The 72,089-nt window shown below is 41.0% G+C and overlaps 3 protein-coding genes across 4 annotated transcripts; all 3 read right to left on the reverse strand.

The window, feature by feature from the left end:
* Positions 1-16,723: 16,723 nt before the first annotated feature.
* LOC311499697 (choline/ethanolamine transporter flvcr2b-like) lies at positions 16,724-36,961 on the reverse strand. 2 transcript variants are annotated; one of them, XR_014699459.1, is made up of 11 exons: positions 35,823-36,961; positions 31,982-32,123; positions 27,497-27,637; positions 26,154-26,221; positions 25,508-25,611; positions 24,280-24,390; positions 22,638-22,743; positions 21,864-21,975; positions 19,981-20,036; positions 18,696-18,870; positions 16,724-17,575 (listed from the first exon to the last, which is right to left on the reverse strand). XR_014699459.1 is itself a non-coding variant. In XM_084560790.1 (10 exons), the coding sequence occupies exons 1-10, from the start codon at positions 36,405-36,407 to the stop codon at positions 17,510-17,512; spliced, it is 1,491 nt and encodes a 496-aa protein (XP_084416916.1). In that variant the 5' UTR covers positions 36,408-36,961; the 3' UTR covers positions 16,724-17,509. The 2 variants fall into 2 exon arrangements, 1 of the variants encoding a protein (XP_084416916.1); XM_084560790.1 differs by lacking the exon at positions 18,696-18,870.
* Positions 32,393-33,553, reverse strand: LOC311499698 (choline/ethanolamine transporter flvcr2b-like). Its single transcript, XM_084560791.1, has one exon. The coding sequence runs from the start codon at positions 33,405-33,407 to the stop codon at positions 32,727-32,729; it is 681 nt and encodes a 226-aa protein (XP_084416917.1). The 5' UTR covers positions 33,408-33,553; the 3' UTR covers positions 32,393-32,726.
* A 615-nt stretch (positions 36,962-37,576) lies between the features above and the next one.
* On the reverse strand, positions 37,577-42,992 carry batf (basic leucine zipper transcription factor, ATF-like). Its single transcript, XM_084560915.1, has 3 exons — positions 42,170-42,992; positions 41,169-41,273; positions 37,577-38,251 (listed from the first exon to the last, which is right to left on the reverse strand). Exons 1-3 carry the CDS (start codon positions 42,230-42,232, stop codon positions 38,048-38,050), a joined length of 372 nt encoding a protein of 123 aa, XP_084417041.1. The 5' UTR covers positions 42,233-42,992; the 3' UTR covers positions 37,577-38,047.
* Between the last annotated feature and the right edge of the window lie 29,097 nt (positions 42,993-72,089).

Consider the following 72,089-nt stretch of genomic DNA (forward strand, 5'->3'; position numbering starts at 1 on the left):
TGAATTATTTGGAGCTGTTTTCGAGCTGTCAACACAACACTGACATGTTAAGAAATTTTAGTTAGTGAATATGTTACACATCCAGCAGGGGGATAACAGCATTATCATGTATTCGCAAGTGTGTTTCAGGCTATCTTAGAAAATTCCAGTCCAGCATTTACTCTGCTTTTAGCTCCTTATTTGTCTCTACCACAGGAGATGGACACAACCGCAGTGATGTCACAGACTGGTTTATAGACTGATGTTTGGAAATCAACAGTTTGGCATTTGGCCGCTGTCTTGTTTTTATTTAATTTATTAATTTATTTATTTGAGACAGAAGTGACCATAATTGGATGCAAGGGAGGAGCTGGGGCAGAGTGAGGGGTCAATTAAACCAGACATTACTCCAAACATACATCTCTTTGAGGTCTAATATCTGTGTCATAAAAACACTAATGACCACCACCACACTGATCATAAGATACATTTAGGTAATGATATCAAAATGAGGGGATTTAAAGATCTTTGAATGGGTGTCTTTTGGTGGCAGCACCTAATAACCAATAGTGGCATTTCATTTTAAACCACTTCCTTACTGACTTTACTTTTAATACTTAGTGGCTGGGGGTTTCAGGCCGGGTTTTTGTAAAGCGTCTTGAGACGATTTGTATTGTTATTGACGCTATATAAATAAAATTGAATTGAATTGAATAACCATCTTTCATTTGCAGTCTGTGATCTCCACCATGGACAATATACAGTATAACGGTAGACAAACTCTCTGTGATATGACTCAAAGGATTCCCAAAGAGCAGATCTGATGCTCACTGTAGTGCCTGAGTCAGCCTATACCTCCTAGCTAATTAAAAAAAATTGGCAATCCCTAGCTGGCGATCTAGAGAATGGCTATTTGTGCATGATGAAAGCTCAGATATTATAAGATAATGATTACAAGCTGCAAAACTGAAACAGTGAACTGATGCTAGAAATTCCCTAGACCTGAAGGGGACCTGCAGAGTCAGTGGATACATTGATTGGTTTATTACCGGGCCTTAATATTACAGAAGACAAGTTTAGAGAATAAGGACTGTTTGTGGTTTTGCAGTTTGTACTTACTGCCTGGATGCTGCCTGGATGCTATTGCCCTTCAGCAGCTGTGTTTGTTTAGAGAATCACAAATAGGGTGTGTTGTGGAAATAACTCTGTCTGAATTTCCTAACATCTCCATCCAGATGATGATTGTCAGTTGAAGAATTCAGTTTTCTTATGATCTCAGAACCTGTTTGGTGGATCAAAGTAGACGCAGAGGTGATAAGGAAAGATTTTACCCTTTTATGGCAGGTGATTGGTCTTGGGAGTATTTGCCTAGGAAGAGATTCTCTTTGAACACATGCTGATGGGTGTTGGAGGCCAGCAGTGCTTTGGAACGGTAAAGCATGACGTAGTTATACTGAGTATAAAAAGAAAATGAGAACTGGTTGATATGATATGTGTTTTCTGAGGCCATTATGGAGGAATGTACAAACATTTTTGTAAAGAGCAAATTCATGCACAGGTTAGGCATGAATTTTCCCAAAAGGTTTATAGTATAGTATAGTTTTATAGGTTTAAATAGTCATTTTATTCAGAAACACAAAAAAATGTAAAAGTATAAATCCTGCTCTTTGCATGCATCCAATATCTGCATTAAATTTTTAGGTAACACAGTTGAGGCAATACTACCGATGGCAGCAACTGGTGTAGTTGATTGACATGTGATACAAACAAATGTCTTTGTATCCAACCACCAAATTTATCATTCTGAGAGCATGCTTGCAGCATCAGGTGGACCCAGAAGGAGCGGTGACGTCATTGACTGTATTTCCTCTACTTCAAAGAGAGAGCAATGACATCAAGAAGAGCTTGTTGCTCTGCTTGTTTCACTTGGAAACAGGAGGGTTACTTAGGAAACCAGAATCAGGATGTTGCAATAATAGCTTGTGTTCATTGTCACAAACTGGCTCAAAGACTCTGGGAATTTATTAATATGCATTCTTGTCTATACTTCTTGTTCTTCAGAAATGTCATCACTGCTGCCCAGGTACTGTTCCAATTCAAAGTCCGCATCTGACAAAGTACAGTCTAAATCAGGGGTGTCAAACTAATTTTAGTTCAGGCTCCACATACAGCCCAATTTGATCTCAAGTGGGCCGGACGAGTGGCATTATAGTATAATAACCCACAAATAATGACAACTCCAAATGTTTCCCATTGTTTAAGTACAATAAAGTACAAGTACATTATGAAAATGTCTATGTTTAATAAGCTATCCTTTTACAAAACATTTTGTAAACAACCTGGAATTTCTTTAAAAACATAAAGTGCAGTTTTATTGCTGTCTGCTGTTTAGTTCTGAATGTTGTGTTCTGTTCGCTATTCTTACTGTAACAGTGGACAAATAAGGAATAGCAGTTATTTTTGTAGCAGTTATTTTACACAGGGTAACCCACCTCAAAACTATTCTGAGTAATCACTCTTTGCATGGGAGGTGAACGGATAAATGGTCTACTAATGTATTAAATCAGTTGTGTTGTGCAGAAGTCAGGTTGGTACACAGCTGTCAACCCTGTTTGACAACTGTTAGAATTCATATTATGGCAAGAACCAATCTAAGTAAAGAGAAACGACAGTCCATCATTACTTTAAGAACTGAAGGTCAGTCAGTCCAGAAAATTGCAAAAATTTTGAATGTGTCCCCAAGTGCAGTTGCAAAAACCATCAAGCACCATGACGAAACTGGCTCACATGAGGACCGCCCCAGGAAAAGAAGACCAAGAGTCACCTCTGCTGCTGAGGATAAGTTCACCTGAGTCACCAGCGTCAGAAATCACAAGTTAACAGCACCTCAGATTAGAGCCCAGATCAATGGCACACAGAGTCCTAGTAGCAGACACATCTCTACATCAGCTGTTCAGAGGAGACTGCACCAATCAGGCCTTTATGGTCAAATAGCTGCTAGAAAACCACTACTAAGGAAAAGCAACAAGCAGAAGAGATTTGTTTGGGACAATAGACCAGTGGAAATCTGTGCTTTGGTCTGATGAGTCCAAATTTGAGCAGTGTTGGGAACGTTACTTTAAAAAAGTAATTAGTTATAGTTACTCACTACTTGTTCCAAAAAGTAACTGAGTTAGTAACTGAATTACTCTATAATAAAAGTAACTCATTACCAGGGAAAGTAACTATTTGCGTTACTGTTAAAAAAAAAAGTTGCTATATGTCAAAGAATTTGGATTTTTTTGAGCAGTTTTCACAAGTCAGTTGAAATGAGTAGAACAGACAGGTGTTTGTACATAACTTTTGATATTTATATATATATTTTATAATTATATTTATATTAAATTTATTTTTATAATATTTATATTTCGATAGGGTTTAGACGGTGAGCTGTCGTCTGTGGTGGAGGTATCGGTGTTTTTGGCCACTAGCTTTGTAGATGCGTGTCGTTGTGAGATGCTTCATTAAATTAGAGTTGCTTACAACGGATGTCGAGAAAGTCTTTGCTCCTGGACATAATGTACACATTACATGCACGTTCCTCCCTTTGACCACAATGAATTTTTTTATTTATTGAAGTAGTGCTTATATCTCCACCTTGAAAATGCCAACTTTTCATCGGATTGCTCCTGACTCGCCATCTCTGCTGCTTCATCGAATCTCTGTTGAGCTGTTGTGTGTGTGTGTGGCGCGTGTGCTGTCATGTGTGTAAAACCACTGGCTCTGATTGGCTACCATGAAACATGACTCTGCCTTAGCCAATCATAATCGCTTACCTCGTTATTAACCCACCTCCTCACTAGCGGTGAGCCAGGGGTGCGTTCGGATTACACAGTTTATTCAATCGATGTATAGTAACGCACCGCATTTAACGTCCAGTAACGTTAACGGCGTTGTAACGACGGGAAAAGTAATTAGTTAGATTACCCCGTTACTGAAAAAATGACGGCGTTACCTAACGCCGTTACTTTAAACGGCGTTATTCCAAACACTGAATTTGAGATCTTTGCTTCCAACTGCCGTGTCTTTGTGCGACACAGAAAAGGTGAACGGAGGGTCTCTACATGCAGTTTGCATTTAGTTGGACCATCATTTATTTTTCAACAGGACAATGACCCCAAACACACCTCCAGGCTGTGTAAGGGCTATTTGACCAAGAAGGAGAGGGATGGATTGCTGCGCCAGAAGACCTGGTCTCCACAGTCACCTGACCTAAACCCAATCAAGATGGTTTGGGATGAGATGGACTGCAGAGTGAAGGAAAAATGGCCAACAAGTGCCCAATATCTCTGGGAACTCCTTCAAGAGCACTTTGCAAATTCATGCCACGGGCCAGATTAGATTCTCTGGCAGGCCAATTTTGGCCCGCAGGCCATATTTTTGACATCTGTGGTCTAAATGTTTATTTAGGATGCATCAGGAGTTCACTTGTGTGGACTTGGAAAAGTCAACTGTCTCAAAATGTCTTTTAATGACGTCATAACGTGTGTCACTTCACGTCCTCCCATCCTCCCATCCTCCAGAGTATGTACCTCAGAGTTGAACTTGTCAAGTCCAAACTACCAAGTATACAAGTCCAAAGTTCACCTACTTGGTATTGATGAACACCCTGTCACAAGGAAATTGTTTTTGCAAGTGTTGTGCAAGTTCGCAATATCAGCAACTGGATCAGAGTTGATGATCGTCGGGTGTGATGTACAGTATTTGAAGATGCAAACACAAATAAAGCTTGTTGGATGGAAATGACCTTCACATGTCTGCCTGTTACCCTCGACGGTAGACCAAGTCCACCTCCAAGACCATGGGAATGCTGCCAGGTCTTCTTTCTAGACCTACATGCTCACCTCCTCATTTCAACAGAACACAACGATTTTAACAGTAATCAGGCATTTTTTCTCTGTAACAGATCCCAGCCCCTTTTAAATGTTTTCCCTCTCTGTACTGTAGTTGACACACTCTATCTCCAAGAGTTTCCTGCCCTGGTGACTGCATAGCTTCTCAAACTACAGGCTTACTTTTGGGATCGTTCCCGGGTGTCATGAATCCACTATACTAAACCAATGTGCTAATGTAAGCCTGAATGCTTATGTAACAATGAATCACTTGTCACTGAGCCCTATGTGATTTTTTCTGCAAACATCTTGGGTACATGCAAAGGTCTCAGGTTCCAGGTGCAGTTCAGATATATTTAGATTTTCACGCAGGAAAAGGGTGTGTGGCACATTTGTTGAAGGGGAAAACCAGGCACCTGCTGGTCCTCATTAGAACTGAGGTCTCTGCCTCTGGCTTGTAGTCAGAGATGCAGGGAACCTTGTCCCTTCTGGGTCAAAGACTCAAGGTTGGTGATGTAAAGCAGAAAAGACTTTGCTTGTGGGTGGGGTGTGAGATAAGATGCTAGAAAACAAAATAAAAAGCTTGTATCTAGGGATTTCTTCTGTCAGGCCTTACATACAACAACTAATTTATACGTTTGTGGTAGGACTATTATTGAATCAAAATATTTAATTGCGATGAAATTAATCACACTTTTTAATATATCTGTTTTAAATGTATCTGGAAGGGGATTGTCTGCTTTTTATTACTCTTATCAACATCTCAGCTCCCTGCCCAGTTCACATCGACAGTAAATGCAGATTACATCTGGCAGAGAACCATCAAGCGGGACTTTGAAGCGGAACCTACTGTTCAAAACACTTGTGTCTTTATCCATTTCTGCTTGTTGATTTTTTCTGTGTGCTTTCTTCTTAGGCTTCTTTGGGATTTGAAGGATTTGGGGGATTCTTACAGTTTGGACGCTGTCCTTCATAAACTAAAATGACTTACTATGCCATCACTTCAGATTTTGCTGCCCACAGTGTTACTACTGCTTTCTGATTTTCCAAACTGTAGGTTGCGCCATGGTGACAGTAACATAACATGCATGCGCCATTAATTGCGCCAAGAAAACTAACAGGGCTAAAAGGAATTTGCATTAACTTTAACAGCCTTAGTTTGTGACCCAAGGTACAAGGAGTCACATTTACAGAAGGGTAAGAAGGATCAAGCTCCATGTTGTGACTATGTCTTCAAGGACCTTGCAACCAAGGGAGCAGATGACTGCACAGAGGTTGATGTTGTCAACTTTTTCAGACAGAATTTTTCAACTAGAAAGAAAGCAACCAACTGAAATGCTTCAAAAGGTATTAACTGAAATCCTGCAAAATCACTCAAAGAGCTGAATTCCCACAGAGCACAAACCTATCAGTCAGTGCTGCCCTGGTGTTTTTCTACCAGACGCTGCTAAAACCTAATTGATGCATGAAAGTTTGGAAGAGCAGTCGTTGAGGTCAGATAGTAGAGTAGTCGTCGCGGTCAGACATTCGCGGCATTTTCCACACATTCTTTATCTTCTTCTTCAGAGGCAAATACAGTTTAGACAAGTGGTATAAATTCTAATAGTACTTGTCAGATATTAAACTTGAGGCTTAACTTTCTGGTAATTCCTTTAATTTACATGTGGATGCTGTTTCCATTTCCATTCCCAGGCAAACCCTCGACTCCCAAAGCCACAACAGATAGGGCTTAATGCCTTTTATGCATTTATTGACCATTTTATTACTGTGTATCACCAGTTATATTGAACTTTATGGTATGAGCTGTCCAGGATCTCTGTGCACTGAAGAGCACTTTGGCACTGAATAAGCACTCTGCTATTGGATTTGTCCTCATGCAAATGGGAGCAGTGACAGTTTCACTGTGATGGAGAGCCTTTGGCCATTTCCAGCGACTTCCTTCTGGTTCACTGGCTCTGGGTTCCACTTTAGAACAAGGTGAAGATTCTTTTGTGATTTCCCGTTTCCTTAATTTGATATAAAAAATAGAAATGTTGGGCTTAATTCAGTTGCGATACAACACAAACTTTACAGTGCTCTCTTACAGTTCGGGGAATTTTGAAAAATTAGGAATACAGGGTAAATATTATTATGTGGTATTATGAAACTGAGCATGAATGTAAATATTATCGATGGGCGCAGAGTTGAAGAGGAAAGAGCGAGTAATAGATTTACAGTTTCTCTTAACAGACATCAGTCATTTCAGACTTCGTGTCCAGAATAAAAAATGAGACTTACTCACATAATCGAGAATGTGTCTTTTTAATACGATTGCTGGTAGAAGGACTGAGGGTCACATTGATGTAGACTGATTGTAGCTGTCTTTCTTCAGGCTGAGGACAAATGCTGCAGAGGGTGATTAAATCCAGGCCCTACGCTTGGTCGCTTCTGGGGCGGATTTTCCGAGAGCAAGGGACTTGGCGCCGGGGATCCTGTGTATTTTCCACCCTGATCTCTGCTTGGCAGAGGCCTAAATAATAAAGCTCTTTTTACTGAGCTGCTCGGGGTTCCCTGTGTACAAACACAAGCCCCCTCCCACCCCCTTGTCTCTGCTGTTTTAACATGACCCGTCGCCATGGGGGTTTACCTCACACCCCGCTAAGCTCCTGCCCTGCAGTTGTCTGAAAATGAGCCCCCACTCTGTCCCAGACTCACACACACACACATGCAGACACTCTGGGGTCAAGCCAATTTGGTCTTGAGGTAATTTTACTGGGACTAAAGTGCACAATGCATGTCTTGATCAGCGAACAGGGGAGTCAGCTCACAACCATCTAAACCAAATCTTAAGTAAAAAGTTGTGGAACAAGTCCAGAGGTTAAAAAGTAATGTAATTTAGATAGTTTACAGTGTAGCGCACACTACAGTCATACCTCTCTGCTAGTCAGTATTCCACATGTGTTTTTGTGTTTGGACTGTTATTTTTAATTGCATCATGGAGTGCAGTAGTGTGTGAGTCCATTGCGATCACGGAAACGTAGCAAGTGGTGATGAAACGTCCATTCATGCGGCCATGTGTAGATGTGTGTTTATTTAACTACTGTGCAGGTTAATCTGGGTCCTCAAAGCCTGGTGCTGTGTATTAGTGCCAAGGCTCACAAACCTTGTGCACTCTGATCAGCCTGCCAGCTTTGAAACCTGAGGCGGCCAGAGAAACCTCCTCCAAAAGCCACAGCCCAGGCCTCTTCTGCTCTCAGGAGAAAATTTAAAGCTAAATCAAAGAAGATTTTTTTTTTCTCAACTAGCTGCTGCATGAATACCTCACTTGTCATAAAACGTGTGTTTTACAGAAGAAAATGTTCCCTATGTCCAACAGCAGTGTTGGTCATTAGAGTGTGTCGCTGACAGGATTTGGTAGCACCTTTACCTGCACATGCCCACAAACATAAAGCATTTAATGGAGATCCAGGCTCTGCATAGGCGGAGGAGCATGCTCTAAAAGCCAGAACAGTAGCACGGTGGTGGAGGGAAAATTAAGTGATTTTTCCATTTTTATACCGGCTGAGCTATTTTCCCCATGAACAATAAAATGAAAACAACACACAAGCCTCGGGGAACACTGGAAGAAATTAGTCCTCAACTGCAGTAGCTAATCAACACAGCCACAACACATGCTGCAACACCCTTTTTGCATGACAGAAGCTTTAAGGCAAATACCCTTGTTGCACAGCCCTGCAATAGACTGGCGACCCATCCAGGGTGTACCCTGCCTCTTGCCCAATGACACCTGGGATAGGCTCCAGCCCCTCCTGCAACCCTTCACAGGACAAGCAGTTTCAGAAAATGAATGAATGAATGAATGAATGAATGACCCTTGCTGCACCCGTGTTGGAGTTTTTGAACTATAACCGAACTATATAAAGTTTAATCATGGTCTTACTAGAGAAAAAAAAAAGATTTAATGAATGTCAGATTATCTTTGATGAGGGCAGTTTGCAATAAAACTAATTTATAATTATCTTTATCAAAGGGCAATATAATTATAAATTAACAATTGTTGATTTATTATTAATAATAATTATTAATTGAATTACAACAACAGCAGATCCTCTTCACATTAACTTCTCTCTTTCTTCTGTCTGTACCCGGCTGGCCTTAGGCAGATGGGTCCCTCCATATGAGCTGGGTTCTGCTCAAGGTTTCTTCCTGTTAAAAGGGAGTTTTTCCTTGCCACCGTCGCCTTCAGGCTTGCTCTGGGGGTTTCAGGCCGGGTTTTGTAAAGCGTCTTGAGATGATTTGTATTGTTACTGACGCTATATAAATAAAATTGAATTGAATTGAATTGAATTGAACTACTGTAAGATTTGGTGTGATGGCAAACAGATAAAAATCTGTGTTTCATGTGTGTTTTTGGACACTCAGAATATAAAACCAAACATTCGTTTTAGTGTATTTATTGTTTCAAGCCCTCATCATCAAAACAATTGGACAAGGCCACACACACTCGAACAAACTGGGGGGAAAAATGAAGCTTTAGTAAGAAAAATGGGATCATTCTTTATCTTTTCCATGGAGTGAGGATGAAGAAAACGCTGGTACCAAGCACAGCTCCTCTGGCTACGAGCCAGTGTTAAATATCAAGAATCAGTTTACAATTTGACTTGTCAGCAGCACCTCCCTACCCTGCAGTCCATCTGCGAGCGAGTTGAATGTCTCCAGAATGTGTGAAGATGAGGTGCTCGCTCGGCAGCCTCCCCAAAATACACTGAGCGGCCATCTGTGTGTGACAAAGTCTTTACCACACTTACTTGTATTTCACTTTCAGTCCTAGCTGCACTTTCATCTCCTCAGTTTTCAAGATTTCAAGGATCTTTTCTCTGCAGCTGTTTTGATATCCCTTTAATATCGACTAGACATTCTCAAATTTTAGCGTTTCTGTTTTTCCCATCTCTATAAAATTAATTACTTTATCTCACTTTTTTTCCCTCCCCTGTGCCTGTGCTCGGGTTGCACACAGCTCCCTCTTTACTACTGTGTGTCGTACGTGGCCAACACCATCAATCTCAGTTGCTGTTTGAACAGGCAACACAAACAGGAGGCCCTGCGTCATGCTGCGTTCGCTCCCGGGCTCCTCCTTCAGCATTTCTCCGTCCACTTCATGCCTCGTGAGTCTGATGGCTACCTGTGCACTAACTGGCAGTGTTATTGGCAAATTGATGGTTTATTTGAAGCTTCTGCAGCAAAAAAACAAAGGCCTGCAATCTACTTGCTAAACCTCATGTGCAATAAACAGCTTTGAATTGCTTACAGAATGCTGTTTTCCTCCTATCTCTGATGACAAGCTAAATATAGTGTTTATCGTTTTAGCTGTGTATTTTTGGTTTTGGGTTTGTGGGCGCAGGACAGATCATGGTGCGGATAGTTGATAATATCTGTGAAGCGCCAGCAAGCAGATAGGATCGGCCACACTCGGGGCAATGACGCACTTCACCATTATGCACTGCAGAATAAATCATCATGCCATGGAGTGAGGTACACCATCACCCATCCTGTGGTAATGCTGGTAATACTGGCTATCTGTATCATCGTCTAGGATGTGGCTGTGTGATGACATATGTATGTTGAGGTGCCATTTATGTTGACACTTTAAAGGAATAGTTCCACATTTCTGGGAATATGCTTGATTTCCTTGTTGATGAGGGGATTCAACACAGAACTAGAGGCAGGAAATGAATAGCTTAGCTTAAAAACCTAACAAAACTAACAGTATCTACCTACCAGCACCTCTAAAGATGATAAGACATCTCTATATGATGTTTAACAAGATGATTGTCTGATTGGTACACAAACAAAAACACAAAAAGCAATAGCTGAGTTTAGCTTTAGTCATGTTTTTGTCATTACTATAAATTTGTAGAACTGGGAGTGTACCTAAACTGATACTCATCAAGAAATCACAACACACAACTCCCTCTTAAGCCACAAGGGCTAAACAAACTTGACATGACATGTTAATGTGAGGGATTGGGGTACTGGCAGGCAGATTTTTAAAACTTAGCTTAACTACCTTTGGCTCTAGTAAGCTCAAACATACTTAAACACTTCTCTGTGTTTTTATGACCAGCACGCAGGCCGCAACAAAGGAAGGAGAATCACGCTATGCTCTGCAGTACCAAACAGCGTGTTGTCAGTACGAAACAAAAAAGGAGACGCAAAAGAAGAGCTCAATGAGAAGCGAAGACACCAGCCTGCGTGCAGTCAAGCCGGCTTAAATAACCTGGCAACGCCTACCAGGTGTTCCCAGTTAAATCAGTGTCACTGAAAGCTCCACCCAGCACAGGACCTGCAGGACACACAAAGCACACACACAGGTGCTTTGTGTGTCCTGCAGGTCCTGTAGTCAGTCAGTGTGTTCTCCAAAATGAAAAAAATATGACCTAAACTGCCTTATCTTATTTAAATAGTCCAGAGTCAATATAAAACAAGTGTATAGTTTGTTTTGTTGTTTTGAGCAGTATCACCGTATTCTCAAGTGTTTGCTATTTCTCTTTTTGAAATGGTAATTATTTGTGATTAACATTTTTTTTTTTTTTTTTTTTTTTTTTTTTTTTAATTTTCATTATTTCAACAGTAAAAATTTAACAAAAATTGGCCCAGAATTGTTGGACTTTGTCACAGGACCATAAAACATGAACTAAATTACCTTCCTCAGATTTGCATCGCCAACAATTTGATGTGGGTAATAAACCTAATCTACATAATCTGGAAGGTCCAGTAAAACCGATGTATAATTTTGAATTGAATGAGATGACCTCTTGCATCCCTTGATACTACTTTGACATTGTTCCAATCCTCATCACTGAATGTCAGGTTCAGATCCCTTTCCCACGTCTTCTGCAGAGCTGACATGGGCCCATTACCATGAGAACGAATCAACATAGAGTAATAGTCCTCATGTCCTTTTCCATAAATCTTCATAATTTTATCAAAGAGTTCTGCTTTTTGGGGAACCGATGCACTGGATCCAAAATCCCCCACCATCATATGTTGGAGTTGCAGGTACCTAAAAAGGTGAGATGTAGGAATACTGAATTGTTGCACCAAATCCCCAAAAGATTTTAAGGAACCGTCACAATACAGATCCCCAATTTGACCACACCATTCTCTTGCAATACCTTCCAATAAATAGGGAATTTACCAAATTGTAGTTTAGGATTTAACCAGATACTTGAAGAGACATTTAGAAAGGGACCAAATTTAAATACTCGAGAAACCCTGGTCCAAATACATTTAAGATGAAAGATTACTGGATGTGTTCTTGCTTTCTTACTTAATTTAGTAGACAAGACTTGCATGGGTGACAGAGAGGACAGTACAGCTTGTCCCATGCAGTACCACAGGGGGGCTGGAATGGTAATTATTTTACACTTTATTATTTTAGACTAAACCTAGATAATACACCAATCAGTCTCCCTTGTGTCTCCAAAACAGTTGTGACTCATCAGAGAATGGACATGGGCCTTCTGAGGGTGTCCTGTGGTGTCTGGCAACAGAATTTTGTTAGTGGGGGGCCTTTGGGTCCTGTGAGTTGAGGGGAGGTGCATCTGGATCAGGCTTGTTCCAGTGCATCCCATAGATACTTGATCGGTTTGGGATCTGGGGAATTTGGAGGCCAAACTGAACAGCAGTGGAGAAGAAATGAATTAGGAAACCCAACTGGACAGAGGAACAGTGTTAGCTTCTGGCTCAACTGGTCAACTGGTTTTTCCCGTTGCTAAATACCTCAGTGTTGTGATGACTTTCATTTCCCGTGATATTGCGATTGAACTCCTAAGCCTCTTAAAAGTCCTCCACCCGGCTCTTAACAGATCTCACCTTAGGAGCACTCTTAAGAGCTAAGACTCTTTAGGAATACCATTTACCAGGGTCTACTCCTAACTTTTAGGGGAAATTCTTAGAAAACATCATGATTCTAAGAATTTTCTTAGAATTCGGCCACTAGGAGCAACTCTTTGCGCTAAGAATCTTTTGGAATACAGCCCCAGGTCAACAACATGTGCTGTTCTTCATGTTTTTTTTAGTTGTTTCTAAACCGTATTTGTGTGTGTGCCTGTGTCAGGCTGCATCCTGCTGGGGATGGCTGTTGCCATCGGGGAGTGTCATTGCTATGGGGTGGGGTGCCTAGTCTGGTCTAAGTGGGTGGTACATGTCTAAGTAACATCCACACAAATGCCAGGTCAATTCAATGTTAACTGTTTCTGGCACACCATTGAATTGTCATAAGATGGTCAGTGTTGCTTACTTCTACTGTCAGTGGTTTTAATGTTGTGGCTGATTGGTGTATATTTACAGCACACTTTATACTTATATTCCAATAGAGCAGACATGTCACATGAAGAAACAGTGTTGGGGTTTTCTGTCTGACTGCAATGTTAAGGCAGTGAGCTTTTCCCAATACAAGAACTTGTGGCTTCTTTGTAAGCATGACAGCAAATCTCCTGACACTCATACAATCTCTATAATGAAATAATGTTTCCTCCTTTTCATATCTAGATCTACTCTAAACACACATGCCTGAGTGTCAGAGCAGAAAAATACAGGAACCAAAGAAGTGACAACACTTGGAGAAAGAACCGAGTGACCCAACCTTTTGCACGTAAATTCTTCCAAGAGGCTCTGAAATGTCATACGCATACAAGGGGCCTTATTCAAACAACCATTTCTAGATGTGGGTGGGCAAGCGTTTTCCTAACGAGCCTGAGGTCACACCCTGCAGCGCCCTCATCCTTTTTGTGACCTTCATGTCTGCTGTTCCACATAAATTACACTCACAGAAAGACAGGATAGTTTTGACACACAATGCCTTTTACCTTCAAAGAAAATCTCTGCATCCTTCTCATTCTGCTACTTCATTTGGCAGATCATTTGTTAGAAGATTCATGGGACACTGAAAAACAGTTGATATTTCCACAGGTCTGTGTGCTAATGAACTTACAGTACCAGGGGAAAAAAATAACAAAATTTCATAAAACCAATCCATGCCAAGGATCAGTCACAGGCTAACTAGAGAACAATGAGATCATCAGAGAGTCAGTCGAATGGGAACCGTTCCACTCCTCTCAGTACTGGCCTTTAGTCAGGATGATCTCATAACAGAAATGCTCAGAGGCAAGTTTATCTCTTTATGACAACGGGTTCACTATTGACAACTCTAACTTTAGTCTGGCATTTTAAAAGTTGAGTTCAACACACACGCACCCACACACACACACACACACCCATACACACACACACACACACACACACACACACACACACACACAAAACAAAACAAAACAAAACAAAACAATTAATTTTATATAACGAACTGAACTAAGATCAGAGCTTCTGGGCATTCACCTCATTGGTTGGGATGATGCTGTTTGTATGTAAAAAGGCTGCCATCATGTGGCTACATGTGGTGAATACAGTCCTCTATGTACTTATATTTCATACAGTATATTTAAAAGGTGCTATCAAGAAGAGTTAGAATCATATTTATATGATTAACTGGAAATCAGATTATTTTTCTCTTTGTTCTAACACATCGCTGTGGGACGATGCATAAATTGCTTTTTCATCTTGAATAAATTACTTTATCACTGCAGGCTTTATCTGTCAAAACGAAGTCATGTTTGACCACAACACTGTCTTCATCTGTGTTTCATTTATTCATTACAGCACAAGACAAGTTACATCAGCTTCTCCAAAGCCTGCATGCAAACTTCAATCTTCTCACTGACGTCTTAGGCATGACTTCTCGCTGCGGTTACTGCACAGATAAAGCTCCTTGCCCGTATTCCTAAAGATTCTGAGAATCCTCTCAGAGAGCTCCTAACTTAGCCTAAAAATTCCTAGCTAGGAGTCTTAGCTTAGGAGTGATTCCAGAACATTCTCAGAGAACTCTGAGCAAGGAATGGACAGAAACTCTTATCTTAGTGAGGAGGTGTGGTTGACCCCGTTGCTAGGTATGAGTCATCATTTCAAGAGGTGTGATTGGTTGATCCTAAAAGCTAGATAAAAATACACTTTTGGTGATAATGGGCCTAGAATGGACCGTCATATCAATAGACTTAGTCATAGAATCTAATCTCTGTGAAGATTGTTAAATTATAAATAATATTTTACGTAAAAAGAAACTCTCTGTTAAATAAATAGCAAGCTATACTTATTACTTACTTACTTACTTATTATCCTACAAAATGTGTGAAAACTCAGGCCCACCTGCACAGTATTCACATGCTGATAGTTCTTTTTATTTGCTTACATTCATTTACCATTCTGGTCATTTTTGCCCTTCATCCATTTGGTATTAATGAGGGTAAAATGGCTCAGCTTTCATCATTTTCTGTGATTGCTAACCGGCCGATAAGACGCAGTGTTGGTTGGTGTTCAAATCTTCCACAAACAGCAGTGGAGAAGAAAAGAAGTAGGAAACCCAACTGGACAGAGGAACAGTGTTTGCTTCTGGCTCAATTGGTCAATGAGATTAGAACTGTTTTGAGAGGTAGAGTTGGCCCAATGTCACACTACAAGCTAAGAAGCAGGCATGGGAAAATATAGCATAACAAATAAATGCCTCCTTTCCTCTGGTTGTGTGCACAAGTGAGGAGTGCGAGAAGAGGTGGTATGTGTTGCAGTCGAAAGCAATAGAGGAACTTGAACAAACGTGAATCTTCACGCACAGGTAAGTGATATACCACTTACAACTGCCTGTAAAGCTAATTTTAAATACATAATTAATGTGAACGTATTGGTTACTGGATTGTTTTTAGGGGGTGGACCACCAGTACATGATCATTCTGCGAAAACCAAATGATAATTAATTAATTAATTCCCCTGTAGCATGGGGCCATCAGAGGAACCGGGGCCTTCGACATTGCAGGTGTACGACTGTCAGCCTGAAACATCACAGTTCAGCCTGCCCGCTGCTGCTGCTGCCGCTGGTCCAGCTGCTGCTCAAATAATATTCCTGCAGGAAGATTCATTGGAGATGACAATGGATGTCCTCAGACAGCAGAAAAGAGTTCTATGCCTGCAGGAGGTGTACTACCTATCTCCTAAAAAAAATTAATCCCAAGACAAATATATTGTGTATTCATGTGTCTTTGTGTGTAATATGTGTCATGTATTTAACTAATGTAGGCCTATATGTAAATATGAATTGGTATATTAGTTCACTGCAGAAGCTCAGAAAGATCTACTGGGGAGAAAGATTCCAGATATTGAGGGGTTGAGGGTTATGAGTAAATACTGTTAAACCTTCAGTTTCTATGTCGTATGTTAGTACAAGATCTAAGGTGTGATTAAAACAGTGAGTTGATCCGTTTACATTCTGAGAAAACATTTAATTTTCCTATTCTTCTGTTCTGCCAATGAATTTGCATTGATTTGTATAAGGTTCCTTTGAATAGGTTCCTATGTGTGCATATTAAATCAAAAATAGTAAAAATAAATATAAGGATAAAATATAAAAATGCATAATATAAATCTGCATAACCTAAAACACAACAGTACAATCTCTAAACTCATTCACTGAAAAAAGTCCTCATTCATGCCTCCTGGGAATAAACTTTTAAAAGAGAAAATCCAAAATGCTTTTTCTCCTTTTCCTGATAAAACTGAATTTACCGCCTCATTGGCTGTGCTTAATTTCTATGCCAGTAAAAAATAAAAATGAGATATGACAATGTTTTCATTGAAATGTCTTGCAACAGGTCATGATACATCATGTCTCTTGATGGCACTCCTCCTTTCAGCGATGTATTCTTTTTTGGGATTCCGCTTCACTTTATTAGCATGTGGCTAATAATGTTGCAGTGTTCCATCTTCATTTAGGAGTATTGTCTGATTTTTAGCGTTTACTTTTATTGTGAGACAAAATCTTACAAGCCCTGTAGCAGCACAGTGGTGTAGTGGTTAGAGAAAATGAAAGAAAAAACCCTGTAGCTGCTCAGATATATTTTCATTACACTCTAGGGTTCAGGAGGATTTAGCCCTCCTCCTCCCCACACCTTCTAGGTGTTTAGGAACTCTGAACCAAAGTCTCAGGGGGTCCTTTCCGTATCTCCTACCCTCCTTTGGGACTCATTGGAGTCTAAGTGCTGAAATACTTAGCCTCACTCTTTACGTCCAGATGCTTATTTAATGTATTGCACATTCATCTGGGTATGAGTTATGTTTGCTTGCTAGCTTCAGTATGAGTGTTCTAGCGAAGCATGATACAAAACGAAGAACGGGAACTTTATAAATAAAAGGTTTTATTTTATTTTAAATAAGTAAACACTGATGTTGTTACAAATGCATCTACACAGCTAGTATTTTGCCAGTTCTTCCCTTACTGAGAACTGCCATAGATTAGAAAGCCTTTTACAGTCTTTCATCAAAATAAATCACAACACCACGGACGCTTTACACAGAGCACTATTTATACAACGACAAAATCTGAGTCAATTCATCGGGTCATCTGTATATACAGTACGAGACATAATTGACTGCGCATTCTGACAACAGATAAAATTGTCGAGGCACAGATTTAGTGCGAGCATTTAACTTACACTTAAATATTAAAAAAATGATATGTCTGATCAGTGAATTTTATGTGTCTCTACAATTATACAACATTGTACATCTAAAAACTTCTAAAACTTGGCTTCTTTGATGATAGGAGGAGCATCCAGGTCTCCACTCTGGCAGTCAGAAGTTCCCTGTATATCAAGAGAAGCAGATTAATTGAACAGATTTACACAGACAAAACCTGTGGCACCTCTGAATATAGCAGTAAGATTAACTTTTTCTTTACTCTTTACTTGCCAAACTTTAAAATAGAAAAATAACAGTAAATGTGGCATGTGCAAACTTGCTGGTTATCAGCTCTTATTGGACTTTGAGACAGGTCAAGAATTTTTCCAGAGCTCAGTAAAGCTTCAGACTCTTCAAGCCCTGTGGTAAGATTCAAGCAGCTAAATGACAAATATAGTAAGATATAATATTATAAGAAATCAGAAATCTTCCATCTTGCACTTGCTTTCCAATGTCTGAAATGTTTTTAAGATATTGCTGTTATGGGGAACTGTGGAAGATGAAGAAAACGTTAAGTTTGGTGCAGAAATGGTGCAGAAAGGCAAAGAAAACTCCACGCATGGCTGCAAAGAAACTGCAGGACGGTTTGAATGACAAGCAATGGTGCTGCTCCGTTCCCCTGTATATCATGACAAACATGCACATCCGGGGTAAGAGTGCCTTTTAGGTTTTTTGGAGAAAAAACAGGTTTAGCATTTAGCGATATAAGATCAGCCTTCTAGCTGCTACGCATACGCTTGTGTGAATGCCAGTGAAACAAAAAATAATAATAATAATAATTACATAGATGGATTCCATTAAATATCAGAATGCAAATCATGCAACTGCCAAGCGGTTTGTCAAAAAAGTGGAAGTGAGAAGAGGATTCAAGCATCAGCATGAAGCTTGTGAACTGGCCCTCACAGACCTCTGACTCTAACATCACTGAAAGCGTGTTCCCTATATGAGGCAGCCAAAAAAAAAACACCTCTAAACTTATATTTTATAGGATATCTAGAGTTATCCACACCTTGAAAACATTCACTGTAATCCACAGCAATCCAGGAGTCTCTTTTCATTATTATATGGTTATTGTCAAAGATATATATATAGAGAGAGGGGCAGGACACATCAGAATCTAAACAGCCTATAAAAATCATTATTCACGGATATGCAGAAACAAAGAGAGACGTGGGTTTAACAGTGAAGGGTGAAAGCATGTGCACGATCACAGACAGTGTGTGGTGATTGTTCTTGTGCTCCTACCTTTGTGCATCTGTATGGTGAGCTAAGATTTGAGGAGAGTGGTTTTTTTTGTTTTTTTTTTCTTATATTTTTGTGAAGAAGAAAGGTTTATTGATCAGGCTTGAGAAGAAGGAGTCTGCTGCTGGGAGATTAGTGCTGTGGCTCCATAGTCTTGTCCCGACATCTGCCTCTCCGCCTAAAACAACAGCTACTGATCACTTCTCATTCATCCATTTTACAGTGAAGTGAAGTGGCGTGGGGATCCAGTCTGGGGTGAAGTTTTAAACGGAGTTTCCACTTTTGGATAATCAAGTCACTTAAGTTATTCCCTAAAAGTCATTTGGATGTTCAACATTTTTATTTGATTTAATTCCAGAAGTCAAACCAGCAGATATGACAGCGGTTTTTAATTGTCTCATCTAACTGTCTAACTTTACCTTAAGTGACTAGGACAATAAATTGAGGAATTTATAAATATACTAGTATTAAATGTGAGGAATATGACTGTCAATCATTCATAACTTCACCGCAGAGATTGGAGACCCACCCAGAAATAGAGAGAACAGTATTACGACAGAATGGGAACAGAGAAAAATCAAACAAACAAATCTAATCTAATCTAATTTTATCTCATCAGTGAATTTTTGAGATTTGCAGTACATATGTTAGTAAATACATTTTATTAATATACACGCATCCTAAATGATCTAAATCCTTCAGCGGCTAGCTTATGGAATCACTTCATGCGAAACCACGTTAATATTTCTTGAAGCGCATCATCCACTCTGTGTTAAACATGCATGAGTTCACACATATTCAGCAGTGTCTTAATGCACAGACATGCAGGCTGCCTGAAACAGCAGAATTAGGCACAATGAGGAGCACACATGAAGTTGTTAGTGGAGCACCACGGGATGCTCATGGGACTTTGTCCGCATGCCTTCTATGCAAATTTATGACAAGCAAACTAGTAATGCATGCGTCTTTTTCACTGCAGACGTTTTGATTTGTCACAGTAGAAAAAACTATAGGTACTGCTGACAACTTCACGGCAACAGCTCTGTTCTGTTCAGAGTAAAGGGTTCAGCACGATGCTGCACTTGATCTAATATACTGACAGTATACGAGTATCACTAGTTGTTAATTTTATGATGCTAATATCTAAAAATGGATTTATTATTTAGAGTATTTGCATCTGTGTTTTTCTTGCTGTGACACGTCAGAATGTCTTCCAAGGAAAACTGTTTATTTCACTTTATTCTACCACCACCACTGCAAACATCACACCCTGGACTTCAAAACTTACAGCTTCTTTGGCCAACAGGTTTGCACTTTGTCTCCGTAGATCAGACTTGATTAAACCTGCAGGAAAATACAGACGCAGAACATATAAAGATGAGATAATGATACATATATAACAATTAAAGAGAAGACTAGAAATACTGCTGTGAAAATAAAAAATAAAAAATAAAAAAATCTACATGCAGGCTACAAATTTAGAAAAGGATTGAAAAAATATGGTGTAATAATAGCGGCTATCCACTAGGCGTCTCCTTTGCACAGACACAACCAACTCTTAACCAACTACTAGACGCATTATTAAATACACTATATTGCCAAAAGTATTCATTCACCCTTCCAAATAATTGAATTCAGGTGTTCCAATCACTTCCATGTCCACAGGTGTATAAAATCAAGCACCTAGGCATGCAGACTGCTTCTACAAACATTTATGACAGAATGTCAGAATTGTGCCAAGTGTGAAGTTTGGTGGAGGGGGGATTAAGGTGTGGGGCTGTTTTTCAGGAGCTGGGCTTGGCCCGTTAGTTCCAGTGAAAGGAACTTTTTGGACAATTACATGCTCCCAACTTTGTGGGAACAGTTTGGGGATGGCCCTTACATGTTCCAACATGACTGCACAGCAGTGGACAAAGCAAGGTCCATAAAGACATGGATGAGCGAGTTTGGTGAGGAAGAACTTGACTGGCCTGCACAGAAGACTGTGGGCTAGGCCTTCTTGTCCAACACCTCACAAATGCGCTTCTGGAAGAATGGTCAAAAATTCCCATAAACACACTCCTAAACCTTGTGGAAAGCCTTCCCAGAAGAGTTGAAGCTCTTATAGCTACAAAGGGTGGGCTGACGCCATATTAAACCCCATGAATTAAGAATGGGATGTCACTTAAGTTCATATGTGTGTAAAGGCAGATGAGCGAATACTTCTGGCAATAGTGTATTTCCAAACAGTTTCACTAATGTGCACAATTATATAAACAGCTTGATTTCAACCTAATAATTAACTTCCCCAGAAGGAGAATGTTTCACAACAAATTATAACCTTTGTAACTAAATACACGCAGCTGATACTGTGCATGCACTCTGACACCTTTAAGCAGCTTTAAAAGATAATATTGTCCAAATCATGTAAGAGTGGGAGGTTTATCACAAACGTCCACTCATATGTCGAACTTCTGAGTAAGTTACAAAAGACAGTGAGTCAGTTTGCTGACCTTTGTGGGCACAAAAGTCTCAATGTGGAGCGTTTTTCTAGTGTGCACAAAGTTTACCGCTTGAGTGGCTAATTCATTTTTAAAAAGTTACACATTGCTCATGAACCCCTCAATGGGCCGTGCAAAATGACCTGAGTGGCTTTGTACTGACTGAGGCATGAAGCCTCAACTTGAAAACACATAAGTGTGTTGGAGCTGTGCAGCAGCTGTATTAACCGTATGTACCTTCTGGATGCTGCAAGTGTTTCCATTACTCAGTTAACGGTCATCAAAATGTTTATGGGTCCTCTTTCTAAACAGTTTTTCTACAGACATCTGCCTTGTGTTTTTCCTCATGAAAAACCTTACCTGCCGTTTCCCTTTTAAGGAAAACTTGTACAAACTCTAAGCCCTGAGCTGCTCCAAGCCTCCCTGTCAGGAAATGCTTTCTTACGTATAAAATACAAACTAATTTGTCACAGTGAAATATTTAGTTTCATAACATTCAACCCTGAATTAGTCCTTCAAATTACACAGTAACTTCTGCGTTCTTGGAATTTAACATTTCTCCCACAGGAACATTAGTAAACTCACAACAGAAACAGAGGCGGTTCTCACACATCTCAGCATGTGTGAGTTAAAATCAATAGCTTGTTATGACTCTATTATATGTTTTTCTTTGCACATAGAAAGATCTTACCTGTCATTATTGTGCCTATTAGAAGAAAGACGCACAAGAATATGTTTCCTGCCAGTGTGCCGTAGTGGTCGATGATCTTCCCTTGGCAGATGGTGAATATAATGCCAAACACCTGCATGTGCAGAGTTCAGGAATAAAGCAGCTGTTTGCACACACACAGATATGCACGCAAAATCTAAATATCCAAAACGGTTAACGCATATTTGATAACTTCCAGACACATTTTAAATTGCGTCCCTCTCAGTGAGGTTGAGAAGCGTGTGGTTTTCACCCACTCAGTGAATACCAAGGCAACATTCTCAGCTCAAATGCAGTCTGCAAGGTCCACCTGTGCATGAGTGCTGAGCATAACTGCTTCATTAGGTAACACAAAGAAGTGGCCTAATGTATCTAGTGTGATTATGTGTATGTTGACCAGTGCCCGAATCAGCAGCACTTATGTTCTAATGGTTTAAAATACATGTTTACATTTGTTTACCACTTAAGAGCAAGGAACCATATATGATAAATTCATTGACCTTGATTTTCTACATATCCAAGTACCCTATAAAGGGTTAAGGTATGCAAGGAATAACTGAGGTGCATCTGTACGTATATTTATCTCCAGGCCTCCCTGGAAACCTGCAGTGATGGTGAGTCAGCAATTCTGGAGAAAGACAGTGAATGACTCACTTTTTCTGTACAAGGAGGGCAGTTTTCACGCTACCCAGTCTGTTGTTCTGGGTTATTTTTGCAGAGCTCTGTTGACTCAGGACCGATTGCACTGAGTTGTACCTGTGCTGAACAGTTGAGGAGTCCCGAGGAGGTTCCCTCTGACTCTGGGTACGTCAACTCGACAGCAAATTCAAAGCCAAGTGGCAGGTAGCCCGTCATGAAGAACCTGTGTGGCCAGATTACACAAGTGTTATACAGTTTAATTTTATGACATTTATTTCTCTTGGCTCTATTACAGCCTGGAATTTGACACAATTATTAGCGTGTCCGTCATCATAATAAAACTTTGCACCTTACTAAGTGCAACTAGCATTCTGGTAATTCAAGACTCACTGCCTTGTGTGCAGTTTTATGACAGTAAGCTGTCAGGAAACTATGCAGGAACAGCAGGGTTTCAAAGCAATGCAATAGCATCAGAGATCTTTCTCATACAATAGAAGGATGCCATCCTTCCCCTGATGTGACAACAAGTGAAACTCAATCAAAAGGTCCTGTCATGGTAGCAGTAGCAAAACGCATCAGCCTGAGTCAGCACATACTGTAAATGTCTCTTTTCCAGACACATTTATTTTCTTCTGTCTATAATGCTGCTTTGATAACGAGAACACAGAGAAGCAGATGTGACACTGTCCATCCTGAGGTTATTTAAGAAAGCAAAATACTTTACAGTGGTCCTATACCACACACTGGAAAAAAGACTAGCAATTAGCAATAAAAGCAATAAAAACACTGTCACATGAATGTGACAGTGTTGACATATTATTATATAGAATGTGTATGACATATTATATAGGTGTGCCTTCACAGAGAAAAAGCAGCCCGGTCTTGAAGATCTGTGCAACTATGATTTCAAAACAGACATGCTAGACATTTAAACTGGATGTAGAAGTATTGCTAGCCGTAAAATCTAGTTTGAATTCCAGACAATCAGAGAAGTCGCCACAAAAAAAACTTTAAAAAACTATTTTAACATTTCACAGGCTTGTTTTAGTTTTTTGTTATTTTTTTATGTGGTGTGCACAAATCATTTTCATTGTTCTGTTTTTGTTTGCATTGAACGTTCAGCATGTAACAGACTCCCTTGGCAGATGCTGTGGATTTTCCAAATGGAATCAATTAAGTTAAGTCAAATGACATTAACTAACACGAGTCTGCACATTTGTGTCCTCTATCCATAGAGCTGACTTTCAGGAGTTGGCAATACCTTTGCTCTAAATGTCTGGAATAGTTCTGAATTCTGGGTCAGTGTGTGCAAAGGCAAATCTTTACCTTGTTGGCGGATTTATGTGCAAATGCTTAACGGTATGGACAGACACAAGGTTGTAAATTATTGTTTCAAATGTCATCAGAGATGTTACACTTGGAATAATTAACATAACAGAATTTGACAAATGAGGGCAGTATGACCCAAACAAAGAGTTCTCTGGGTTTCCACATTTGAATAAAAATGCCTCAGTTCAAGGAATGTGGAAATAGTTAAGGCTTAAAATCTGACATTACTTAGCCCACTCCTGCCTGTTTGCTAAGGGCAGAATTCATCTTGAAAGAGGGTAATGCACTTTTAAAAACATGTGGTTTCAAGATTTAAAGATTTAAATGTGCTTTGAATACGGTATCATATGAACATCACATGAGTGAACAATTTGATTTCACCAAGTCAGATGGGTTCACTATAAAAAAGAAGGCATGCATAAAAGCCTACCCAAGCACTCCAGCTGTGATGAAGACCACCCAGAGGTGGCCCAGGCTTAGTGTTGCAGCGTAGACAATCATCCCCACCAGAGACATTAAGTAGACTGCGAGGGTCGTCTGCCTGGAACAAACACACAGGAAATCACTGATCATAATCATAAACTGCTACATTTTCAGTTGTTGTGGATTAACTCTCTCTTAACTCTGGAGGTAATGTTGCAGACCACAGTTAAAATTAAAGGTGTCTTTTGCAGTTTTTGGCCTCTAGGGGTCCAATAGAGTCCACATTTTGAAAAGGTGAATGTAAACTAAAATGTTGACTTCCACAAGGACCCTTAAGAATGCACTTATTTACCCAACTTCATACATCTTCAAATAAGAATAAAGCTATGAAAATAGGGTGTCTTATTGGGTCAACTATTCGCCTGTTGATACAAGCAAGAGACTACTATTGAGGCGGCAAGCCTCTGCTCTCTAATGATCTGATGAATGGAGGCAGCCATTTCTGTTAGAAATATAAAAAGAAAGACTGTGGATGTAAATAAGGTGGGAATATAATGGAAAATGATACAGTAAACATGCACTGATAAAAAAACAAAAAAGAATTCTGGCAGTTTCTGTCCTCCATAGAAAAAAAATCTACTTTCAGATTTAACATCCACCTATAATAAGCACCATTCATAAGAAGTGAAATCCAACAGGGCCGGCAATAATATCTAAATTAAAAGATAGACTGGAAAGAAACAGAGAAATCTGCAGTCAGGCTGTAATTGTAATCTGAAAGAGTGTAGTTTAAATATTGGGATTAATGACAAGGTCAGATGATACTGAACATCGCGTGTCAGTGTGTATGCCCTCAACATTCCTCCATTTGCAGAACAAAGCTCAAGTAAGTGCAACAAGGAGGGGTTGATTGGGTGGACACTGCTGTCATTACAAAGCCCAAGAGCACATGAGGCAGGAGGTCAAAGAGGTCACTGTTGTAGGAGAGCATGCTGCAGCTGGCACAACAGATGCAGAGACCTGAGAGCCACAACACAAACACAAAACAAGACCTGCAGCACAGTCACAAGGGAAAGGACAACAAACAGGAAAGAACAGAGCTTATGTAGCTGCTTGGATATGAAAAGAAAAAAATAGTCATCAACTATAACCTTATCTCCCTCTCTATGCGTCCTTTTGATTCCCTTGCTCTTCTGGAAGACAAACTGCTGCTCTTCCCCTGACATTTGCCTTACTTGTAGGTTTTGGTTCGGTCCAACCAAACTCCACAGATCAGGGAGCCAACCATCCCTGCAATGACAATGGTAAGGCCAATCCTCCCAGCATTCACCTCTTCTCCCTGAGAAGTCAAGAAAGACAGGACAGGACAGGGCAGGAGTTGGTGACGTGGTGTACTTGCATACCAGGGAAAGGCAGAGCAATTCCAGAGAGAGCAAACTTCATTTAAAGCGAAAGACTTGAACTAAGGCGACACACACACTATTAATGCAAAGTGTATTGTTAAATTAAAAGCTTAAGCAGACATTCTTCCTGTAATTACAGTAGTAATACCTCTGTAGAGAAAACCATTCCCTGTTGTTTTATTGCTTGACCTTTAATGGTGAAAAAAACTTCTAATAAAGTGAAGGAAAGCTGGATTTAGTTGTGTTGAATCTATTACCACAGTCCAGTTTGTTGACCTTATGTTTCATTATTTCTGGATTGTAACAGGTACAGCTGAAGCTGCTAATATGACAAAGTGGAAAGAGTAGTTACCAATTCAAACGCTAACCAACGGTTCATGTCTTGAAATGTTAAACTGTATGACATTCCTTGAGGAGCTTAAAACAGTAAAAATGTACAGTGTGTTGTCCATGTAGAAGCAGAGTATTCAGGACTTACAGGGTAGTGCAAAATGATCATGCGGTTCAGCAGCGTTCCAACAGCATAGAAACAGCCCACGTTCAAACCTGGGTGTTGGAAAATCTTTTCAAACAAAGCGTGCCAACAAAAAACCACATGACAAATAAAATCTTCCAGGAAACTTTTAAAGAAGCATAGATCTAAGATCATTAACTGCATTATGACATGTGAGCAGGAACATAACAAGGAAGATAAATCTTCACCTACATAAAAACACATGCATTGTTTTGTTTAAAGTTCATTAATTAAATTTAAAAAATGCTACAAGACTAAATGACTAATAAGCCTTTTTTGTGTTTTATATTACTGCCTAAATGAACATGTTTCTGGACTTTAACTGGACACCAAGGAACAGCAGCTGCAGCTCAGTTAAACTGACACAGACAGGTGCAGCGACTGTTACGATTAGGTAGAGGGAACAGAGTTGTCGTAAGATCACCCGAGGTTACTCCAAAGTTCACTTGTGGAAGGACACGGAGACACTGGCTCTAATAAACCACTAATACTGGTCACATGACTGCGTCACATGAGGTGACAGACATGAGGAAGGTCAAAGCTGAAACATTTCCTCAAGCTGCTGAACAGAATTCCCTAATTTAGCAAAAAAAAAAAAAAAAAAAGACTACAGCTTATGTTTTCGTTATCAGTCAGTCTGACGATTTTTTTTCTTGACATTGTATCAAATGTTAGGAAGTAGTGGAAAATGTCTCAGATTCATGTCTTTATTTTTGCTTGAAAAATTATTTTTCTATTGATCAAGTAATGGATCAGCCAGTGTAAAATAAAACTAATTCAAATCCCAGACTTCTCTTCATTAAATGTTAGATGTCATTAATCAAACACGTGTTAAACATTATCAGACTATAGGCAAACTTTGACCCTCTCTGGGACACGCTCACTATCTCTGTCTCTATGAATATTTGAATGTCTAATGACTTCTGTGCACTGTTATGAGATTCAGATGGTTACACTTTCAAGGGAACGTGTTGAGGCATTCTTGGAAATCATTTTGAGGTTTTCACGATAAAAATAACATTTATCCAGGAGAATCACTGACTGATGTGCTGCATGGAGATGTCTTTCACTGGTTGATTTAAGAGAAACAGTGAGAACTCATGCTGATAGAGTAAACATCAACCAAAGCCATTTCCCCACCCACTTGTTTCTTCATGAAAAAATCCCTACAGACGGTGCAGTAATTAAAATATAACCTAAAATACAGCTTAACATCTATCCAACCATTTCAAAAAGTTTTAACCCTAACCGTTTTGTGTCTTAATAACAACATTATACCATAAAGAATAGTGACAATAGTGACTAACCGTAGGTGATGATGAGGAGGATAAAGGGCCTGTTGCGGAGCAGCCTTCTGATGGAGGATGTGTAGGAGTAGTGCTCTGGTGGGATGCAGCGAGCTGCGGCCTGGGCCTGAGTCGGAGGTAGTTTAGGACGCTCCTGGAAAACTGGGAGATGGAAAGGTCGATATGAAAAACATTCAACAGTGGCAAACTCTACTATGAAAAATACAACTTAAAACACCGGGTTTGCAAAGTCATGAATGCAACACACATTTTTTCACATCTGGCATTGTGACTAGCTACAGCGGGGGAAGCACACATGTTCAGGATGCCAGTAGTGAGGGGTCGGTCCTATTAAAGTCTCTCCTGTTCTTTTCCCTCTGATCAAAATGTCTACTGTGAAAAATGTATTTAAATGTACAATGGTGTGTGCAGTTGAAACTTCTATTTTTACAAGCTCATCTTGTACTAATAAGAGTATTTAAGAAGTAGAAACACTGCCTCTCAGTTGAATACCACACCCGCCAGTGAAGTTGCGGTTAATTTTTGCCTCCAGGAAGGGATGTGTTTACCGTGTTCAAGAGAAAAGTCCACAAGGCTGGCACCCTCTTGTTGTGTTCATGACCTCATAAAGAATTTACAAGTTGCAATGCGTTTGTGATGTTTTCAGAAATGGTGGAGGTGGAGAGTAAGTTAATATAGAGTCATTTAGTTGTTTTAGAGTTTTCCTAATAATTTTATGATATGAAGATCCTGATGTTCCCAATGGCCTCATCCTTTCAATTTCTTTTCCTACATTGAGTTAGTGGTTATTAGTTTGCTAAACTGACTCTAGCCTTGTGGTTTCTAGATGCCAAGAGCTTACACTAGACTTACTGCTTGGAACAACAAGCATTTTGTGTGCCATGCTGTAACCAGGAGTTCATGAGTTCCATTTGAAGGTAGTATATCTAGTATATAATGTTAAGCCTGATGCCTATGTTTCCCCTCTTTACGCAATCAGACGGGGCTGCACACTGCATTCATAGAAGTATGTTGAGTAGCAAATGAGCTGTCTGTTTACTATGTAAGAACACATTCAGCCACCGCTGCACAGGTCCAAGCACATACACCGCGCTCATAACGCCACTGTGTAATGATTGATACTCTTGAACGTACTGTTGAGTGTCAGCAGTGGTGTAGTGGTCAATGGAGAAGTGGGTATACTCTCAGTTTTGCCTTTTGTCATGACAGCTCGTAAGCCATGGCAACAAAAGGAGAGACACAGATTAAGCGTAAAGTTTAACCACTTTATTTCATTCTTGTACTTTAACTTACTTTAAAATCAACTACCAGCCTAGCTATTATAAACTTAAACTAGATCATGTAGCTCAGTCAGTCAGGTGAACTAACTTGGCTAACGTTACACTTTTAGACCTTTACAATAACAAACGAGCCTATTCGTCGAGTCTAGTATGAAATTCTTATGAACTGGGTTGATTATACACTTACTGAAAACCAACAATGAAAATTTAGAAGTGGATATACACAATGCTGAGTGAAAAATAAGTAGGTATACTCCGTATACCTGCGTATACCCTGGACTACACCAGTGAGTGTCAGCCCATATCTGGTCTTGAGGCCTGTGATGTGACCTGGGAAGCACAACAGACTGATCCAGCTCCACTCCCACACTGAACGCTACAGGACTACTTTCATACCATTCTCTGTCCAGCTCTACAACAACTCACCTTTCTGTAACGGATAACTCCATGTTATTAATGTTAGTGGACACTATTGCACCTTACACCTTATCCTGTATATATATATATTCTTCCGTACCTATTTCTTGTACATGTGCTAATATGCTAATTTGTACATTTGTGCTTATACTATTTTTATTTTATTTTACTAGATTTTATTTTACTTATTTCTATTTTATTTAATCTTCTTTTATCTGAGGTTCTTAAGAGTGTTTTTTATGTACAACTAAGCTACTGTGACCAAGCAATTTCCCTTGTGGATGAATAAAGTTTGTCTAAGTCTGTGTTATCTGAGTCAAAGCAGGACGAGTGAATCTGACCTGAGGGTCCCCGTACAGTAACCAGTTCTCACTAATCCTACAAAATTTATTCACTCTTTAACACAGCTATTCAGCCAGTGGAGGTGTAAATAATGTCACACTTTACTGCATCTGTGGTCATTGTCATACAAGAGGAAATGCAAACTTTTATTTAAATATCTTTTTTTCGTGCATGCTAATTTTCTTTAAGAGCTCGGTGATTCCCCATATTCAGTCAGCCAGATCCTGCAGACTCTAAGGTGAACTTGATTCTTTTAAAGAAAGGCAGCAGCCACACTTCTCTTCTCTCACCTCTCTCTCTCTCTCTCTGTGCACACTGTTTATGCAAATCTCTCAATCCTGGGACTTAGTCTGCCCTGCTGACTCACATGCCTGTTGCAGGGCTACAGATGGCTCTGCCAGCAGGACAACCCTCACACATGGCATGTTGTATATGTGTGAGAGTGAGCTGTTTGTGTGTATGCATGTGTCATATCATGAAACACTGCAGCCAACTGGCGTGACTTATCTCGCAGGAGTAAGCAGGAGCAGCATAAGCTAGAGGCCTTGCTCTGTACCATCAGTCACACTACTGAAGGTCTATCTGCGCCGTATAGTATCGGTACTCTTTGTGAAGTAGTTTTGCACAGTTTTATATCTTCAGGGGTGAAAGTACCTGTGTGTTCAAGTAAAGACTTGACTATTAGCTTTCATTGCCACTCCCATGTCTGTATGGTAAATGCAGCTGGGAGAAAATTAGTTTAACCATTATCTTGACCATTAAAAAAACAAAACAATCAACAACAACAACAACAAAAAAACACCTCATAACACCTATAAAATTAACTTGTTTCCAGTCTCTAGGCCAAGTAAGAAAACAGATTATACAGCGTGTTAATTAGTGAGCAAAGTAAAGGCTGGGAGGCCTAAGCTAACGTTGCACGATGTTCTACTAAGTACTAGGGATGTCTTATTGGCCAAATTTTAAACATCAGTATTAATGTGGACGGGTGAATCCCTGATAATTACTTTAGCAAAGCAAATATATGTGCAAAAATGGTTCAGAAATGTTTAACTATTCAGCAAGAAGAAAAGGTCTGAAACCACTAAAATCAATGATAAAGGTAAACACAATAAAAACAGCTCAGAGCCCAGAGACACCGTGCAGCTGACCACATGAGCAGATAATTAGCTAAAGTGATCATTCAGGGTGCTTTATTAACAACAGGAGACTATAGAGAACACGTCAACTTACACCAACAGTATTAAATGTTGTGCATGGTACTACTAGGGAATGCCCTCACAGGCATCCTTTTGTGTTTAGGAATGCAGAATGCTTGCGAGCGCCCCCACGCCCTCCCTCCGCTGCCCCAACAGGACAACAGTGTTTTCATCAGTCCTGTCTGTCTTTGCCTGCAAGGGTCCCCTATAGAAAAGGAAGCCAACACCCACAACATGGTTTACCATTTTCTGTATTATCTGAGGTAATTCTTAGGAGGATTGTAGGAAAAACACAGAGTCAAAATGCATGATGCATGCAGATATAAAGAAGACTACAAGTAAGCATTTTTCCTAACAGCTCACATCCTGTCATGTTGGGCCACTTCCTTCTACCGTTGTCCTTTTGTGGCCATAGGTTCTCTATTTCTGAGGTATCTATCACTAACATTAACTTTACTGATCTCTGCATAGAAATGCTCATGTGCATGTGTGCCATGACATTTGTCCTGACTTGTACTACAACAGTCATATCTAAGTCTCTCCTTCAGGGAAGGTTTTGTGCAAACATGTAGGTCAGCATTTTTTTTTGTTTGCTGAATGGTGCTTTATTGTCAGAGAGTAGGGCTGGTGTAATGAAAACTATTCAGGTACACTGAATATGAAACTCCCATTGGTCTCTGAGCAACGGTGATGTTACCACTGAAAAATACTCGCATATTTAACCATTCACAAAAAATCCTTGGTTGAGCGGTACAGTAAAATCAGTTGATTCCATCAGTTTTTTTGCTCAGCGACCAATGGGAGTTTCATATTCAGTGTACCTGAATAGTTTTCATTTACACCAGCCCTACTCTCTGACAATAAAGCACCATTCAGCAAATGTACAGTGCATGTAAATTCCGAAACTGTAGAAACTGCAGAAATATTAGCCTTCATGGTGTCTAGCCATGCAGTAAGTTTCGGTTTTATTTGTGGAGGTTTTGAGGCTTTGCTCCAAAATGAGGGAGGTGAATGGCATTTCCTGTGTGTTTCACGAAGCAGTGAGAAATTAGATTAGAAATCTGAATCATTGGCAGACTTTAAATTAGGACGGTTCTCCAAATGAAAAGCAGCACAAACCAAATTCATTGTGCGTCAGGAGATGTTTTTAGAAATGCCACATAAAACCAAAATCCAATTGGTTAGACACCACGGGTACAAGAATTTGTGTGGACCGAATGACCCTTTGTGTGCTTCATTCATCTTACCAAAGACTACAAGGATGAAGAGTAGAGTAGCCACTCCTGCTGTTATGTAGAACATGACGCTGATGTGGTGAGCCAGCTCATCCATGTCGTCCACATTAGGCACCAGGATAGGAGGCACAAGGAACCCGATGGCGATACCCAGCTGGAAGACAATGAATACCATTAACACAAATTCAAGAAAAAAACTGTTTTTCAATTAATCTATTGAAAAAAATAATTGTTTGTTGCAGCCCTAATTTTGACATGTGCATTTTAGTAATTCATTATTTTAATTGCAAGTAGTACAACTTTAAAACTCATGTGACCTCTAAAAGACAATGGGGGCATATGAAGACAGCCACTTCCCATCTTGGTTGTAAAATATTAACTATAAAATAAATGATCTATTATTATTGTTAACAATGAACTGTTGGATATGTATAAAAACAACGTTTTTGCTCAAAAGAAAACGATTTCTTTCTTCTTTTTTTAAAAAAAATATTGCTGCCAAATTAACATCTTTGTCAACTTATTGCACCCAAAACTTTAGGAATGGGAAAGAACGACTTTACATTAGATCCTCTAAACAGACCAAGTGTAAGGAGGAGGTTTCAACAAACAGTTAACACAGCTTTCTCCGGTCTCTCACACCGAGACACCAGAAGTCCTATATGTCTCTGGAATTCAGTTGAGCCCTGTGCAATCTACAGGCAGCTGCCAGCAGCTCATGTCTCACTGTACAGAGCCTGCTGTGGCAGAAAAACAATTAAATGCCATTCATCAGATATTTGAGACAAACCTGGTTTCCTAGAACTCCTATGGAACAAGCAGTGGAAACCTCTTTCTCGCCAAACCACACTGAGGCAAGGTAAGAAGGAATGCCAAGGACAAAAACAGTGGCTACTGAGCACACAAACTGGCCAAAAAAGGTGACTGAGAACAGAGTGGGAGCAGCACTGCCAATTTTTATCCAAGCGCCAATGCAGTTGAAAGCTGACCCGACGAGGACAACATCCCGGATGCCCCTGTTGTCCAGGAGCCAGAGGACGGGGAGGATAAGTGGAATGTAAGTGAGCAAGTAGATCATGGACAACCAGTCAATAGCCAGAGAGTCAATGTTGTAGAAGTGCATAAATATGTTGCTAATAATGCCGTACTGGAGCCACATGAAGGCGTTGCTGGCTGAGACGGCACTGAAGAGAAACAGCATGAACCAGCGACGATGGTAAAGCTTTGTCTCAGCCACTGGCAACAGCTCTGCCTGGTTAACAGAAGCATTGATGTCTAATCTGGACCCAGAAGAGATGGATCTGCCTAGAGGCCCTGGACTCCACTGCAGCGAAGCAAAGCCCGGCGCGGGATTCTTTGCAGCCTTGGACCTCAGCCATTCTTCACCACCGAGTTCAGAATTTGCACAGCTGCCTTTCAGAGTATTGTGTTGTGGCATTTCAATGGTCCTAATGAGGGCCTCGAAATCGTGTCAGGTGAGAGCTCTGAAGATTTCAGAGTCCTAACAGCCCGCAGTCCTGTGTCCAAACTGTTTGTCCTAGAAGGATGTCAGAGAGCGAGTGCAGCTGGAGTTACCCTGACAGTGTCCCCTGTCCCTTGCACGTGGTGCCCTTGAGCCCGTCTACTGCATGTCCACTTATTTGTTACCTTCAGGGCTATCATGTGATGTTAATGTAGAAAATCTTCCAATTCTACCTAAACCACTCCTACCAACTCTGACTTGCACTGCCTCTTTAGGTAGCTGTGCAAATAACAGTCACCACAGAAAACAAAAAGAGACACATTTCACGATTGAACTTTAACTCATTCTCTTGCAAAATATAACTCATTTGAATGTGCTGCGAAAAGTTAATATTTCGATGTCTTTGTTAATGTGTTAATGCCCAAAAGAGCCCTGCACTGAAAACACTGGATTCCTCTTATCTTTCCGTCTGGAGTTGTTTATTAAATTAAAATGTTTCTGTTTTTCCTGTGCAAGTATCTATCTCAGACTTGGAAGACAGAGTGAATGCAAAGATATCACATTGCAATAAATCCATGTGCAGTATGAGATATGAAGTTGTAATATGATAAACATGAGCTTATAAACCGGCACTTTGGAAGTAATAAAATGAGCAGCAACATAGCCAAACTCAGGCCTAATCAGCTTGTTTGAGGTTTGTCACATGGTTCTGACGCAAGTGACAGAAAAGGGCTTCTGATTTGAAGAAAATGAACAAATTGGCCCAAGTATGAATGAAGTTTTAAACTCACAAAGATTGCCATTTGAAATCTGCGCCGGGAGTCTAAAAAAAAGTCTATCTTGTTCTTATTTCTTGAAACTGCTAAACGATGACTTTTCGGTGACATTTACTTGGAGTCGATGTTAAGGTGACTCAAGTGTTGCTTGTCCAGAAACTTCAAGTGTTAACTGTGATACTTGTTTGCTTATACAACCAGTGGTATGCTGCTGAGCTTTGCAGTTTCGTCTGCTTATCTGGCCGCTGATTTAGCCTGACCGGCAGGAGTACAACAGCAGCACACTGACAGCTTTGTTGCGTATTAGTAGATTTTCATAAAATTTGAATGGTAGTGTGCAGAATTTCTATTTCAGTGAGGTGTTTAGAAGGAAAAAACAGAAAACACATAGTGATTCCAGTGAGATGTTTAACTATACTGTTTAATAATGTGATAACTGGTCATAAAACGGTGTCATTCGGAATTATGACTTTGAATTATGTACGCCAATATACGCTTTTATGTCACCACAGTTCTTGATTTAAACTTCTTTTATTGAACAGACTTCACTTATTTACCTTTGGGTTTTTTCCCCCCCTGAATGCATTAGGTCTGAGACACTTATATTTCATATGACTTCTCCTGTAAATTAATTACTAAATACTAAAATTATTTAGTATTGCATTGTTTGTTTTTTTTAGGTTCTAGTACCAAAATCTGTGGAATAGCAGTTTCAACACCTGTTCACATCTGCAAGACATCCATGTTCAGAGTAACACTCACGCAATGGCATAAATAAGAAAAACTTACATTTTTCCTAGTCCTTTTGTAAAATTTCTTGATGAGGGATTAATCCACTCTTCCACAAATGTGCACCCTTTATTAATTTGCCTCTTTCCAACAACTTTTTTGTAAAGTTACTGCATTACTTTTTTTGTTTGTTTTACCTGTCTTATCTGTTTTATTATCACCAGGCATAAAAGCAATGGCCACCTGATAAGATATATAAGAGAGAGAAGGCTTTCCTCAAACACAGAGAAGAGTCTGGGTGCTACGGGTATGAACAATAACATTTTTATTTCATCTCTCATCATAACCTAAGTTAAGCCACATAGTGGTTGTTATTTTAATTAAATGTACGTTCCTTATAGTGCGACACAGTGGAGAGGAGGTTAGCACCGATGCCTCACAGAGAGAAGGTCTCGGGTTCGAATCCATGGGCCGACTGGGGAGTCTGCATGTTCTCCCTGTGTCTTCTCTCCGGGTTCTCCGGCTTCCTCCCACCGTCCAAATACATGCTTGATTCTAAATTGGCCATAGGTGTGAATGTTAGTGTGAATGGTTGTCAGTCTATCTGTGTGTCTGTGTTGGCCCTGCGGTAGACTGGCGACCTGTCCAGGGTGTACCCCGCCTCTCGCCCGATGACAGCTGAATAGGCTCCAGCAGACCCCGCGACCCTTCACAGGAACAAGTGGTTACAGACGATGAATGAATGTTCCTCCTTGCATGTCTGTTCACTGTTTAGCCACCACTGGCTTGGACGCACAGATCACCAAACTTTATTAATTAGCCAAATTAGAGACCAGGTAGATTAAGAGTTAATTTGACCCACCCAAGTGACTAGAAGACAGCCTACCTGGTTTCCGAACACCCCGATGGAGCAGACGGTGGACACCTCCTCTGAACCGAACCACACTGACGCGATTTTAGACGGCATTCCCAGGATGAACACCTGGGCGCACGAGCAGCAGAACTGTCCCAGCAAGGTGACGGAGAAGAGGTTGGGTCTGACGCTGGCCACTTTGACCCACGTCCCGGCGCAGTTGAGCGCGGTGGCCACGAGAGCGATGACACGGAGCCCCTTCTTGTCCAGCAGCCAGGTCACAGGGAAGATGAAAGGAATGTATGTGAGCATGTAGATCATAGACATCCAGTCTATGGTAAAGGCGCTCACGTTGTAAAACTTCATGAAAACATTGCCGATGATGCCGTACTGTATCCATTGGAAGGAGTTGCACAGGGAGTACGAGCTGAAAAGGAGCACGATCATCCAGCGCCGTTTGTACAGACGGGTCGGTCGCAGCAATTCGGGACCGTCCTGCTCGCCCTGGTCGTCGGGGCGCTTCGGCGAGTCGCCCTCCTCCTCCAGCTTGACATGGTTCTCCGAGTTTATGTGATCCTCTTCTAGTTTAGTGTCTTCCAGCGCTGGTTTCTCGCCCATATTCACAAAGTCTTTTCAAACTACTCATGGAGCATAAACCTGACTCTTAACTATAGAGTTCGGTGGAATCACTGTGAGCTAAAGTGAAAGTCGCTGTAATTCACTCTGGAGGAACATTCAGCGCTTCCCAAAAATGTCACGTAAACGACGGACAATCTTACAGCTTCATGTTTTCGGCAGGAAAAGAAGACCCAAAGTTATGACTCCGGTTTATCTAAAGTGGTTAGGCAATAAATACACTCAAAGAAACTACAACTTCCAGTTTGTGCGGCTCTCCCAGATCCATAAATTGATTTCCTCCCCCGGTTGGTTGAAGTTAGTTTGGTAGTCGAATTTACGCCCATATGTAAACCAATCAGAGTTACAGATACTTTAATGGATAGTTATGGTTTTTGGAGGTCGAGTTTTTCCGAGTGTTAACACGTGTGGGCGCCTGCTGTGACCCTCCACCCGGACCTAAAACGTCTCCGTGACAGAAACGAAGCGCCTCAAGGGCGGAGTTTCATAAAGTATGCTTTCTGATATCCGAACAGCCTGCAACACCGAGATATCTGACATTGTTACGGTCACTGAATGCTTCCGAATCCTTATCTGGCATATATTTGATATATGTTATAAAACATACTGTTTATTACCACTTTATTACACTTACTTCCTTGTCTGAAAACATTACACAGAGCAAGTCATTTATTTGGATTGTGGAATAAGTAAGAATTGATAGAAAAGCCTCAGTTGCGTTCAAAGACAAAAACGAATCCCCATCAACACAGGACAGTGTATACATGATACTTTTTCTGCTTTATAAATATAAGCTACTGTAATTTCATCCCTTACACTGGTAAACAGTGCCATCTAGGGACTCAGTCTGCAGAGAAATACAATATCTAGGTGGTCTCTCACATGTTCTTCTTATCAGCACTAGTACAGACTTTTCGCACCCTGCTGTCCTGACAAAGAAGAGCACAGCATGAAAGCATTAACAACAGCCCCCCGGAGGTCACAGATGATCGTCCAAAAGGCATCACATTTAATAAATACATCTGCTGGGTCTTCCCACACATCGGCGTTATCACCAGTACACAAGCCAAGACTTTTATCAGTGCCCATTCTTCTCCTCTCTTCACTGCCACTGCCCCCCCCCCCCCCCCCCAGGACATTCACCTTTACATTCTGTTTGTCCACAATCAAATCTGTCAACAGCAACCTGAGCGTTATCAATCGATACACTAAAACACATTAATAACACGAGAAACACAAAAACATGACAGGGTGACAGAGGTGCTCTCCATGACGCTAAAAATAAGCAATTTACAAAAATATTGCCTGAGTCACCTGAACGCACACTAGGCTTCTCCCAATGTAAACATAGACTGGTTGATAATTCAACTCATGAAGCCATTTAAGTTCACATACAGACCACTGAGAAAAGCAAGGATGTGAGCAGAAGCAAAATAAATAGTTTTGAATACTGCATGGTACAGTGTGGGCTTCTCATTCCTAGACAGACATGTTGGCCTGTTATGTTGCCCCTTGATCCAGTTTTAACAATGATTAACATTTATAGACACATCTCCAGTCAGTCTCTCTCTCCGTTGAGGTCAGTCATCTGTTTCGCAGCACATCTTCAGTAGTCAGTCGCATCAGTGCTGGTAGTGTGGTACAGCGATGTGCTGGTGGTAGCTGCTGTGATGAGGAGGGTAGAGGAGGTCGGGGGTCTGAGGAGCCAGGCCGGTGCACAGAGGTTCGTGGCTGCTCAGCACGGAGGTCAGGTACTTGGCCTCCTCGGTCAGCTGCTTCACCTCCTTCCTCAGGGCAGCGTTCTCTTTCTCCAGGTTCTCGCTCTCCTGGAAACACACAGGGACAGGATGTTTTTAGCAAAGCTGTCGATCATTAGAGTCATAAAAGTGGTTTTATTGTGTGGTTAAGTCAGGTTGAAAAACATAAAAGCCAAACTTAGAGCACTATACAATGTTTCTGTACAAATATTTTATCACCGGCCATTTCCTAGTGCATAATAAATACAATCTATTTAAATGTATTTGTAGATTGATGACAAAGTCTGGCTGTTGGTCAGAATGAAATAGCTCAACAACTGCTGTATGGATAGCCAAGATAATTTGTACCATCATGGTCCTTCTTCTGACCCTAACAGGTCCTTAACCTTCTACAGGTTCATATTATGGTTCTGAATAAAACATTAAATTTATGTGCCCTTTAGGAGGATTCCTTGTCAGATTTGGAAGTGTGGTTTATGACTAAATGTTCAAACGGAAGCTTGGGGTTTGTGTTCAGTGTGTTCAGTGCTACCAAGCAAATGCTAGCACACTAAAATGACGTTAATGTCGTTTTGTATAAACGTGGTCCACAGAAGATGACTCTTTCTGACTTTGGTGAACTGAAATTGGTTCAATACATTGATTCATGTCTAAACATCAGACAAATTAGGGGCATTTTAACCATGCTCAGCTGCAGTTTCTATTTGCAGCTAAGACGGAAATGCTAGCATGCTAAAATATAAAATCCCCATGAATCTTTCTTTCTATCTGACTTCAAAATGTTGATGACCCTTCCTGCACTTGGGGGCATATACTTATTTTATCTCCATGTCCCTCCATCCCACTGCGTCTCTCCTTCTCCAACAGAACTGCCAGGCCGGAAACTTCTGTTTTGGAGGAACTTGACATTATGTACGGGACCTATAGCACTCCAGCAGTCGATTTATAGGGACTTTAACATAATAAACCTCAATACGGTAGCTTTGCAGTGGTGACCACTTAAGCCTTTCTCCGTAGTTTTGTGGCAGTAAATACTTGTTTCTAAATCCATGGCAGCCATCACTTTCCATTTATTTCTGCAGGCATCAGCATCAACCAAAAGGTGGATCGCTGAATAGTGGTTGAATCATGTCTGCTGCTTTGAAGTGGATAACAACTCAGCAATATGGTGAAGTGTTCGATAATAATTGTGATGTACCACCTATTTCAAGGTTAAGTCTTTATGTTAAGTCGAAGTTTTTATATTGTACAAAACTGCCGCTATCTATCATGCAGGGTAAAATCAATATTAAGAAATGCGGTGCTCTTTACAATAAGAGGAAGTATTAATTTGTAATACCTAATAATGTAGTTAAAAATGCTAAAACAGTGGTATGCTACTTTTAGGAAGTCAGTTAAAGTAGATCAGTTTTACCATAAATGAAGAGCAAAGTTTTCAAACTGAAATGAATGAAAACCCTGGTAGCTCAGGAGTTAGACAGATATATATCAAAAATATATGACTCAGTTTGTTCAGCTTGTTGGAATGAAAAAGGGGTCACAAAATGTAAACAACGGTAAGAACAGGCGCTGTTCCTTAGTATCAACCTATGATTTTTGATTCAAACATAACAGAAACTCTTCTGCAGCTCACTACGACAGCGACAGTCTGAAAACTATTCTAACATTTTGGGTGTTACATTTTCCAAAGCAAGTCAAGGCAAGCTGTCTTTCTAACAGTTCATCCACCTTTAGATACTATAAGTGGAGCAAACTATGCGTCAGTGCTCAATACATATTTTTTTTGTGTGTGTGGGAAAAGGAGGAGAGAAATCTTCCACTTTGGTAAAGAAAAGGTCATTTAACCGTGGCCAAAAGATTTTTAATGCTGAACTGTGGGTCCTTACTGTCACAGAACCTTTGGGCAAACCCCGGTACTTGCGTCACTTAGCCAAATACAGCCCACTGATATCAGCTCTTTACAAGAAGTGACAGCCTCTTTCTCCCCTCCTGCCCACGACATACAACACTCAAGCTCATTTACACAGAAGAAAAAAATACTACTGAAGAAACAGGAAATAAGCTACGGTGCCATAGAGAGGGAAAATTTGCCTTCCTGTTTATCTTTCGAGACGATGAAAGCCAAACCACAGAATGTGTTCTGTGGTCCCCTGGTGTTCTCTGTGACTCTGACATGTATTAAAGAGATCATATACACCATACTTCACGGGAAGGATTCTCATGTGTGCAAATCTGTTACACCTGATCTACTGCTGCCTACAACGTGTTTTTTTTCTTAAGGTCAAAATCTCTTCAGTTCATCTGATAAAGTTCGCAGAAACAGCTGCTCTGAAAACATCATGGTGACAGAATACAGTTACTTCACAGAGCTTTTCTTCAACAAGGAAACAGATACGTGGTCAGTGTACTGCAATACGTGCTGATATGAGAAATGACACCATGCAGAGTTACTGTAACTAGTCCATTTCTATTTGCATGCTTACTCTTAATATTATGTGTGTAAAACTGAACAAAACAGGTTAGGTAGCTTGTTATCAGGCACATAATTTCAGCTGCACAGGCTTCAGATCCAGCTGAACTACAGGATCGTATAACGGGAAGCAATGAGCAGGGAGGTGAGCCTGAGCACACTCACTAGCGCTGCAGTCCCTGGCGCTGGATTCTACTGCAAAAGGGAGTGATTGCCCACACGTGCTAATTTATTCTTTAAGCTTCTGCAAACACAGAGCAGCATCCAAGTGTGGAGCTCAACAGAAGCCATGACACATCGCCACATGGTCAGGTAGCATTTTGTAAATATAGTACAAACCCATTCCCAGAGGCCTCAGAATGCTGCCAACCATTGGGATCATGGCCTTCAGGCTGCACAAACTTTTAAGATGACAACTTTGACATATCCCCCATGACTTAATAACGCTACTATGCTCCTGCAATCTGATTTGTAACTGTGTAGCCTCTCTGGTGCATGAGAGAAATGTGTCCTCACCAAGTGAAGGCTGTCGGCTTTCTGAGTTTGCCTCATCCTGCTCTTCTGAGCAGCAATCCTGTTCTTCTCCCTCCGCATCACCTTCTTCGCATCATCTGAGGAGCTCTGGTGAAAAAACCAAATACCCACAGTCAATGTTTGTGCAATGACATAGACAGCAGATGATATTAATGGCATGGGGAGGTTCCTGAACCTATAAGAAAAGTGAATTTGGTTAATCAGTTTCTGCCACTGATGTGTCAGAATGGAAGAATGGTGAACTTTAATGGCAGTTTGACAGAATACGGGTTTAACATTACACCTAATGCGAAGGGCAGGGTCAGGGAGTGGCTGAGTCATCAGTTAGGTGAAACGCACACCCTGTTTCATGTCCTGAACACTCGATTTTCTTGGTATCGTAATAACTAATCCATTTCAAAAAGCTGAGTCAGTGGAGCTTCAAAGCGATAACAAATTAATTATCTAACGTCTTCTAAATTCTCTGTTAAGGCATCAGTGAAAACACCCCCAAAAACCCACATTCATTTGTAGCATGCGTATAAGATAACACTTGAGTTATTTCCAGAAAGGCTTTGAGCAAGAGTGTTGCACCCAGACAGAGGCACACGTGAAACCAGTCAGCTCTGAGGATGATGGGCAGTGTCTCACATGCAGAGAAATGCATAGTACATGCTGCACTTGACACGCTGCCTGTTCCTGACAGCTCTTAAGTCATCCACAGTTGCAAAAACAAAGGATTCCCACTACTTGGGCAAGTGACAAATTTTGCAATTCAAAAACAAAAGCCAACACTTGAAGCGAGTCATGCCTTCCAGCCCATGTGTGAGTGTGATACACTCAGAGAAATTGTGAAAGGAGTCCACAAAGACAAGACGAGTGTCTCTCGTGATTTTTGTTGAAGCCCACAAACTGTGCATTCAATCAACAATGGACAATCTCTCTAGTAGGGCAACGAGGCAGAGTTTAATTCACACTCACTGAGAAAGTAAACGCTCACTTACCGGTCTGCTTCCAGGTGATGGGGACTTGTAACTTGTGTCATTGCTGTCAGAGCCCTGAGCCATAGCCAACCGTGGCGACTGAAACTGTGTCTTTGTCCACTTCTGCTTTGTGTTTTGGAGAATGTGTGTGTGTGCGGTGTGTGTGTGTGTTGAGAGAGAGAGAGACAGAAAAAGAGAGAGAGTCTTTGTAGCAGAACGAGCGCTAAGAAGAAGCTGGCTTACCACTTAATGAGTAATGAGTGTCTTTCTTCCCTCTTTTCTTTCCCTTTCTGTCACTCCTCCTTCTCTTTCACTCTGTCGCTTGTGCTCTCTTCCTTTATCTCTCTCTCTGTCTCTCTCTCTCGCTCTCTCTCTCTCTCTCTCTCTCTCTCTCTCTCTCTCTCTGACACACATACACTATGTGAGAATAGCTGTCTGCCCAATTAACTGTGTCTGATGCGGCTTCTGGTAAGAATCTGGGTAAGTTGCATTAGACTGGAAGTCACATGTCTGATGGAAAGTTGAAATCTTGTAAAGTCCTGAAAAATAACACAGTGACAGTTGAATTCACAGGTTGAACAACATTGAGTGGATGTTTTGCAGTCTCAGATAGTGTTCACTTGGCCTAAGGAACTATTTCATATGCAGCAAAATAAAAACAACAAAAAGTTAAATTAACATTTCTACATTTCAGAAAGTGTGTGTATATGTGTGGGTGTGTATGTCTGGGCACATGTGTGTCAAAGGGGCCCCCTGGGTATTCCCTCTTGTTTTTTTGTTTTTTTTATTTTAGTGGCCACATACGACACCGCGTTTCGACCTAACCCTCAAGAGACAGCACATCCCAAAACTCCACATGGATGACTGAGTTGTGAATATTTGCAAACGCTTCATGGTGGTTTCCAGAACTGCACCACGCTTTATTGGCCACAGCTGCGCATAGGTGAGGCCGTGCAGCATAGCTTTGGCATTGAGAAAACGCTTGAGGGGCTCCCCATAACCCCACTCAGAATTCCCTCAGTGTCCCTTTTCTCTAAATGACTCTGGGGGTAAAGATGTTGATGGGAAGTCCTCTAGAAAATGTACACTCTGAGGAGGTGAAATAGTCGCTGAATGTACACAGTGGTAGGGGGAAAGAACAAACTGTTCATGAATAATAATGTTTGAGGCAATGAGTTTCAGCGCCAAATAAAAAAATCTTCCTCCACACACACACACACATACCGCTGAAGGGTGTGACGAATCTAAAGCTGCCCTTTTACTTGTTGGTCCATTTTCTTGTTTGCCCTCGTCACGAGATAGCATTTGGTGGTGCAAGAACAAGATTTACTTGTGAGAAAAAAAAGAAAAAAAAAAAAAGAATCAGGACTAAAACAGCTTTGCTTGGCAGAACAGCCCTCCCACACAAAAACATGTTCCACCATCACAGGAATTTTGAAGAGCTTGGGCAAGGGCAGACATTTCTAATACTTGGCATTTAACGACATCCAAAACGAGTTCAGACTGTAAAAAGAAAAGGACAGAGAACAAGCTGATTAGTCAAATTCAGCTTTACCAAGGACGTGGAGACAATACAGTACAAATATAGAGCTGGAATAAAATCTAACCCAATTTTAACCTGAAGTGACCTAATGGTGCTTGAAGTTCTCGGCTCCCCAGAAATTTCTAATTGTTATTTCACTCATTCAGGGTTATCGACAGTGCTCGCATAACACCCACCACATGACTCCAGCTTGGTAAAAGCTGATAAGTATTGTTGTGATGAATTTTAACAACCGCTCACTCCTCTTCATCGGGCCTCGCTAGCTTGGAAAAACCCTCACAGGGCCATTTATTTAGATAGAAAACTGAGATGCCCCCATTTGTGGTCTCCCTTCCCTGGAAATGACCGTGGGAGGGTTCTAATAAGCAGCATATTCTTGAAGAATCTTCTAGATGCCTGCAAATAACTGGAAAAGAAACAACACTGGGCTGTGTTGTGAGTTGAATATTTACTTCAAATTAAAAGACTATTTAGGAAGCATTTGTTGAAATGTGTGAAAAGTGCTGTTACATTTAGCCTTGGTAAAATCATCATTTGTGAGCTATAAGCAGGAGTATTAAGTAGTATTATAATGATATCAAGCTATACTGACCAATCAGACACAGGTTTAATTGTTTGGTTTTTGATAAACTTAATGATATATTATAATATATAATATAATATTTAAAAATAAATAACAAAAATAAGTGGTATTGCCTTCTGAAACCCAATATTGTGTAGGTCTCCCTTGTGCCTCCAAAACTGTTCTGATTCATCAGAGGATGGACATAGGACACATTCTGAGGGTGTCCTGTGGTGTCTGGCAACAGAATGTTGTCAATGGGGGCCTTTGGGTCCTATGGGTTGAGGGGAGGGGACTCTGTGGATCATCCCACAGATACTTGATCAGTTTGGGATTTAGTGAATTTGGAAGCCAGGTCAACACCTTGTGCTTTCTTCAGATTTTTTGAGTGTTTCCTAAAGTGTTTTTGTGTGTGTGTCTGTGTCAGGCTGCATCCTGCTGGGGGTGGTTGCTGCCATCAAGGAGTGTCATTGCTGTGGGGTGGGGGTACCTGGTCTGGTCTAGGTGGGTGGTACATGTCTAAGTAACATCCACATGAATGTCAGGTCCAAAAATTTCCCAACAGAACATTGAATTATTTATAGTTCTTCACTGCCTGCTGAATCAATGTATTGTTTATATTGTCGCTACTGTTTAGACATGTGGAAACACTTTCTTGTCACAGCATATGTAAAAAGTCATCCTCAATCGATGCATAGCTGTATAATCTGCCATGCTGTCACAACAATTAAAAGAGAACTACTAGGAACCGACACTTGATCAGTAACTGTGATCTATTCCAGGTAAAACAGCGTTAACAAGCAAACCATTAGTGTGTGAAGGTTTTACACGCACGTAAAGCAATGGAAACACATGCAATCAATCTTCCGTTGTTTAACTCTCACTACTGATTATCTGAATCAATCGATGCCATCAAACAGTGGTTAAACTCAATGCCTCTCAGAGGTTTGTTGCATAGCCATCAGCAATTCACAAGAGTGGTTAATGTAGTTGCAGGTAAGCTCCAGCGGGAGGCGGTATAGGACAAACAGGGCAGCAGCTTTGTGAAGGTTTTTGATGAGACTAAGAAGATTACGAAGTGTAGATTGAGCAACCGTGTGATTCACAACAATCATGCTTGATGAGTGTGTTGTGAAAGTAGTTTAGTGATTAATGTAAAATGCCTGGGTCCCGCTGTATTACTCAGGCTGCACTACAGCGCTATTTACGGGCGCGATCCCACTACTGAGCGGCACGGGGAGTTTGACCTGCTCCGTTTCACTGCGGTAAAGCCAGCCTACATTTCGGAGAACACGGTAAAGCCAGCTCCTACGTTCTTTTGCGAGTTGTCCTTATTCGAAGCGTTACGGTAAACGTGTGCAGGTCGCGATGGAGGGATTATATCTGTCGTCTGGCCTGGGAACGCCTGGGGATTCCTCCGGAGTAGTTGGTGGAAATGGCTGGGGACAGGGCTGTGTGGACTTCCTTGCTGAGGCTGCTGCCGCCGCGAGCCGGACCCGGAACCAAAAACATTAATGTTACATTAATGTTACAGACGTTGTTTTTGGTTTCCTGAATATATACGTTCGTGTGTGAATGTGTGAATGAGAGGCATTAACTTATAGTACTTCGTAGAAGACGCTTAATAAAGTTCACTCCATTGACTCATATTGGCTCGCGGGACAGAGCTGCCTCCTCCAATATGGCGGCGACATTGACGTATCGCAACAACGGGCCAACCCGCTCAATGAGGCATCTATGTATATGTCTATGACGAAGACGAAGACATTCGTGCATGCTGTCAATCAGTAAATGGTGAACAAATTTAAATCTAATGAAAAAATATAAATAACAAATAATGACTAGTTATTATTTGCAACAATGTTATACTGAATTACAATAAAAAGGATAACTGCTATATAAATATGGGTCTGTGTCGTATTAATCAATAAGTAAAATATAACATTTAGCGGAATCTCCCCGTTTCCACACCACAGAGGTTGCGCTAGACTTTTTCGTTTGTCTGTCATTTTGACTGTCAGGGTCATAAAAATCCCGTCATAATCTATTTTTACCCGTCACTTTAATTTTTTAAAATGATAGTAAAGACATATTCAATAGCATTTAGTTTTCATTAAAGTTTAATTAACTTTAAGTATTTTTTTCAGAACAGTATTGACTTTAAATGGTAACAAAAACAACAACAACAACAAAAAAGTTTCGGCTGCCGACAGTCAATGCTGCCGACACGTCTTGTCCGTAGCTACTCGGAACGGGACTGCTAGAGTAAACAGCTAGACGGTACCGTAGGGTTGAAGTGCTTCGGTGGTATGCAAATTCCATTTTGGTAGCCGTCAGCTTAAGAAGCGAGATATGTCGCAATATTATTCGTATACTCAAACACCGAAATCCACGCGTATGATAGAATTCGCAAGCGCAAAGTCCAGATTCGTGACTTGTAAATTGGTATTTGCACAAAGGTGTAATGATTTATTCAAATGTTTGGAAACTTGCAAATTAAATCATACCAATTTGTACAAATATATCACTTCTCGCACTCGCATCTGTCTTGAAATATAATTTGCGACTCTTACTTTCCGTGTGAAGTGTTGAATCTGCGCTTGCGCATCCAACGCGCACATTCATCCCTGCTTCCGCTTACGTAATTTTGAGACATTCCTTTCGCATTTTTACAATCCGATCCGGACGCGAAGGTCTCAACCAGTCTCAACCAATGGTCTCAACCCATGCGAGAGTCCCCCCCCCCCCCCCCCCCCCCCTCAAAAAAAATATATTCCAGTAGGTGGCGGTGTTGATCCTGCTTTACCGATGTACATTCGTTCCCCACTCAGTGTTGCCAGATTGGGCGGTTTTCCGGCTACTTTTGTTTACGTCAGGCGGGGAAAATACAAATACATTGGGCGGGTGAATAAAATTTGGGCTGCTTTCGTCCACATTTGGCGAGTTTTTAATATTGTGAAAACAGCACTCTCTCTCTCTCTCTCTCTCTCTCTTTTAAATAAATAAATAGCTTTAGTAAATAAATAAATAGCTTTAATAAATAAATAAATAATTGACGTGAGTTGTAGGTTATTCAATCGTATCATTTCATTTGGCAACTTAACCGTGATGTCAGTTCAGCAAACGCACTGTTGTTATTTCTTGTTGGGGAGGTTTGATTCATCCACGTATTAGCCAGCCGACCTGGCTTCCAGTGACTGTAAAAAGTTCTTCGTTCTGAACATTGTTCAAGTTAATGGAAAGACGCTGATTCTGCGTAAAGGTAAGATGATTTTTTTATGTCATATTATCTTATTTGCACTGTGACTGATTTGTAGCCCACTTATTCTATGGCATTTGCTTGTTAATTTTAAAACTAGTTTTTCGTGGTTGTGTGTTCGTGTGTTTACACAGGTGTCTGGCAACTTCGTGGTTTGGGCTGGTTTTTATTGGATTGGGCGGGTTCTAAGATGTGATTGGGCTGGAAACTGTCAATCTGATCTGGCAACTAGAGGTGTGCGATACCGCTAGATGTGGTATCGATCCGATACCAAGTAAATACTGGGCCAATATCGCCGATACCGATACCGATATCGATACTTTTTGAAAATTAAGGTGGATGCGCCATCAATCTGAATCAATCTAAATCTGAATTAATTCTCATGACATTTTAAGTGTTTTCGTGATTTGCCTTTTGGATTATTAATCAGTTAAAGTCCAGTACAGAATTTGGTTTAAGTAAATAGAAAATACTGTATCACAATAAAAGTTTTTGTTCAGAAACAACACAAAATGATCACTTGAGGACAAATAAAAACAAATTATTTTTCAGGCAGAGTGTTCAGAAACTATAATAAAAACTAAATCTCTCCTTTCATTGAACTTCTTTCTGAATTTTTTTTTTTTGTAGAAAATTATCACTCCACAACAAATATTATAAATAATGTAAGGACGTGTTTAGGAAGTACAATACAATACAATACAAAAATAAGACAACATTTCTCCCCTTTAGTGCACTTTTTTTCTTCTTATCAGCATCTGTAGGGGCCAAGTGGGCGGGGATTTTAAAAATTTCCATATGCTTTTACAAGTTTGTTGTGTTACCACTGTATCTTACCACCTTTTTACAAATAGCACAACTTGCTATCGTTTCATTTTCGGCCCCCAAACAGCCCTACTTTTTCTCTCGTTGTGTGTAAAGGTTAGATTATGCTTCCGCGTAGTGATCACGCAATGGTCACGCAATGGCCACGCAGTTGCTCGGACGCAGTCGTGAGACCGTGATGGTTCTGCGTGGAGTTTACGTGTCGAAATGCATGCCACACCGGTAGAGGGCGCTATGGTTTTTTGTGACCGACCGACCGAGACTCTTGTGACTATCTCGCCTCGTTATTTACCTTTCGGCTTTTGCCGTAGTCACAGTGTACGATGGACACCGAGACAGAGAGACTGGCGTTGGAGCTCCAAATTATTCAAGCAGAGGAAGAAATACTTCTATTGCAAATTAGGGCACGACAAAGGAGACAATGATGTTTATGAGTGGAAACCGGAAAAGCGGTCTCCAGCGGATGTAGTTAGCGGACCAATCACAGCCAATGCCGCTGCGTTGCTGCTGCGTTGCTGTTGCGTCGCCTCGACGCGCGTCGAGGATTTTTGGGAGGTGCGAGTCTGGCCCTTGCGTAGGACGCACGGGGGTCTGCAAGGACGCAATAGGTCCGTAATAGGTCCGTACGCACGGACGCGCTGTGTCAACGCGGAAGCATAATTTCGGCTTAATGCATTGCTGCTGGCCGAGCCTGGCTGGTAGCGGTGGGCTTGTTCGGTCACCTGGCGCCGCGGAGTCACGTGACGGTACAACAAACACACGTGAGGGGGAGGAGGAGCAAAATGAGCCTGATCTGCTCTGTGACAGCAGCGGCATCCAGACAAACAGAGTCAGGTCGCTTCTTTAATGAAACGAGAGAAACTGAAACTTAAGTATCGATCTCATTACATTGGTATCAATCAATCTCGATACCAACGTTGGTATCGATATTATCGATATTTGGATCGATCCGCCCACCTCTACTGGCAACACTGTCCCCACTCTATGAAGTGCTGATGGCTGCCCATGCACTCCGGTGAGACAGACAATAAAGACGTGGTGAGTGAAATGCATCAGTTTACGACAACGTTTGTTTTTGAGACAATGCGTTGGCAGTTGGCATACAAAGACAATTTCTGTCTAGAGTCTAGCCTGAATGTTAACAAGGGGCACTATCGTTTAGCTATGTGGCTAACGGTTAGCGTTAGCTAACGATTAGCGTTAGCCTAAAATGCGGCTCAGGAAAGGATGGCCTGCACTGTTTTGCTGTTAAACTTGCTTATTCATTTTGACTAAATGATATAGACGAACCTATGAAGTAGATGTAGGGGAAACACTTGAGGTCTGACACCAGAATATTAGAATCTATAATAGAATTACAGTAGCCATATTACCTAATCACACAAAAATGTTAATTTCCAATCATTTGTGCTTTGTGCGTATGTTTCAGCTGCTGTAAGGCGTAACTGTCTAACATCTGGGACCACAGACCAGGAAATCGACAAAAAGTTAGTTTGGTTCTACATCAGTCAGCTCCATTCTTATGACCACGATATCTCAGAAATACTAGGTGTTCAAATACTACCCACATCCTCAAAGTGAATGCTACTAATGCCGTGTTACTCAATGTCACTGCGGGATCATAATGTTAAATTAAATTCTTAATAGTCTTTATACAGTGTTATATGAGTCTTAACAAACATGAATTTAAGTCCAGAAGGCGGTGCGAGAGTGGAGGATGGAGCATACCATCAGCAGAGACCTGGAGTCAATACACAACAAGTGGTGCTGGACCAAGAAGATAGCCAGAACAACAGCCTCCTCGCTCCGTTGAGATCAAGTGTTTCCGCTCCTTGAATACAAACACAGAAGGAATGAGGAGGAGCTTCTCCCTGCAGGCCATTCGGACCTAGATCCCAGATTTAACAACGTGTTTTGAATTTGGACAAATCACTATTTTATGGATGTTGAATTACCTTGGCCTGCAGGCAATGTTTGTGTTGTTATGTTGCATTTGGCTTCACCAAAATTATCATTTGCAGCTTGCTAGCAGGCTAGTCGACTTAGTTTACAGTATGCACGAACAAACTAACTAAAAAGGGGCGTGTCACCAACAATATTTTTCTGAAAGCTATGTATCTCTGGATTTGGCATGAGACTCTGTTTTAAGCTAGCAGGGACAGAAACCTTCATTTATTTCAATATTACAATGATCTGATCTGTTTTCACCAATTTCCATTGATTCTCATACAAAACCTATGCTATCGGTCATTCCCCCATAGCAAAACTGGTCTGGCCTGACTGTCCTCCTCGAAAAAACGACCACATGAGTCGTATGTACAAGCGGTGAATTACGACCTCATGTTACGTTTCAAAGTTAAGCGACCTCTAGCGGTCGAGTAAATATCGACACTCCGGTCACAGTTGTCGTTTTGTATGGAATTATATTTGTGCCAGTATCCTGAGCGAGCAATGATATATTCTGAGCACACAATGTGAGATTTTGAGCACAGAAAAATATATTTTGCAAGCACATCAATTATATTTCAAAAAGAAATTACACTTGAGCAAACAAAAATATATTCTGTACTCCATAAATGTGTTTGCATGTTAGTTTTACTCATAATGTTCTCTCACAAACTCTTTCCATGGTGCACAAACAGACCGCTGCGCTCGCTCGCTCGCTCGCTCGCTCCCCCATCCCTCTCTCGCTCAACCTCTCTCGCTCTTCGCGCTCGGGTTTGTTCTCTCCGCGCGCTCAGCTTGGCACACACGTTATAAATGTGCCACAAAACCAACCAATCAGAGAGCTGGCGGAAGTACATCCTGATTGGCTGTTCGCTCTCCAATTAGATCGCTTGTTACATTAACCCGGAAAAAAACAAAGGAGATCGCATCAGATGGACTCGGACTGGATGAGGAGGACTTCTTTTAAAAACAAATTTCGGTCAGTATTTATTATTATTATGATTATTGTCTGATGTTACGTTAGGGTTGTGTTGTCTGGGCTTACATTATGTCCTCTTATTTCGAGACATTAGCTGTTGTGTGACTGACGAAGACTTTTCCTTTCTGTCCTGGGCACCATTAGATAATGTCAGGTGAACAACAACAACCACATGTAAGTAGTTTGTGTTGCCTTTGTTATAAACACAGTGAGTTATAAAACATTTGTAAAGTTCTGTTTTTACGTTAGTTTTAAACATTGTAAGTTTGCGAACTAGCAAAACTAGTTTGCAAACCTTTCACTAGCTAATGTTATGTCAAGAAAGTAGTAACGGCTAATAGTTTGACATCTTAATTAGATAATCAGTCATTTTATTTCAACATATAACGCCTGAAGAAGGTACTTTGGCGATATGTCGGGCATTACGAATTGCGTCGGTTTCCTCAGGGCACTCCGGTTTCCCCCACCACCAAAAAACATGTACGATAGGTATAGGGACTGCAGATGGAAATTAGCCATTGGCTATAATCAGATGTGTGTTTACATTCAATACCTAGTACTGAAATGTTCAGTAACATGCGCTGTCCCTCCCAAATAAACTAAACTAAACTAAACTTAAGGAAATAGTCTTGATTACCTTTACATAAGATTTGATATTCTAATGTTGCACTGTCAAATATGATTTGTAGGCATGCATTCCCCTCAGTCACTATTAGCTCTGAAAAGTTTGCTTTTCTGACAACATGGTTATTATGTCTAATGATGAGCTTGTCATGATTTGTGTAGATGATGCAGATAATTTTCACTAACAAACCATGATGCCTTTGTTGGTTGCAGTGAGTGAGAGGGACATGTTTAAAATCCTTGGCAACGGTTCAATAACCAGTAGTTTTAATTTCTATGTTGAGTATAAACAGATACACTTTTATGGAACAGTTGTTTATTTTTATAAACAAAATACACACAGCAGTGTAATATTTTAATAATAGTTTTGACATATTGTTTTTTATTTTTTTGGTCTTTCTGGATCTGTAGGAACTTCAAGACCCAGGCACTGACTGGGAGAGTGTTGTACTGCAAGAGGAGAGTTGTGGTTCCTGAAATCGTATGCCCACTGGATGACGATGCCCTGGAGGAACTTCAGAGAACTACTGATCCTCTGGGACATTCTCAGTCACATGGTCGTGACTTGTACGCACAATTTTTGCACAAGGTGTCTGACATTAGAACATGAATAGACACATTAGCTGTATGAGGTATTGAAAAAAAAAAATGAACAAATAAATGAATAACAAAACTTGGTAACTCTTGTTTGTTTTCAGATCAAACAGCCATTGGTATATTAACTTCTTGTTTTGAGTAGTCTTGTTAAACTCTGTGGAATCCACCACCATATCGCACTGCTTCACTCACGATTCTTCTAAACTCAGTGTAAGTGCGAAGATGCTGTACTGGAAAAGTCACAGTCTGAGTGCATGCACTCACTATTGGGTAACAAACCGAGTGGTCTCCAAGCTTTTCATTGCATTCATGGTCAAAGTTGCATGCTATTTTGAAATGTCTCTTTTCATCAGGGAGGATGGGGATGTGGGATTGCCTGGTCATCCACTGGAGCACATGTGGCACTGCAAAAGGTTCTGTGTCACCAGCTGCACTGTCTGTCTCCCCATCTGTGATTAATATATTTTTCAAATAACATGAATTTAAGAAACAGTTTAAACTGAGTTTAAAAAAAAAAATAATCCAAGAACATGTATGCGTTTGGTACATTAAATGATGCTATGTGTATACTATACAGTACATCATACCTGGCATTTCAAGCTCTTCTAAGAAAAAAGTTGATAATCTTCCTCTCAGCTCTTTCCTTAGATGTCCCCTTTTCGCTGTAATGTGGCTGGCAGTTCATCATCATGAAATCAGCATCAGGCTATGAAGAGAGCGAATGCAGATTTGGATAAATATCTTTAAGTGTACAAACTCAGGCTATTAATGACATACAAAATGGTAAGTTAAACAACTGGACTGACAGCTGTACCTCTGTGTGGTCACCAGCTTCAGGAAGGCTCACCATCTGTCTCCCCATGCCCGCCTGAAGGAGTTCAAGCTCCTCTACTGGTAACGGTGTATGGGTTGTATTTTTTGGCAGCGGATAAAAGTTTGACTTGAAATATCCAGGAAAAGATCTGTGGATTAAAATATAAATGTGAGTTTAGTAAGTGTTGTATTCAAATTCTAATTAACATGTTTATATTTTTTTCCAATGTAATCACAAACCAAACTCCTGTCTGAGTGTGATTCAAAATGACAACAAAACGTTTTTTCCCCAGTACAAATGAGAATGACGTTGTGTGGCTTAAATAACAAACCTTGTCATTTCTTGCTGCACAGTTACATTTCTAGGGGCTGGGGCGGGCTGCTCTGTCTCCTGTCTTGTGGGCCTTGTTGAGCCGTTTGTGGCCCAAGTGTCGAGTAGTACAGACACCAGGTTTCTGGCTGCTGACTCAACTGTACCATGACCCTAAATCAATTCATGATGTAACGTTAACATGTTTTCTGTTCAAAGTAATTAGACATGAGACTGGCGGCTGGCCTTAAAATCACGGCTAATGGTTGTTAGCCGCCAGTTTAGCTGGCTATGTTGCCAGCTAGCAAAATTAATTTGATCTAAAAACTGTCGGATAATAGGTGTAGTAGGCATCATCATCAAAGTACCGACCAAAATAGCTAACCGCTAGTTCGCAAACTTACAATGGTTAAAACTAACGTAAAAACAGAACTTTACAAATGTTTTATAACTCACTGTGTTTATAACAAAGGCAACACAAACTACTTACATGTGGTTGTTGTTGTTCACCTGACATTATCTAATGGTGCCCAGGACAGAAAGGAAAAGTCTTCGTCAGTCACACAACAGCTAATGTCTCAAAATAAGAGGACATAATGTAAGCCCAGACAACACAACCCTAACGTAACATCAGACAATAATCATAATAATAATAAATACTGACCGAAATTTGTTTTTAAAAGAAGTCCTCCTCATCCAGTCCGAGTCCATCTGATGCGATCTCCTTTGTTTTTTCCGGGTTAATGTAACAAGCGATCTAATTGGAGAGCGAACAGCCAATCAGGATGTACTTCCGCCAGCTCTCTGATTGGTTGGTTTTGTGGCACATTTATAACGTGTGTGCCAAGCTGAGCGCGCGGAGAGAACAAACCCGAGCGCGAAGAGCGAGAGAGGTTGAGCGAGAGAGGGATGGGGGAGCGAGCGAGCGCAGCGGTCTGTTTGTGCACCATGGAAAGAGTTTGTGAGAGAACATTATGAGTAAAACTAACATGCAAACACATTTATGGAGTACAGAATATATTTTTGTTTGCTCAAGTGTAATTTCTTTTTGAAATATAATTGATGTGCTTGCAAAATATATTTTTCTGTGCTCAAAATCTCACATTGTGTGCTCAGAATATATCATTGCTCGCTCAGGATACTGGCACAAATATAATTCCATAGTTTTGCATGCACCCAAATTACGACTCAGTATTACGTTTGAGGGTGAGTAGCTCTAGAGCTGTTAATACGTCAATTAAGTTTTAATATTTTTTCATGCGAGAAAGTAACCATGTAGGTCCCGAATATGTGAACAGTTTATTCGAATAACGCCTGTTTGGAAGTTTGCTCGGACGTTTTCGGAGAAGTGAAGCTCCACCTGTGGAACCAGCCGACCGGGGGCGGCGGGTCATCTCAGAGGCGAGCAGCCGGCCTCCTGAGGTGATCGGCCGGTCAACCTCCGTCGTCATCCCGGGGTAGAAAACGAGCCGATTAGTGTGAAAATACTACCCACATCCTCAAAGTGAATGCTACTAATGCCGTGTTACTCAATGCGTTCGTTAAACCTGGTGCATTTTGAACTGTATTATTAAAAGAAGGCTTATGAGATCGGCAGAAAGCCAAGTGATGTAGTTGGACTCATTCGATTCCTGTCTATAGCTGTCCGCCGTGGATTGGCTGCATTCGGTTTCTGCCGCTCAACCAAGCTACAGCAAAGCTTCATAATATTTTCAAATAAACGACTCAAATGCAGTGTTGTGTGTCATTTCTTAACTATAACCACTGCCATTACAAGTTCGGCTGTAGTAAATATTTCATGTGTTAAGCAGTTAAACCAATCCAATCTACGGTTCTATAAAGCCGGAGAACCAAACTGCATTGCTTTTTGGCGTAAATCTATATTGGGCGGTTCTAAACACATCTTAAATAAACTATCTTTACTTTTTCTTAACATATATCAACTTCAAGAAATGTCATTGCTAGTTCGGCAATATTAGATATTCGATGTAATCAGTATATATATATTTTTTACAACCCTATTTTAACATATGTGTTTGAAAACCGAAAAACTACAAATATCTCGTGACTTGGTATCAAGCTACATGTCGCAGCTCAAGGGATTTGCATTTTCTACAACGATTAGTGATTTCCTAGAATAGGAGGTTATAAATAATAAAATGAATACATAGCCGGGGGTTTAAGGGTGTGGGAAACACATTTCTGTGACCAGAATTTAAGTATATAAATAATTGTCAAGTGGGTGAAAATATATGTTTACCATTTTGAACAGCGCCCCCACTTTCTGTCTATATCCACTAGGTATAGTCGCACAGCTGAGTTCATAAGCTTTCTAGAACACTTTGTCCTGTGTCTATAGCCCCTTTTGATGCAGAATTACAGCCCTTCAGAACTTCTCAGAAGTCAGGGTTCAAAGGTCAATAGTTCAAAGAAGGAGCCATTTACAATCCTCTAACTGACATATGCTATTCCCCAGGTTGAGACCTTTCCAATGATATCTTTATTATATTCCTACAACAAAGTATGGATTTTCACATTTCATGGACACAGCTGTGCCCAGGCTTAGATTCAGAGAGCCTTTTGACGGCTCAGCCGATGAAATAAGGAATTTTTTATTTTTTTTTTAAAATAACAATGAGAAAAATCATGTAAGGTAATCATATCTGACAGATTTACAACTGAATTAATAATTTATATTGTATCTGCTCATTTGTTTTTGCCAATTAATTAATTAGACATCTTGAACCTGTGTGAAAACTAACATCACAACAGCTATTTGTCAAGGGACTTTGAGCAAATCAGTTACACATACCGTTGTTATGATGTCCAGTAGATAATTTCTGACATCTGTGTGTTTCAATGAAAAAACAGCATCTCAACAAAACACTACTGAGGATATGCGACAGGGGGCATTCCTTGATTTCAGAATATTGTAACTTCTATCCTCACCTATAGTGTCATTACAGATTCATGGCTTATGCCTTTAACAATGAATGTTAATCAAACTAAATCGATTCTGAGTGATTAACAAGCAATATAAGCACAAAAATTCAGCTGATGGGTAAGAATGTACTTCTCGATGACATGGGCTTGTCTTTTATGCTGGCTAAGCTACTGTAATGGGTGTGATTGGATGAAGTTGTCTGTTAACCCCTCACCCTTTTTTAGTGAAAACAAACCTATTCAGGCTGCTAATTTATAAACTGTAAACAATCTTGAAACTGAATTGAATGGAAATGAACACAGACAGAGACAGGTGGCAGGTATTTTATTTTAAAACATTACCAGACATTAACATTTATCATTCATGTAGCCTGCCTCCTCAAAGATCAAGCAAAACAGATCATAAAGCAGTTATATCAAAGAATATATAATAACTGCTTTTCACTCTTGTCATCAATTAAATACCAGTCTGAATCAAACATTAAAAGCTAATTATTAAAAAAGAAACATGTCTATACTTGAACATTTTTGATTACCACAGTATGGCATAATCCCCTGTCAGTCTCCATAACTGCCATACAACACAGCAATAATAACAAACAATGCAACACAGCAACAACAACAAAATCAATATGACACAGTAACAGTCTCACACCATTTATTGGCTATTTCAGGATGTTAGCTTTGAATGTTGTCTTTTGGCTCCCAGGAGTTTTTCCACTTTGTCCCACTGCAAGACAGACAGATAGACAGCATTAAGTATTACTGTTAAATTGTTTGAAAATTATTGGAAAATGGACAATTTCCAATGACACATTGATTCTTCAGTTATGTAGGCATTTTGTAATACCTGGTAAAATGATCCACATTCTGTATATGTATGCAACAGCCTATATTTGAAGATGACGCGATAAATTAGTGTAGCCAAGTTAGATAAAAAAGTGCATTATGTAACACAGTATGCATGTAGTACACAACGTACATACTATGTAGTCAGGCACCTACAAGGTACAAACATGTCATGTTTTCAATTTGCAGTATAACATTACTCATAATGCTTCTAACATCAGAAATATAATGTACTACAGAAACTTATGTCAGAATTTGGTTTCCCTACAAAAATCATAGTAGTTGTTCCTTAGCGAAATTGAGGGTCTAAGGACAGAGGATGTCACATACTGTATAGATTGTAAACCCCCTGGGACAAATTGAATTGATTTGATTTCGGGCTATATAAATAAAATTAGATTTGACTTTAAGTCCTTTTGATGCTGGATGACAACAGCAAAACTGTCTAATCAAGGAGCTACCTGTCTGTTTAACTTCATGTTTACCCCTTATTTTCCAGTCAATATCTTACTATTATATGCATGTTATGTTCCTTTGTAGAAATCATGGCCAATCAAACAATGATGCAGGCTATGGGTTAAGAGAAGGCTAGAATGAGACTGTTCTCACTGAAACAGTTAGACAGGTATTCATATAGTGATAATAAAATTACTGATGACACACTTTTAAATGATCTAATGATCACTCTGACCTGTCAAGAGGGCCTCAAGATCTCAGGGACCATGCCTGATTTCAGGATTTCAGTTATAAATTAATATATTACTTAACTACTTCAATACACGCTTTCTCTTCAGAACAATAGATACTGTGATTGGTAAATTAAGTATATAAAGTATGATAATAGCATTTGAAAATCGGCTTACAGACACCAGTGGACACCTGTCTTATCTGTCTGTCCTTTTCCATTCCAGGCTTTCACCTGTACATGTCCTGACGTCTTCTGGAAGTCATATTTACATAGCTGTTATAATGCTAGCTAGCTAGCTAGCTAGGTTACTTTTGGCAAGCGTTGTTTTAATGTAACGTTAGGGTTAGGTTAGGGAAGAAGACGCAGCGCTCAGAATGAGCGCTGCGAAGGGCACGGGCACAGGGGAATAAAATGTATAAAATACCTTCTTTTTGCTCTTTTAATAAACCAGGCTTGGTTAAAAAATAAAATGAATAAAAGGATTCATATAAAAAAAGTAATAATAAAATTGTTGCAGAAGATCGTATTTAAGAAAGAGGACTGGGTCGTTACTGCTCAAGCTTGGGGCGCGGGAGCTTCATTTTTAACAACATGCCTCCCGTCCTCCAGGATCCCTCTCCCTGTTTCTTTTGGCAAGCGTTTTTTTTAATGTAACGTTAGGGTTAGGGTTAGGGTTAGGGTTATAACGGTCATTTTACCCCCGTAGTAATTCTAGATAGTATACTAGACAGCGAAACAACATTAAAACGAGCTGACAACATGTTATATTGTTCTCAGATGTCAATTAAACACATTTGCTGTACTTACCTTAATTCGTCCAACTATGACATACCGATGAAGTGGATTAATCCCCGCAATCCGCAATACTCTCCTGTTACCGGTAGGGACCGCTATATCAAGAAATGCCCCCATGGGTCGTATTCGAGAGCATGTACAAACGACCTATATGGTCGTATAAGTTGGAGGACTTGCTGGGTCAGGCCCAGTGATGGGCCACACAACCCACTTTCACTTGGCCCACATGCATGAATGAATTGCGGCCCTTATGTGGTCCACATCTGGCATCCAACATGTGTGCCGCATAAGGCCAAACTGCAGACAGAGCTGGCCCTAATCTGGCCCTATAGTGGGCCAAACCATTTTCAGAAGTAGTTCCTGATGTCAGCCTTAATTCAACCTTAACTCAGCCACTTAATTTATGTGCCATATTTGATCCAGATTATTTATATAAATATATAAAAAATCAACAAGTACAGTATTATAACTGTATTGTAACTGTTTACTTAGTAACTGTTTCACTGCCAACTTCATTCACTTTCGTCTATTTAGGTTTTCTTTTATTATTATAAGAGAGAAACTTTTTTTTCGATTTTTCCATGTTGTGAACGTATTGAGAAATTGACAATAAAGAAATCTTGAATAAGAAAATGTTTATTTTTTTTTAGTCATGTCAACACTGTACACACACCTGCACATTTAACAAACACTTAACAAATTTAAAAACTGTACATTTACACATGTCCATAAACTGGATAAATTGGATTCTCCCCACTCTCAGCACGAGTTTAAGATATGGTGCTGTCCATGCTTTCTCTCCATCCTCTTCAGTCTGCCACCATCTCACCTCATACATCATGCGTATACGAATAATATTGCGACATATCTCGCTCCATAGGATAACGACCCAAAACACAGGCTATTCGAATTGGAAGCAAGGTTCCGCATCATGTCAAACTAACCAGTAGCTTGCCAGGGCCCTGTAGTCGGTGCGAACCGACCAGAAGTAGCTCCTGTTAGCTGTTCCCCAGGGCGGCTAGGTGATGGTACAAAGGAAGCATAGTCCTACCCGGCCCATGCCTCACCACCAGAGGTGGAAAGTAACGAAATACATTTACTCACGTTACTGTATTGAGTAGTTTTTTTGTGTATTTTGTATTTTTCAAGTAGTTTTTAAAATCGGTAATTTAAATTTTACTTGATTACGTTTTGAGTGAAGTATTGTATTTCGCTACATTACAAATCCCATCCGTTACTGAGTAAAAAAAAAAAAAACGTTGACTAACGAAAACCGAAAAGAAAATCGCGCCCGGAACCACGTAGTGAGTGACGTATGGTCAGCATGTAGGCTACCACTACCAAGCGCCAAGTCTTTCTGTAGGAGATTGAGAACGAGATGGAGGTGGATCAGAAGAGCGACGACGGTTCAGAGACAGTTTGATTGACAGTTGATTATTTGAAAAAGTTTTATGGGATGGTCAGAACTAAAATTGCACATTATCCCTTTCTAAGGGTCTTACATGTCATGTGTGACATGTGTTATGTTGTCATTACATGTGTATACATTTGTATAGATTTTTATACATTTGTATAGATTGTTCTTTAATTAAAAACTAAACAGTTTTGGATGTATGACCCCTTGTCCTATTTTCACTACATGGGAGAGATCCCCCGCCCCGTTCTACAGGTTTTTTTTTTAAAATGTAACTAAGTAACTTTTACTTAAAATACATTTTAAATTAGCTACTTATTACTTTTACTTGAGTAATTTTTCAGATGGGTAATTTCATTTGTACTTGAGTAATATTTCATCCAAGTATTGGTACTTTTACTTGAGTACGATATTTTAGTACTTTTTCCACCTCTGCTCACCACCAACCCCTTTACGTTTCGAACCGATTATCCCAACTGCGACACACCCGCCGAGAAACCAACTCTGGTAATTGGTGACTCTATTTTGCGGAACGTGAAGATGGAGAATCCGGCCAACCGTAGTTAGATGCATTCCAGGGGCCAGAGTGGGCACTGAATCTTACCTTAAACTGCTGGCTAAGGCTAAATGTGGTAATATTGTTATTCACGTCGACAGTAATGACACCCGGTTACACCTAATGTGGGATCGGTGTGAAAGTTTGCCAAAATGATGTGGGACTCCGTAGTTTTCTCTGGACCCCTGCCCAGTCTTACCAATTGTTTAGTCGCATGTCGTCATTCCATCGCTGGTTATCTAGGTGTCCAGCAAACGGCGTGGTCTACATAGATAACTGGAAAGCCTGATTAGGCGAGATGGCATCCACCCCACTTTTGCGGGTGCTGCTCTCATCTCTAGAAATATGGCCGATACTAGTAACCCCCCCCCCCCCCCCCCCCCCCCCCCCCCACCCCCCCCCCCCCCCCGAAACCATGACAACCCCAGAGTTCAGACCAGTAGGCAGAGTTGCAGTCTTACACACATCTCTGCCGCTTCTCTAGGTCTGTATCACACTCAAAACCCTCCACACTCCATAGATGTTCATTCTGCTCCCAGATTCTTTAACTCAAAAGACAACAAATGAGGAACAAATTTATACAAATCAATACAAATTCATTGGAAAAAGAACAGGAAAATTAATTGTGATCTTCTAAATGTCTTCTATTTCATCTAAATCTCTTTCAGTGAATGATTTGATAACTGATCATCACATTGATCTATTTAGTTTGACTGAAACGTGGCTACAGGATGATGAATATGTTTAAATGAGTCTACGCCACCCAGTCATAGCAATTATCACATTCCTCGAATATCCAACAAAGGTTCAAAAAAGGCAACTGGAATTGTAGAGTTTTTTGGGAAGACGTTTCACCACTCATCCGAGTAGCTTCTTCAGTTCTAGGGGACTGGTGGGAAGTCTGAGGTTTAAATAGGAACTCCTCCTGAAAAAACTTGCTTGTTATGCTAATAACCAGAAACTGGTGCAGCTAATTTCCATTAAGGATTGGGTACTTACCTGTTTTTGAGGGGGGACTATTTTTGTCCCCGTCCTCTTCCCTATGAATGGTGCTCTAACGACTCTTGTCCGTCAGAGGCTCCAGTGTCAAGGTGTGAATGAGGTTGAAACTTCTTGGGGACAGAAGTTAAAACTGTATTATAAATAGAAGGCAGATTAAATCTCAGTCCACCTCCTCTGTTTAGTGATGGTTTTTCCAGTCTGACATAGATGGCTTCCTTTACTCCTCTTTCAAACCATCTGTCTTCTCTGGCTAAAATTTGGATGTTGTTATCTTCAAAGGAGTGTCCTTTGTCCTTCAGGTGTAGGTGGACCGTTGAATCGTTTCCTCGAAGCACAGGTAGAGGAGGAGGAGTGGCAGCAATCTTCCACTCTGATTTATCTATTAATTCTAGGCCTAAGCAGAGCATTGATTCATTTGAAAGCCTTATTCTTACACAAAAAACAATTCTTTGTTGTGGTGTATCGCCCACCTGCTCCTTACTCTGAGTTTTTAGCTGAATTCTCTTGAGTTTTTATGTGGTTTAGTGCTTAGAACAGATAAAGTCATTATAATAGGTGACTTTAACATCCATGTTGATGTTGTTAGTGACAGCCTTAGCTCTTCATTTACATCATTGTTAGTTTCACTTGACTTTTCTCAGAATGTAAACGGATCAACTCACTGTTTTAATCGCACCTTTAATCTTGTCCTAACATACGGCATAGAAACTGAAGGTTTAACAGTATTTACTCATAATCCTCATTTGTCTGATCATTTCCTCATAACATATGGAGTTACAATAATGGATAACAGAAATTGGAAAGATATTTCATTACAGTAGATGCTTATCTGACAATATTGTAACTAGACATAAGGAGTTAATTTCTTCATTATTTTTCTCAGTGCCATGTGCCAATTATGTGGACGACAGAAACCACACTTTGGCTCCTGCAGAAATAGATTATTTTGTCGATGGCACTGCAGCATTGTTTAGTACAACTCTAAACTTAGTTGCCTCTCTGAAAAAGAAGGTCATGAATCGGAGGAGGCTAGCTCCCTGGTATAATTCACAGTTGCACATTTCAAAGCAGGCAGTACGAAGGCTAGAAAGAATTTGGCATTCCACTAATTCTGGAAGCACGTAGCATGGAAAAATAGTTTAACGACTTATAAAAAAGCTCTCTGTAATATTTGAACAGCATATTATCATTAACAGAAGAAAACAAGAACAACCCCAGATTTCTTTTCAGCACTGTAGCCAGGCTGACCAACAGCCACAGCTCTGTTTAGCCATCTATTCGTTTAGCCCTCGAGTAAGTTATGGAGTTCCTCAGGGTTCTGTGCTAGGACCAATGCTCTTGACATTATACATGTTTCCCTTAGGCAATATTATTAGAAAGCACTGCATAAACTTCCATTGCTATGCGGATGACACCCAGCTATCTGGTTTCATTATCCATGAAACCAATCAGCTGGTTAAACTCCAAGCATGCCTTAAAGACATGAAGGCTTGGATTGACCTGTAATTTCCTACTCTTAAACTCAGACAAAACAGAAGTCATTGTATTTGGCCCTAAACATCTCAGAGATTCATTATCTAATCACTTAGTTTCTCTTAATGGCATCACCTAGGCCTACAGCACTACTTTGAAAAACCTTGGTGTTATATTCGACCAGGATATGTCCTTTAATTCGGACATAAAGAAAGTAACCAGGACTTCTTTCACCTGCGTAATATTGTCAAAATTAAGAACATGCTGTCTCAGAGTGATGCTGAACAATACGGAGGAGATCCGACAGATGAGGAGGGGCGAGGTTATGGATGGCCTTGAAGGTGTGCAGATGGATTTTGAAGTCAAAATCATGTGGTCTGATGAGTCCAGATTTACCCTGTGCCATAGAGATGGGTGCATCAGGGTAAGAAGAGAGGCAGATGAAGTGAAGTGGCTAATCTTTTGTATATCTCCTTTTAGCCAGCTGATGTTAAGGTGGAGAGTTACCGACACACTTTTTAATAAGCACGCGCAGAGACGACGCTCATCCAAGTTTGATGTTTATTGAACATAAATCTCCGGTTGACTTTCCATAATTATAAAACAAAATTAAACGAGTAACTTAATACGCAAGGTCTGAAACATTTGTGTGTGTGTGTGTGGTCGGAAAACTTTTAACGCTCCGCCACCTAACAGCTTCGAAATGCTCATTCAACAAAATTAAATAGCTACCTGTCCGTGGGAGGCACATTACATACGTCACCATCAAATTGAAATAAAATAAGCGTCTTTAAGGACTTTTATACATTTTAAACTAAGATGGCTCCAGATCTAGATGATTGCCTTAATAATAATTTCTTTTATAAATAGAAATACCATAATTTACTCAAAACAAGTCTACGTATTTTGTAATTATATCTTAAGATTCAATATGGCTCCAACATACCGGCCCCTAATTGTAGATGCTATAGCAAAACAATTGCAGGAATAATACTCAAATGGAGCCAGAAAACATAGTACAAATATCTATGAAACATACCAAAATATGCCAAAATACGTGACCTTGCATTTAACACCTCACATCTTTCCATCATGTCAACATACATTTGATGAATATATCATTCCATTTTCATAAGCCCCACATGAATCCCCCCAAAGTCCATTTTGCACAAGTGTCCATGGTGGCATATCTGCCCTATACAGTCCATTGAGTAGGAAAGTCCAAAGAATGTAAATGTGGTGCTGGCAATGTATAGATGTATGAAAGGGTTGGTGTGTATGCGGGGGCATGTATTTGATTGTGTGCGTATTGTTCAGGGCAGTGCAGGCATGCAAACTCCTCACCTTTCGGCGAAATTCGCCGTTTTCAATCCAAATTGGGTGACTTATGTGATTCGTGCAAATCCGAGGAGAAAATAATTTATTGGTGGGGGGGGGGGGGGGGGGGGGTAGCCTACTCGTTGACTTTTATTTTAATATATTTTAATAATATAATAGTATAATGTTCTATATACCGTAAATCCTCTAATATTGGCCTGTATTCCATTAGCGGCCGGGTCTCGCTGTCAGCGGAGGTAAATAAAGGCCGGTCTCTAATAGCGGCCGGGGCTATTATTAGAACCATCTCGGCGGGTCAGGGTTTCGGAGGCACGGTGTGGGAGGATCCCCTCAGCGGGACCTCTCCCCGGCGTCGGCTGGCCCCCGCCGGGCGCATTTCCTCCGTGGCGGTGCGCGGCCTGTAAGTGCTCGGGGCGCAGGTGGCTCGTCGGCTCCGGCCGCGAGCTTTACAGCGACCCCCCGCATCTCACTTCACCGCTTCCCTGGGGTCGTGGAATCAGTGCTCACTGCGCCCTCTCTCCCTGCGGGGAGGGACGGGGCCCACTCGCTCCCGGCCCGCGGACTCACTGTCCTCAGTGCGCTCCGACCGCGTCGCGCCGCTCATTTGTTGTTAATGTTCTGTATGCATACCAGGTTATGGTAACTGTACGTTTTCAATAAATGAACCTGGTATTTTATAGGTTCAAAATCTTGTTTTTATTAATTCTACTCGTAGTTCGTTTTGCTCAAATAGAAATTAAGGCCTGCCTCTAATTCTGGCTTCCTTCCAATAAAGGCCTGGACCGCTATGCGCTTGAGTAAAATAAAGGCCCGGGCCTGTATTAGAGGAAATACGGTATATATAACCGTTGTCTTTGTAAATCTCTGTTTACCAAGCGGGGGGGGGGGGGGGGGGGGGGTTCGTGGCCATTTCCCTCTTCGCGCACTCTTCTCACCTTTTTGACCCCTGACCAGTTTGCATGCCTGGCAGTGGGACTGGGGCATTGACATTGTCCTTTAAGCTCAATTTTCAGCTTCCAAAAGTAAACAGAGTTTATCGATGGGTCTTTGCGCGATGCCTGTCTTAGTTTGAACTAAAACACTCCGGACAAGTCCTTTAGCTCCTGGCAAGGTCTTCACCACCCTGCCTAGGGGCCGTGAGTTCCTGGGTGCAGTATTATCTACTATGATTACTGCATCATTTACTTCCAAGTTCCTTCTCATCTTGACCCACTTCTGCCTCTGCTGCATGAGTTTCAGATACTCCTTAGTCCACCTTTGCCAGAACAGGTCTGCGAGGTATTGCACTTGTTTCCATCTCTTTCTGGAGTAGAGGTCATCTTTACAAAAGAGTCCAGGTGGCAGGAGGGGTTTCGAGTTCAACTGCAACAGGTGGTTTGGTGTTAGGGGCTCTAGATCATTGGGGTCAGTTGAAACAGTTGTGATTGGTCTATCATTGAGAATGCATTCAACCTCACATAGAGCTGTCTGTAGTGTTTCATCATTCGTTATTTGTTGTTTCAAAACAGAAGAGAGTACTTTTTTGACAAGCCTGATCAATCTTTCAATCTTTGGGCTCCATGTGGCGGATTAAATATCCACTTTATTTGATTGGTCAGCAGTGCATCATGAATCTTTTTATGATCTAGCTGAGTCAAAGCAGCCTCCAATTCCCTTTGAGTGCCCACAAAATTCGTACCACAGTCAGTTCGTATAATCAGTATAGGTCCCCTCCAACATAAAAAACGACATATGGCGTTGATGCAGGAGTCTGTATCTAAGGTGCTTGCCACTTCCAGGTGAATAGCTCGACTCACCAGGCAAGTAAATATTACTCCCCATCGTTTCACATGTGCTCTGCCTCTTTTGACTTCTAAGGGTCCAAAATAATCAATACCCACATGAGAGAATGGCGGGAGATCTGGAGCTACACGATCCTGTGGTAAGTCAGCCATTTTCTGCTCCCCAACTCTTGCCTGCATGCGTCTGCAAAAAACACAAGACTTAAGGATTTTTCTGGCAGACGAGTTGGCTGAAGGTAGCCAGCATTTCAGGCCGAGTCTGGAGAGCATATGGTTTCGTCCCGAGTGTCCCACCAGCTGATGGATATCACGCAGGATCAATTTAGACACATGAGAGTCTTTGGGAAGGATAATTGGGTTCTTTAGATTTACTGGCATGGCTGCTTTACTTAGCCGGCCTCCGATCCTAAGGATGCCTTCTTCATCGACAATCGGATCCAGTTTGCTTATGGTGCTGTCTATTTTAACTGGTTTGTCGTTTTTCAGGAGAGCAAGTTCTGATTGAAAGTAGCGTTGTTGTTCGTAGATAATGACTGCCTTTTCAGCCTTTTCCAGGTCCTCTACAGACAGACTTCGTGGTTTAGATGGCAGCTTGGAGCGGGTCCTAACTGCTGTCTTCTGACATCTGAGCCACAGAAGCTTCCTCAGTTTCAGTAACCATCCAACAGCTCTCTGTAATTTTTTCCATGAAGAATAGTAATCCATTAGGTTGCTAGTTGCAGCATTGCCCAGTTTCAAGCAGTTTACAGTGATGTCTTTTTTCACCTCTAGATCATTCGAAGGGATTTGGATCCTCTGGTATCTTAGGCCATTCAGTTTCCTCTCTTGACAGGAAGTCAGGGCCATTTAACCATCTGGTGGAATTCAAGAATGGTTCTATATGCAATCCACGTGAGGCATCGTCCGCTGGATTGTTGCTGGAACATACATGCCTCCATTGATTTTCTTGAGATAAGTTGTGGATTACTGCAGTCCTAGTAGCAATGTAAGTATGGAATCATTTTGTTTGATTGTAAATGTATTTCAGTACTGATGTACTGTCTGTCCAGAAGGTAGAATTCTCCAGTTTAATCTGTAGTTCACTTTGTAGCATCCTATCCACTTTTACAGCTAGTGTTGCTGCTGCGAGCTCAAGCCTTGGAATGATTTGTTTCAGTGGAGTTACTCTGGATTTCCCCAGAACAAAGGTAACGTGAACATCTCCCTCGAAGTTTGTGAATCTGAGATAGCTTACAGTTCCATATCCTGACTCACTCGCATCACAGAAGTGATGCAGCCCAGCAATCCTTACAGTCCCAAAACTTGGAGGTTTCATGCATCTCTTCACTTCAAACCTGCTTAGCTGATCCAGCTCTGTGATCCATCTTTGCCAGAGCTTTGATATTTCCTCTGGGCTAATTTAATCCCATCCACACTTTTGGATACAAAGCTTTTGTAGAATCTGTTTGGCTTTGAGGATGAATGGAGAAAGGAAGCCCAACGGATCATAGATGGAACTTACTGTGGAGAGGATTGCTCGTCTTGTGGGAGCTCTGCTTTTGACAGCCACCGTGAAGGTAAAGGTGTCTCTGTGGATGTTCCATTGGATTCCTAATGCTCTTTCAAGAGGTGGTTTTTCTCTGTCCAGGTCAAGTAGTTTCACTAGTTTGGCTCTGTGACTTTCAGGAACAGTTGTGAGTACTTCGAGGCTATTGCTTACCCATTTGGTGAGAGTAAAACCTCCTTGGGCACATGCTTCCATGAGGCCCTTAGTAAGCTTGACTGCCTGCGTGATGGATGGCACTGACTTGAGACAATCATCCACATAAAAGCTTTGCTTAATTGTATCAAGTACATCCATGCTGAATTTGTCCGAGTTGTCTTTTCCTGTTTGCTGCAGGGCAAAGTTGGCAATGCTAGGAGATGATACCGCACCGAAGAGATGAACGTTCATCTGATACACTTCCAATGGCTTAGTAACATCCCCTTGTGGCCACCATAAGAACCTAAGGAAGTCCCGGTGCTCTTCATGTACTCGTACTTGGTAGTACATTGCTTCAATGTCTGCCATTATTGCAATTTGTTCCTGACGGAACCTAAGCAGGATACCTAAAAGTGGGTTGGCCAAATCTGGACCTTGAAGTAGTTCTCCATTGAGAGATTTGCCTCTGTATGATGAGGAACAACTCTCAACTTCTTCTTTTGTTTATGATACACACCATGATGAGGTATATACCACACACGGCCATCATTCCTTTGGAGCCGCTCTTGAGGCACTTTTTGTGCATAACCTTTGCCTAGCACATCATCCATAAAGATTTTGTATTCTGCAGCATAAGCAGTATCCCTGTTGAATTTCTTGGCAAGGTTCAATATACGTTGAGCTGCCACCTCATAGTTGTTAGGCAACACCACATTTTTGTCTCGAAAAGGCAAAGGTAGGTGGTAGTGTCCATTTTTTAAAAAACAACTGAACTTGTTGCCAGGTCCATAAATTTCCTGTCCTCACATGACATCTCCCTTTTTTCCTTCTATTCTTTTTCAGGAAAGTCCTGGTTGTATTGTTGGACAAGCAAATCTCTCAGGTTCTCTATTGAAATGCGATTGACACTGAAGTTCCAGATTCCTCCATAGCAGAATTAAGTGGGCCATTGACCACCCATCCTAGAATTGTTTTGTCTGCGTATGGTCCATTCCCTTGACTGTTTATCACTTGCCAGGGTTCAATTGCTTTAGGAACATCCATTCCTATCAAGATTTCAGTGTCAGCGTTGATCTCTTTCAGTTGGATGCCACTGAGAGGAGGCCATTTTTCCAGATCAGCTTGGGTAAGTAAATTTTCCTTTGAAACAGGAATCTTAGCTTGAGTAAATATTTTAGGCAAATCAACATATCCACTTCCATCCAGATTGCTAACCTCTAGTCCTGTGAGCTCATAACTTTTGACAGGTCGCTCCTGTCCCATTGTTCGCAGAAGAATTTCTGTCCTGCGGCCCTTAGCATTTAGCTGCTTCATGAGGTTCTCAGTGCAAAATGTTGCAGAGCTGCCTGGATCTAGGAAGGCATAGGTTAAGAGAGACTTGTCACCTTTTGCAACCTTAACTTGAACCGGAACAATTGCTAGTGCACATTCCTTACCGGCCCCTGTTACTTTATCAGCTGAAACTAGTGCACTATTGATGGATGTTTCCTTTGGTTCCGTAGGAACGAGATTTCTTGGAGCCTCCTGTTTTAAACTCCTACCATCAATGTGCAGCAGTGTGGGGTGTTTTCGTTGACATATTTGGCAGTCCAGTTTTCTTTTGCAGTCTTTGCTCATGTGACCTTTCTTTAAGCATCCAAAGCAATGACCATTCCTCTTGAGACATGCAACCTTTTTTTCCTGTGGCTCTGATTTGAGTCTTAAGCAATCCACTAGAGCATGTTTGCCTTGACAGAAACTACATAGGGCTGTGTTACGTCCCCCGGAATGCTAGGGGAAATGGGGAGTAACATACAGGCAAAACACTACTAAAGAGGAGCGACGCAACACAGGAATGGGCAGGAAAAACGAGTGGTTTATTTACAAAAGTAAAACATAAACGAAAAATAACAACCAAAATACACAATTAAACTAAAGTTGAGTTCTCCACACGAGAGGACAGCTCTGCCCCATAACCAGCACGCAGCTCACACGCTGCCAAAATGTCCGCTCCCCTCACAGGTCTTGCCTCCCTCCTAGATCTAACCTGCTGATTAGAAATAGCCTTCACCTGTGAAAATCCAGAGAGGAGGAAGAGCACCTGAAACACATAAAGGAACACATGGGGGAGGAGAGAGCAACCAAACACACGGCCCCTGGGCCGTAACACACCCCCCCATAAAAACACAAACCATAGTTTGTGAACATAGGTTATAACACATGATATACAATAACACATTATCAGTACCAAATATCTCTATTCGGAACCATCGAGGCATCTCACACACGGGACAGTGCGTCAGCCACAACATTATCAACTCCTTTCTTGTGCTTGATTTCAATATTGTACCCTTGTACAGCCAGAGCCCAGCGCATCAGGCGCTGGTTGTGGTTGTACATTTGGGCTAAGAACACCAAGGGATTGTGGTCCGTGTACACAACGACCGGGAGTGCACTGCAACCTACGTACACCTCGAAGTGCTGCAGAGCGAGCAGCATTGCCAGGGTTTCCTTCTCGATGGTGGAGTAGTTCAGCTGGTGGCGATTAAACTTGGTGGAGAAGAAACACACAGGGTGAGGCACAGCATCTGAATCATCTTGCAACAACACTGCCCCGGCTCCCGAGTCGCTCGCATCAATCTCTAACTTGAAAGGGTTGGAAAAGTTGGGTGCAGCCAAGACAGGGGCACTACAAAGGAGAGACTTGGCAGCTTCAAAAGCATGCTGGCACTCGACAGTCCACACAAAAGGTACCTTAGGACTACACAGCGTGGTAAGGGGTGCAACCACTACCGAGAAATTTTTACAAAAACATCGATAGTATCCAGTCATGCCCAAAAACCGGCGGAGCTCACGCCTCGTGGAGGGAACAGGGTAAGTCAACACAGCCCCGATTTTAGCCTCCATAGGCCGGACCTGCCCATGACCCACCTGCTTACCCAGGTAAGTAACGGATGCTTTACCAAACTCGCACTTCGCCAGATTTAGTGTCAAATTTGCCTCTGCAAGACGCTGCAACACTGTTCTCAGACTAGAGACATGTTCCAGCCAGTCACTGGAATACACCACAACATCATCAAGATACACACTACAGTGAGGTACGTTACCCAACACCCGGTGCATCAACCGCTGGAAAGTAGCAGGAGCGTTCTTTAATCCAAAAGCCATGACTGTGTACTGCATGAAATGGTCAGGGGTCACAAAGGCTGAGATGTCCGAAGCCCTAGACATTAATGGAACCTGCCAGTACCCTTTCAGCAGATCAAGTTTGGTAATGACAGTAGCAGGACCTATACTATCCAGACAGTCTTCCACCCGGGGCAAGGGGAAAGAGTCTGTCACTGTAACCCTGTTCACTTTCCTGAAGTCAGTACAGAAGCGAGGGGTCCCATCAGCCTTGGGTGGCATCAGGCAGGGAGAACTCCACGGGCTGTGACTAGGGATGGCTAACCCATTCTCCACTAGATAGTTAACCTCAGCTTTCATGGCCTGACGTTTTTCAAAAGAGCAGCGGTACGCATGCTGCTTAATGGGAGTAGCGCCACCCACATCAATGTCATGATGCAACACATTTGTACGGGAAGGCACATCATGAAACAAAGTGGGAAACGACTGGAGCAACTGGATCACATCAGTCCGCTGGTCATCAGAAAGATAGGACAGACGACAGCCCACATCAGACAAAAAGTTTGACAGCCTACCATTCTGTTGGCCGCCAGAGGGCATGTTGAGACCATCATCAGGAATACTATCTGAGCAGACCAAAGAAGCAGACACCCCAGGTTGTTGCTCCTTCACAGAAGTGCCTCTGGAGAAGTACAACTTAAGCATGTTAACATGACACAACCTTGTCTTCCTCCTACGCTCAGGGGTGAGGATGATGTAATCTGTGTCAGAAACCTGTTGCTTCACTACATATGGGCCCAGGAACCGAGCAGTAAGGGCGGAACCTGGTACTGGCGACAACACAAGCACCTGATCAC

The sequence above is a fragment of the Chelon labrosus genome (assembly GCF_963514085.1).
Source record: "Chelon labrosus genome assembly, chromosome: 14".
Classification (NCBI taxonomy): domain Eukaryota; kingdom Metazoa; phylum Chordata; class Actinopteri; order Mugiliformes; family Mugilidae; genus Chelon; species Chelon labrosus.

What these genes read in the sequence shown, in the direction of transcription:
- LOC311499698 (XM_084560791.1), bottom strand. Translation starts at nt 33,407, where the DNA reads ATGCCACAACACAATACTCTGAAAGGCAGCTGTGCAAATTCTGAACTC.
- batf (XM_084560915.1), bottom strand. Translation starts at nt 42,232, where the DNA reads ATGGCTCAGGGCTCTGACAGCAATGACACAAGTTACAAGTCCCCATCA. An exon ending in CATCACCTGGAAGCAGACCG is followed by an intron (nt 41,274 to 42,169) that starts GTAAGTGAGCGT and finishes TTTTTTCACCAG; the next exon opens with AGCTCCTCAGATGATGCGAA. An exon ending in AAGCCGACAGCCTTCACTTG is followed by an intron (nt 38,252 to 41,168) that starts GTGAGGACACAT and finishes GTGTGTTTCCAG; the next exon opens with GAGAGCGAGAACCTGGAGAA.
- LOC311499697 (XM_084560790.1), bottom strand. Translation starts at nt 36,407, where the DNA reads ATGGGCGAGAAACCAGCGCTGGAAGACACTAAACTAGAAGAGGATCAC. An exon ending in CTTCATCCTTGTAGTCTTTG is followed by an intron (nt 27,638 to 31,981) that starts GTAAGATGAATG and finishes TCCATCTCCCAG; the next exon opens with TTTTCCAGGAGCGTCCTAAA. An exon ending in GACCGAACCAAAACCTACAA is followed by an intron (nt 24,391 to 25,507) that starts GTAAGGCAAATG and finishes TGTTTGTTCCAG; the next exon opens with GCAGACGACCCTCGCAGTCT.